Below are 72,089 nucleotides of genomic sequence, written 5' to 3'. Positions count from 1 at the left end.
TACTGTGTTAGCTGCTATTTCCGAGGTCAAAAAATGAACTTTGAGTTTAAATATCCAATAAAGGACGATATGTTCTTGTTTAAGAAACAGCAATAAACACAAAAGAATCAGTTCAAGGGCTGAGATTATGGAAATAAAAAGATGTAGTCCAATTTGAAAATTTGAAACAATTTAATGAACAAATCTAAAAATGTAACATCAGAATGACATTTTGACATTAGTATAGGGACACTAGATAAGCTTTTCTTTGCTGTTGCTTTGTAACTTTTTACAGAACTGAAATGAATTTCAATTTCAGACATAGCAGGAAAACAAAACCTTAGAAAACACAACTGCAGCAATCTGTCTGGCTCTTCACACGGTCTTTCAACCCTCTCTGCCCGTCTCTACTCTATCTCTGCAATCGAGGCTCTGTTAAAGCAGAGGACAGATAGAGATGGGGTAAGCATCAGTGAGAGAGAGAGAGAGAGAGAGAAAACGATAGAGGAGGAGAGAGAGAGAGAGCATCAGGCAAAGGGAGAGAGAGGGAGAGGCGATATGACTGTAGAGTGAGGGAAAGCGACATAGCAGACACACACACACACACGCTGCTATCTCGTCAATGCAGATCCCTTCAGCGACAGCAGGAATGAAGCTACCAATGTTACTATTGTCATGATACAAAGATACATGGTGTACGTGTGTGTGTTTGTTGAGACATGTGTGTCACTGCGGCAGTTTCTGTGTGTTTATGCACAAAGTGAGATTTAATGCAGTGTCATTCAGGGTGTGTGTGTGTGCATGTGTAGATGGGTGTGCATGCTTCCATTACCATTTCTGTATTGATTGTTAAGAGAACAGACAGCTGACTGATTAAAACCATTTGTCTTGTTGAGATGCTGAAACACACTGCTGTCTCAGGGATTGTGGACACAACTATTTAGTCTTCTCTTCTCTGGTGGCAACTAGAGGTGAATTCTGCACACAGCTCTTCTGTAAGGTGCCGTCGCCGAACTTAATGTCCTCATGCAACCCCTGATCCTAAACACTCTCCTCATCCCTTCTTCTGTTTGCTCTAACCTTTGGTTTCCAACATGACTGTGAACACGTCCGGTTTATCAAAACAATGACTTCTTCTTGTTTTTGTGAAATGCTGCAACAGGTGATCACTGGCTTTTTATCAGCTAGTTCCATTCAGTAGTAGTACAAGATTTTACAGTCTTAACCCTCCTGTTGGCCTCGGGTCAATGTTGACCCGGGAGGACAACGGGTGTCATTATGTGCTGTCATCAAAAAAATTGAAATGGTTTCAAAACACTATCCTGACTAAGAAATTATGAATTATTTGAACTATAGTTGAGATCAGAGGAAAATATGTTGATGGATTATTTTTTTGATGACAGCACATACTGACACCTGTTGTCCTCTCGGGTCAAAATTGACCCAAAGACAACAGGAGGGTTAATGCTTTCATGCTTTTCTCCACTTAAATACTGAACTTTAGATTATATGACTTTTCTGTTCATTTCATTTGACCCCTTGGTATTTTTTTATTTATTTAATTCAATCTTAAATTAAAAAAAATGTATATGACATTTATTTATAAGGTTTTACACATTGCCCTGGACCCCGTTTCCTGATAACAATCAGTGTTAGAAGTTAAGAGCGTTTTCTACACGTGTTTCTACAAATGTGCTTAAATTTCTACATGTGTTTCCTAAAGCAGCACTTAAGAATGAGTGCAGGTACTAGAGTCAAGCTCACAACCCTCTGCTGTCCCACTGAACAAGGAGGGCTACACCTACCTGACTTTCAGTTATGTTATCTGGCTGCTCAATCCAGAGCTATTTGGACATGGATTAAAAGCTTACAACATCCTCCGGCATGGAAACAAATTGAACAGTCTCATACAGCAGAGGCGCTGTCAAGTATTTATTAGTATTATTTAGTATTTATTTATTCCTATCACAGTCAGAAAAACATAACTCAACATCCAAAGTAAGGTTTCAAAGTGTTGGCACAATATACAGATCTAACCCATTCCATTTTAATCCTGCTTTACTCGAGGCATTGAGAGATGGCATTACTAGAGACTAGTATAATAGAGGTATAAGTACATTTGGACATCTATATGAGCACAACAATTTGAAATCCTTACAATTGAGATATTCTTTGGGCTTCCCTCAGCACACTTTTAAAATATCTACAAGTAAGAGATGATATTAGAGTACAGCAGGGTGGAAAACCCTTTAGAGGATTTTCAGATGGATATTATGATCCAAGAAAAACATAATTCCAAAGGTTTTCTATCCATTGCCTATAGCAGGCTCATGAGCCTTACAGAAAGTAAAGCTCTTAATGCAAGAGTTAAATGGGAAATGGCATTGACTATGCTTTTGAGGATGGAGGTTGATTTGTAATAGCTCTCAATCATCCTCCTATTACAGTTGATACAAACTCTTACAGTTTAACCTTATACACAGGGTTAATCAACACTTCAACGTGTCTGCGAGATAAGTAGTCACTACTCACAATATTGTCCCAGATGTAAGACTCAAACAGGTACTCTGTTACGTAATCTGGACATGTAGATGTGTGGAGCAGTACTGGAGAATAAAAAGACTGTGGGGGCGGAGATCCCAACCAATTCCGAGACTGACGCTGCTGGAGGACCTCTGGGTTTTACCAGTCAATATGAAGGGCAACATCTGCCTTATCAGACTGGCCCTAATCCAGCTAATAAATGTATAGCTATCCGCTGGAGAAGTGAGGAGCCCCCTGGTGTATCTATATGGCTTAAAGAGCTTTAATCATATTTACCTTCAGAAAAGATTATGTTTAATCTCAGAGAGAAAAAAAACACACAAACTGATGTCTGATGCTGTTTGTATTGATTGTATTGTATCTTTTATTTTGTGGGGGAAAAAAGGAAAATCTGAATAAATATGTTTAAAAAAAAGTGCATGTGCATAAGTGATAAGTGCTTCTTCCGCTGTCCTTGGCAACGAAGATGATGCTAAGCTTTAAACAAACTAAGCCATGCTACATATTAATTATACATCTATCACAATGTGAAAGTGTTGTAAACCACACAAAGAATTTTTTTTTTTACATGGGATTGCTGAGTATGAAAATGAAACTTAACGTGCAGTAAACAGTCTACAGTCTTTATAATTCATGTTATGGGTGGAAACCAGTTTAACAAAGTAAACTTTAAGTGATTTAGTTGCTGCTCCAGGTAAATGTAACTCTGAAGCAGATCCTGTTTCATCATTATGCATGTCACCTATTGTGAATATCATCTCCTGCTGTATATATATATAACATATGCACCATTAAAAAAAAAGAAAAGAAAATATATGGAACCTCATCATTCATTTTACATGAAACGTCACTTAATAAAGCACTTCAGTGTCAATGCCTATACAACTATTTCTAAGAGTGTCCTTGGTTGTGATGCTTTTGGGAAACGTCTCTTCAGCTTAAGAAGGTCTGTTACATAGATGCTTTTCACTTGCATTATGGTTGCAACAATAGCTGTTTTTTTGTGCGTGTGAGTGTGTGGGTGTGTGTGTTTCTTTCCGTGTGTGCAGAGTAAATGTAGCAGCACTGTAGTGTGACAGAAAGCTTATAGCCACACTGGGAGGTGTTCTGTCCACAAATACATACACACACACACACACTCTGATGAGAAGGGCTGGCAGTGGTTAGATAATGGACCATCAGCTGAACAATAGCTGCTGTGTGTGTGTGTGTGTGTGTTTGTGATGATGTCTTATTATCTCGGCGTGTATGTGTGTGTCTTTATCTTTTTGTGTCCTCCATTTTTGAGTGCGAGCATTTTCGGATTGCTCAATTGTTTTGTGTAACACATTTCGTGTAATGACGTGTGTGAGAGTGTGTGGACACACATGAGCGTGTATGTGTGCAATCAGGGGTCGATATATGTTTTCTGTGTGTTTCGGTGTGGTTGTGAGCTTGTGTGTGTGTGTGTGCGGACGGCGATGAGGCAACTCCATGGGCAGTGTCTGTTTGTGTGTGTGTGTGTGTGTGTGTGTGTGTGTGTGTGTGTGTGTGTGTGTGTGTGTGTGTGTGTCAGGGCTCAATAAGCCAGTGTAATCTCCCTGTATATGGCAGTAAACACCTTGCTGGGTTGCTGGCTACTATCTGTGGACACACTGGGGCTGCCCACAGCAGATTAGTCTGATAACACTCTTTGTGTGTGTGTGTGGGTGTGAGAGAGAGTGCGTGGCAGACATACAAAGCTGATAGAAGTCTCTGTCTGTGTGTGTGTGTGTGTGTGTGTGTGGGGGGGGGGGGGGGGGGGGGGGACCTTAGATCTTAGATGTACAGTATGTGGTTTCTCCCTGTGTGAGGTGTGTTGTGTAAAAATAAAACCTTGAATTACATAGAAAAAAAATCCTTGAAGGACACATCAACCCTGTGTGTCATTTCCTGCAATAGACAGAGAAACACTGGCAGTGATAAATAATAATAATAATCATTTCAAAAAGAAAAAAAAAAAAAAAAAACATCCACATTTTACTTGTCATTTTATATCTATTTATATTCTCAAAGTTGTTTCTTAGTCACAATTAACCCTTTGAACACTTGGAACAGATTTTATTCCATCCTATCAGGATCTTACATTTGCTATTTGGAGCCAGCTGTGTTTGTATGACGTGTTTCTACCTGCTCCTGATACATATTCTAATGTTGGAAAGGTTTTGTGGCTTTCAGGTGCTGTTAGGTGATTAAACAGGCAGGTTGTTGGAGCATACTGAGGAAACCAAGAAAAGCCAGGATACTGTTGCTATCTTATCAATAACTATTTTCATCTAAGATTATTTATCTCAGGAAGTTGATTTTTCTAAAAGCAGAAAAGCAGAGGGCCCCGGGGCTCCACAGCAAGTTAATTTGGCCCTCAGCTGTGAAAAATAACATGTATAAAGTTTACCTCTCCATGAGATCCATTTAACAGCTGAACATTTGAAGGACTTCTAATCCATGTTGTCTTAAAAGCTGAGCTTCAAAGTTCATTCAAATCCCCTCCAATCAAAAACATGTCTTCCCTCACTGTGATCTTATCTTCACTGTGCAGAAGGATGCATGTGCAGAGTTTGTTTTCACATTCTTCTACTGAACAGTGAACGTTTCCCTGAGCTCACCTTAAATCTCTGTTTAACATGTGTACACATGAGAATGATTTGTGACATCACAGCTAGTTTCGAGCCAATCGGCATCCAGTATGTAACTTACACAAGTGTGATGTGGGAACTATAGGAGACATCTTGTATAGGACAGTTCAACTTTTGAAAATGAACAATATTTGCATTTTCATCGTTTCTGGATATTTAATGAGGGAGAGGCAGTAGATGTCATTTTAATAATTTTAATATGATAATCGAACTTTTTTTTACACATCAGACACAAATTATTACTTAAAGCAGAGTATTTTTATATGTCTACAGGTTCTTTAACCTTGGAAAAAGCAGTTGAGAAAAATCTAACTGCAAGGTCTGTTTAGCACTTACATTTAACGCTATAGAATATGTATTATCATTGGAACTATTTTCTACTGAGGAAGTAGTCCCAGTGAAAACTGTTTGTGTTGTGGTGGAGATGGACCTGGGTTAATGAAACAATACAACTAAGTGTGTGGCTAGACACCACCAGAAGTACAGACATGTTTTTTTTGTAGTTTGGGTGAATTGACCCTTAAAGGGCAGGTGTAGTACATATACCAGCAACACCCCTTTTCAGTATTCTCCCACTCACACATAATCACAGCTGAGACCTGCTGTTGGCCACTGTACAGCTTCAACATCAGCGTGTTTGATCTGCTCACAGTGTGTGTGTGTGTGTGTGTGTGCGTGCCAACATATCTCTCACCTAGAGTCACAGTGTCACACTTGCCAAGAAGACGCAGTAATACCCGACTTGGTAAACTAAAGCTCTGCACCTTATACACAGTATAACCTGCCACGAGAGCATATGTTCCTCCATGCAAGGCTGCATCAACAGCGCCTGATAAATTACCAAACAAACACTTCTCCCTGCCAGACAGACACAAACGCTGCCGCTGATGAATTAATCCGCTAACAAAGCTGCCTGGCATAATAATAAAGTCATGTTCGTCATCGGGCAAGGTGAACTCACCTGACACTTAATACACAGCTGTGTGTGTGTGTGAGGGTGATGTGTGAGAATATGTGTGAGTTTGTGTGGAGAGGTGGTTGATAATGAGCAGTTGGGTGCTAGTAAAAAGCAGCAAGATGTGGACATATTATTTACCCTCTGTGTGTGTGTGTGTGTGTGTGTTGGTATGTGTTGTTAATGTGAGCAAAGGTTTGGTGTTTCACAAAGACACCCACTTATTCATTTCTGCATAAAAAGAAGCCTTTGTATTTCGCATCTTGTTTGTGCCACAGCCATTATATGACAAGCGTGTGGTCACCCTCTTTTTTTTTCTTTTTCTCTTAACTGTGTGTGTTTGCTGTAATCACATATTTTTCACTCCACTAGATGGAGCTCTTCCTATTCATCAGAAGCCTTCTCTCACTCTCCATTCTCTTCCCTCTCTGGTGATTGTGGCTGCCAGCTCTCTAACTAAAGCAGCAAATGGATCAGTGGCGGAATAACAAAAGGATGGATATGATCCCTCGATATCCCCTCTTTCTCTAACTCTGGCCTCCGTTCCAACTGGCACCAACATGTGTCTCATATTTGGCGTGTGTCTCTGCTCTGATTTATCCAGATTACATTTACACCAGGGGCCAGATGCATAAAAGTGCGTATGGATTCATGCCTCAAACTGTGTGTACTCACAATACCAGAAATATGCATACAGATTCTTTTCTGTCAGATTTATAAAGCTGTGTGTACGCATGGTTCTGGTTTTTTATAGAACCATGCGCACACGCACGAGCCTAATATCCACTCCCACAATTAGTCATAAATGGATGAAGACATGCCCTGAACCAACCGTTTTCATATCACTTCACTGCCTGCTCCACCAGTTTGTACACCAATGAAACAAACGCAAAAGAAGAAGTGCCATTTCACAGATTGTGTTGCACTGGTGAGGTTCTCCAACAGCCAGAACAGTCATTACACACGACCCTTACACATGGCTGTGTAGCTCTTTATGGCGTCCATATCATTAATTCATCACATGGACCTGTAAACTCAGAAATGTAATCAAAGATTAGTGTAGCTCTCATATCTAAACTGACTTTACAAGACACAACTAAGGATAAAAAAGTCTATTAAAAAGACTATTAACAGTAAAATAAAATATTGACTCCTGTGTAAATTAAAAGAATGATAAAATGAATCACACAAAAATGACTAATCAATGTTACATTCGTAAATGCCTCTTTGATTGGCATTTTACAGATCACACAATCAGTGCAGCTGGTTATCAACATGATCAAACTAATGTTTTACTAAAAGATTCCGTCTCTCAACTTATATTTCATCTCCACCTCATCACATCAGCCTCAGATTGCTTTAGAAAAATGTGTACGTGTGGTCTGAAGAATGCGTGAGGTGCGCACATTCTGTAGTTATAAATACCAGTTTATATGCCGGGTATGGCGTATGGATGGTTTTTGTAAGTACGCATCGTTTATGCATCTGAACTCTGGCGTTCAAATGCATCTCCAGCATGCACACTTAAATCAGATTTATCCTCCTCTCGCCCAGAGCCTCAACAGATTGCCGCGCACAGCTGTCACCATTTCTCTTTGACACAAACAGCAACGCTAAACGATGAGTTAAAACCATGAGATACAATTTACACACCTCCTTTGCTCTAGATCAACTTCAGTCACAGGTGTAACAGCTCTGGCACACCATTCAATAAGTGTGTGCTACTTGCTTCAGGAGCTAGGAGTATCTCTTATTGTTAGACTGATACAATTTTGTTCTGATCCAAATACAGAACACTAATGTTTTCATATTTACAGCATTTAAAAAACTGAAGCAAACATCTTGTTTTGCTTGTTCTTCAGCCGCTAGTGTCCTAATTCTCAGAGCAAAAATACGTTTCAGGACCCTATTCTGTCACTTCGGTTCACATTCAAACAAATGAGCAAATTTATCAAATTACAACAAACTAATTGTGTGAGTGAGGATGAGGAGGGTCCCTGCATGCTCGCTAATTCTGTATTTTAGTACAGTTTCATCTGTGTGTATGTGGACTTGAGAAGCTTTTCCTTTACTTGTTATTCATGGGATCAGATGTGTCTCTGACCATCTGAGGTGTTGCTCTGGATGATGAACAAATATGGATTATCAACCAGGTCATTGAGGCCTGCTGGTGATAGGACACCGCTTCTTTATTTCACGTTGGTATGAGCTATGAGTAGTTTTTTTCTTAGATTTTTTTTTTTTAAATCAACACACCATGCCATACAATTATTATAAGAACTATATCAATAATGGCGTCTGCCCAGTCACGTTGCTATCAGAATTCTACTCATAGTCTTTTAAGATTCAAGAGTTAAGAGTTCACCTTTAACTGCAAACAACATGAACTTCACCTTTGCATGGAAGTCACACATGCTACAACAATCATCTACATCTACCTTGCATAAAAGACACACTACTTCCTACACTGGCACCGGACATAAATAGTGAGGTGCAGAACTGTCCAATAAGAATGTAATTCCTCAGGACACTGTATTACAGATACCGTGCTCACCATGCTCAAACTGTTTACTATCTTGTTTGAGGGATTTCAGTAAATGTTGTAAAGGAACAGTAAAGTGTGCTGTCCCAGATAAGACAAAGATGTGTGACACATTCTTGGCAATTTTTCATCATGTTCACTGAGTTTTGATTGACAGATTGATATTGGTCAGACTGGGCTTTGGCTGGGTTTAGCTGTAACAGGCAGGTATGGTGGACTTTGTGACCATGGACCTCCTCACCTCTTAATCCATTCTTGATGACGATGTCTTGACAAACATACTGTAAACCTTAATCACAGTCAGAGCCTAACAGGGCTTTACCCTGCCTCAATATGATGAAATACAGTATATCAGATGACACAGAACAATAACCTTCATTAAGAACAAGGTAAGTCTCTGAGTTTTCTGTACATATTTAGTTTATCTGCAGTTGGATTAGATGCGAGTTTGCTCGGATTTAAGGGTTTGTTCACCAAATTACTAAAAAAAAAAACCAACCTATTTACTCTTAGACAAGAAACTTAACTTCATTGGTTGTTCAGCCAGCATTGAAATGACATTTAAAAACAGTGTTCCTATTACTCTGGATCAGAGGTTTTCAAACGATGAGGCGTCTCCCCAGGGGGGCTCAGGAGAGTTGAAGTGGGGGTGGGGAGGGAGGGAGGGACGTGAGGCAAAGATATTGCCTGAGGTGAAAGACACAGCAGCATGCAGGTGTTCTAAGAACAACAGGGAGCTAGTTATTGTAGTTTGGCTGCTGATTTGATGGCTTATAACCACTATCAGCTGCAGCAGTGACTGTGACACACACCTCATGGAGGCAATAGACATTTTGACTGGAATTAATAACATTAATGACAGCTGCTTTTCATTTAAGTGAGCCAGTCACTCACTGACATGGCATACTGGGACAATTAATGGAATGGAGCCATCGTTAGTGTTATTATTTACACCTGCTGCTCCTGTTTTGACAAGTCAAAATATCTGCTGTGAACAGAGTCTTTTAAGGTATTTTAAAACCCTTTGCACCTGATTTCCACAATTTTCGTCAAAATTTATACTCCTTTTAAGGGACCTAACTTAGTCAAATCTGAACACATGGACATGATAAACATATTTTTAGATTCAGTGTGACTTACGCTTATAAATCATAGAAAAAAAGAGGCTCCCCATAACTACAGGTTTCTTCAGTATCAAAGTAATCCAGTGATGTATGGGTACATTGCAAACAGGAAGTTCGGCATACTTTTAATGGTGCCAATTTGGCAAAAATGTGAACAAATGTAGGCTAAAAATACAGGGCTAAATTTATAGCCCACAGATAAGACACCTGAGACAGAGGATGCTGTTGTCAGACTTTAAAACACCCCTGCTCTGGATAATCTACACCTCACTATGAACAGCTTTCAATGGAAACACTTTCTTCCAAACAAAATAGAAATAAATGCCCAAGATGTAAATAACAATAAAAATGACTACAGAATGCTCTCTTCTAATTTAGATTCTATCATGATGACCTGTTATGTTGCATATCTCAGGCGTGTGACCACGCAAAGAGTTACTCTATTAGCAAAGACTGAATGAACAAGCAGGAAACAGAATAACAATTTCAAATTTAATTTAATTTTTATTTTGTATTTAAACTAACAGACAAAGAACCAGATTTAATGTGTTTTTTGTGCCTGTTTCTCAAATGTAAATGGAGTGGCAGTTTGTGTGTCATTGTGTGAGTGACTGCAGGGTGCGTCAAAAATAATAGGCATGTAATATTAACAATGCTCTCTCTCTCTCTGTCATGTATATTTTATGTGTCTTTGATTTATCTTATTATCTTATTATATTTATTGTCTCCTAATGTATGAATAATTCAATATAAGATAAAGACTGTGTTATCATAATTTTTAAATACTATTTTGTTCATCTGTGATTGAGATCATGTGATACCAAATAGACTAAGGTGAGATTGTTTTGTCAACTACCAGAGTCAAGAATAAACTTTTATCCTCAACAGAATGAAATGAGAAATATGACTAAAATAATAGAAAATAACAGACATGCAAAATGTACAGCACCAGTCAGATGAAGACAATCTAGACAGTGAAATGAATATAATTTGCCTGACTACAGCTAACAGGGGTCACACTGTCTCTTGTGTATGTTATTCCTCTCCTGCTCTCTGACTGGTTGTCTTTCTGTGTCTCTCCTCCTCTCATCCCCTCCTTCCTGTTGTTACTCCACTGTCTTCTCAGCCGTGTGTGATTGACTCTAGCAGAGCTGATTGCTTCTAATTACTCCAAACACATTGCTGATTAAACTCTGACACATGCACAGATGATCGTGTGTGGATTTGCACACATACATACACATACAACACACACATACATGACTTTCACACGCGCACACATCTGTGAATGCACATGCTTAAACCATGAACCTCAATCCATATCCTAAATGGAACCCCTCAACAGTTAAAGGAATAGTTCAACATTTTGGTGCTTGCTGTATTTGTGACATGAGAGGGTGGATATCAATCTCATGTCTGTGTGTTAAGCATAAAGACTGGAAGCAGGGGGGAAACAGCTAGAATGACTCTGTCATAAGTTAAAAAAATACACCTACAAACACTTTTAAATCTGATAGACTTACAAAATGTTTGTTTTGATTGTTTAATCCACTCAATTTGTGCTTTTAGGGGGACGTACATGCTGGAACAATGTTTATCCATCTGCCCAGCACTTGTGTACGGTGTCTCCAGGTAGCGTTACAGTTGCCAGATACTGCCACAGAGCCACTGTTGCCAACTAATTTCAGTAGAAAGTAGCTAAAGCCTGCTTGAAAAGTTGCTAGATGACATCACATGCTGATCTGCATATATGTGATGTCATAATGTACCCACTATATTCAATTAACTCACTCTAACTAGCTTCATCATTTGATATTATTAGCATATTCACAAAGGAATACTGGCGACTCCCTTCAAGGGAGAGGAGTAATCTGCAATTTTCACAGCATCTGGCTGCATCGTGACTGCTGAAGACAATCTGCTGCCATTCTAGCCGGTTTGTGTCTATGAGCCACGCCTCTCTTTACACATTGGCTTGCATTTCTGAAGCACGGAACCCACTTGTGAATGTACATAAATGTCTGTATTCATTGACAGTTGGATTAAATATATTTTTAATTATGCATTTCATTTGTTAGTGACTTGGTATCAACACATTGGGCAAAAACATTTTTTTATGTTTGTAATTAGAGAGAGCCAGCTTTACCTTTCACTATTACAGTATTATTATTTTTATTATTCAAGCTGTGATCATCATGCACCTAAATTTACCTGTAATTTCACAAACTTTTTTTGTAGGCTACGAAATGCTGGAATTGACAGTCTTTGTAAACCCCTGTAGATATGGTAGTACATCAAAAAAAAAAAAAAAAACCTGGTTTAAACAAAGTTAAAGTTAAAGCATTTAGAGCAAAAACAAAGGACAATGAGTTCCCTGGGCAAACAATGGGGATTAGTGATGGCCTTTAACACATCGTTATCACCGTTCATTCATGTTTCTGTCTGGCTGATGATTGTTCAACTGAATGTGCTGCTGCTCTCTAACACTGACTGAACACTGTACCGACTCAAGCTGGGAAAGCAACAGCTGCTATTAATTGTGAATGAGACCTAGCTTTTCAGCCTGGTGCCCCCTGCACAGATAGAGAGATTCAAAAAGCACCCAGTGACACTACAGAGGAAAGTTGAGAAAGGCTCAATTTTATTCAAATGTCCTGTGATGCAGTGCGAGCGACAACCAGCGAGAGCCAATCACACTCGCTTTGATTCCTGTGGAAACGGAAGCACAGAGTTGTTTAGTGCTCCATTCCATTACGTGAAATAACTTTAAACAAAAAAGTTATATCTTCTTCCTCCAAAAAATGGAGGAAAAGTTGATCATCGAGATCTCCGGTTTCTCTACAGCGTGTATTTATCAAGCTACCGGGACCTTCAGAAGAAGAATGTCATGTGAAAACAAATGACTGACATTGTTGGTTCATCAGTACGGTGGCTACATCAGAAAACAACTGTCCAGCTCGAACAGAGAATGTAAATTACGTGCTCAACACAACACACACACACAGAGCTTCAGATTCATGTGAGGCCAGACACAGAGGCCTGCTACTTTGCATCCATATGTGTGAACTTACCGTTAGTCTTTAAACCTACAGCCACAGTGAGCAGGACAGGTGCACATTCACTGAGAATACTAGCAATTCACGGTCTGCCCACAAAGTCACTAGATTTTATTTAAATGAATTTCTCTTTAAGGCCCCCTTCCAGATGAGCCCGCTCTGTTCTGATAGCCCCTCGGCAGGCTTCCAGTTAATAAAACAAACAGTAGTAGTGGGATTTCACTTCTTTTTCTTGTTCTTTACTCGAAATGGAAATTTCTCAAATACATCTGTACATATTTGAGCCGACAACGCAAACAACCCATGGAACAATCTTAGCAACAAAGGCTATGGGACGGACAGCCATTTGTGGGCATGTGTGAACAATCTATGGTCATCATGAGGAGGAAGTAGAGGTCGCAAACGAAGAGTTCAGAGCAGGTTGAAGCCCTGACTTTTGGTTTGTAATGAACATTTTTATATATGTTAACCTCAAGTTTTGGAAGTTTGACCCTGCTTAACATCTGACATCTGTTAACAGTATAAAAATAACAGAAAATCACAAAAAGCATTATATTCCCCCTTTAACATATAACCCACGGCTGAATCATGAACTTGCCGTAGTCAAGGGCTATAAAATAGACTATCATTTGGCAAAAAAACCACAGCCACACACACATACACACACACACACACACAAAGACATATTCCACAGGATGGCAGGGATTACTCATTTGGGCTCCACAGTGCAGTGAGCCAGACGGCAAAATCAATTAAGTTCAGCTTGTGGCTTTCAGTTGTTTAAGCATCTGCAAATATTTGGTAAATGTCAGTTTTCTCATCGCTCAATCTCCCTCTGCTCTGGCCGAGATCCTCTGTAATCACAGGAAACTCCACTCACAGCAACAAAGTTGAGAATGTGACAGTTTTTCTGTGAGATTCACCTGCTGATTATGAAAACATTCCTGTTAACTCAGCATGGGTAAGTACTGGAGATACTGAACAAGTACAACGTGACATTAATAATGATCAGCTATCAGATAACATACTGTATAATTAGTTATTGTGTTTGAATGTGATCTCGGCTCTCTCGCTCTGGCTCTGATTAGCCAGCTTTATCTCTGTGGAGAACACAGTGATGTGTGGATTATAAAGAAAGTGTGTGTGTGTGTGTGTGTGTATATATATATATATATATCATATATATATATACATATATATATATATGATCATTATGTGAATGTAAAATATGAGCACTGTAACTGGCGGTAAGGCTCTGGCCTGGTCAATCTCAAGCCCCCAGGAATAGCACTGGGTTTTCAAGTCAATTTGACATTGTGGCCAAACTGTGTACTTACAACTTCCGCACCCATCACATGATACACACTGGTCCAAAAAGACTTTTTCTCATAGATTTACATTGTGAAAGAGATGTCTGTAAATCAACAGATACATTTTTTTCAGCATCACAACCCTTGCAAAATGACTCGTTTCACTATCAGAATTTGGTTCAATAACATTTGGAAAGTCTAGAAGAGCCATACGATTTAATTATTTTTAACCTTATTCAAGTTAGCGGAGTGCTAAACCAGAAGTTAGCCGACTCGGCCAGCAGAAGTATCTGTCTCCCCTGCTCTATGGGCCACACAATCCCGGGTAATTTTATACCCAGAGGTCAAACTCTTTTGGCTTCATGCGCCACTGAGCAACTTTCATATGAATGAATGGAGCCCCACCTCCAAAGCTGTATCCAGTTCTCTTTATACATCCATCATCACTCCCCACAAGAAAACACCAAGCTCAGCTCAGCAGAGAGTGGGGAGTGACCATAATAACTTCCACTCTATGAGAATGCAGACTCAGAACCTACACCTATACTGCCAAAAAAAGGGAATGTTGGATGTTGCAGTCAGAGAAGTATTCCACTTGAGCATAGCAGCAGACTTAAGTTAACTGCCTGAACTAGCTTCCGGGCATTAATTCATTTTGCATATGTCATTTTGCAAAGAGTGTCTAATTTAAGTTTTTTTTTTATTACAGCAGCATAATAATTGCTCCCTTTACCTTTACCTAATATGGGTGCTAATACATGCAGGTGGTTTTTGGTATGATCACCTCCTGTAGGTAGGGAAGTGCATGTCCGTTGATAGATATGTATGTGAGTAGCAGGACTTTGTAGTGAAAGGAGACAGGGAGCCAGTGGAATGAAAACAGAATTAGTGTTATGTTTGTGTTTTTGCTCTCTCATCAGGATCCTGGGTTAGGGTTAGGGTTAGCCCTGGTCTGAATGTACTGGAGTTTCTGGATGCTCCTGCCAGGGATCCCTATGAAAAGCAATAGTCCAGTCTTGAAGAGATAAAGGCACGGACACGTTTCTCTGCATCTGACAGGGTTTGAGAGGGGCAGAGTTTTTGAGTTGGTAGAAAGAGGTTTTGCATAGATGTCTTATATAGTCATAAAAAATCAGCTGAGGGTCAAACCTAATACCCAGATTAGTGACTGGGGAGTAAAGGGGGATGTCCTGGCTGTCAAAGGTGAGATGAGGTATGGAGGATGACTGAATCTGGTGTGGAGTGCCAATAAGGAGAGCTTCAGTTTTGCTGTTGTTTAACTTGTTTAAATTTGTGCTCATCCAGGCCTTTATATCCTTAAGACAGATGCTGAGGCGTGACGGGGCTGCAGAAGGGCTTGGGGTAGTTTTGATGTATAGCATTTCAATGCAAAGACATCCCATGTTTTTTGATGAGATGTCCAAGGGGGAGCATGTAGAGGGTAAACAGGATGGGGTCAAGAACCTACCACAGGTGACAGGGAGCAATCTAGACCTGCACCATCCAGAGACATACTCAGTCCTAACGGAAAAGGACTGAAACTACTTAAGTGCAGAGTCTGACAGTCCAATGGTGGTGTGGAGGCACTCTAAGAGGACTGTGTGATCCACAGTGTCAAATGTAGCACTCAGGTCAAGAGGAATCAGGAAAGAAGGGTACCCTGCTTCAGCTGCCATCAGCAGTTCATTCACAACCCTGAGCAGAGCTGTTTCAGTGCTGTAAGCTGTGTGCTTAGAGTTACCAGGATTGTTACTAATTAGGTTGGAGAAGAAATGTGACCGAGCATCTTTAAGGGACTTTGAGTAAGTCCTTTGATGTTCACAGAAGGCCAGTTTATGGACAGTGAGCCCAGAGCGTCTGAGGTGTCATTCCTCGACACGACCAGCTGTTTTTATTTTCCGCAATTCAGAATGAAATTTAGAGCATGAAAAATTGACTTCACATTTTGAAGGGGGCATGAAGATCAACAACACTGCTATACCTTGTAGAGTTCCACTAATTCATCCACTGATGTAGAAGCTGGACAGATGATGTGCTGGAGGTCTTTAGTCATGATGGCTGGGTCAGTGCTTTTCCGGTTCCAAAAAAGCATTCAACACATAGGTTTAGAAGGAGGTGACAGGAATGTCAAATTCATTGAGACCAACTTGTGGTCGGACACACCCAGATCATAGCATAGTATACATAGGTGTATAGGAATATTAGACATTTATTATATAACCTCATTTGGGCACCACCTCCTTGAAGTGTAAACTTTAATGTCCGGAGAAAACATTAAACCCTGAATTCAATTCTCAATTTGGTCAATTAACCTCATAACCATAAGGTCTTTTCAAAGCAGTGACCTCTGTCCACTCTGCTCTCTCAAAAACGACAACTTCTTAGAATAAATGAAGACATTTATTAATAGCTAAACATCTTGGGGATACATGATAAAGCATAAGATAATAAAGAAAAAGAATAATGGGGGCTCTAAATGATAATAAAAATAAAATACTAAAGAAAATTGTTCAGAAATAGTGGCTCAAAGAGTGTGACTCAAGGCTAACGTATTGCAATGGGGAATGCTAAGGGAAAGCTAACTCAACTTCTCTAAAGAAATTATCTTTTTAACTTTAAAGTTATTCGACATCAAACCTTGGTCACAAAGCCATGTTATGCCTTACTGTTGACAAGTTCTGTTTTAGTTGGTGTTGTCTCAGCTGGTCCAGGTTTGTGTTGGTTCAGCTGTAGTCAGCTGCAGTGTTGAGCGGTGTGGCCCAACTTGGGCCATGTTGTAGATGAGTCTTTGTGACTGCAGCGGTTTTGAATCACCGGTGAAGAGGGGTTAAGCCTTGTTTCAGGCTGCTGTGAGGGAGTCTCTGTCGGCTTAACTCCCAGTTTGGCCGTACTGCTGTCTGCAAGCAGACCAAAATCCAGTTTAAGCATTGCTATCTTCTTCAAAGCAATGTTTCAGTTTGAGTTGAGGATTCAGGCTTTCACTGGCTTATAATTGCTTGTAATCTTGGTTTAATTCTGAATAAAGTTTAATCTGACCACACTCAAATCTTTAGTCAGTAGCGGATAAACTCCATGTGAGATGATGTGAATTCAAAAGCAAATATAGCAAATATAGCAATATTATAGACTATTACATAAAACAAGGTGGAACTGTGCTTTTTAATCTCAAAATGATTGATGCTGTTTTGGTAGTGTCACATGTAACTATGGCTTGGTATTCCATGTTTCATGCAAAACTGGTGTTTTAATTATCAGGATCTAAAGCTCGCCAACTGAACTTTTGCTTTCTGCAAACAGAATGTTGTTTTAATATATATATTTTTTATTATTCCCTTCCTTGCCTTATATTTCTAATGGTATTCTTTATTCTAGGTGGATTATATGCAGCCTGTCAGCACAGACGCTGCAGAGGAGGGCAGTGATGACCAGGAGACAGAGGATGATGGGTCTGAGTCTTCCACCTCTACCTTGCTACCTCCAACTATGGTCCAGTACATCTAGACCGTCAACTCAGCTGAACTCACCTGAAAGTGCATCATCACATCCTAGTGGCAGCTAGAAAAAACCTGAATGGGTACATAAGGCCATACAAAAGTCAAAGGACAGGGGAATCTGATGATCTCGACATGGAGAAGGTTGCTGTTTTAAAGAATGTGTCTCAAACGCTGCTAGGTGTAAGTCAGGATGTAGATAAATCATTTGTAAACAAGTAGTACATTAAATAAAGCCAATCAAGGATCCAGCGACCAAGATGTGACAATAGAAGAACAAAAATAAAACAAATCTTTGGCACTATAAATATTTTATCCAAGATTACTTAAGTGACTTTTGGTAAAAAACATTATGCTATATGATAGTCATACAAATTTTAGTAACCTACTGCTTACAAAGCTAATATGCAGGGGCTTAAGGTGAGTAAACCAGGCCATGTGCCACAAGGGCTCTTAAGGGGGCTTCCAATATTTTTTGACCCCTCTGTTTAAGCTTTATGTATCTATAGAAAAATAGCAAAAGCAACAGAATTATTGGCCGAGATACATGTGACTATTGCTGTTCCAGAACAATTCACAGCACCACTGTTATTTCAGAACCATGGACAGCGCTGTTGTGTGTAGGGGATGCATACACCAGACAGAATTGTTCATAGATTCAAAAATATTTAGTGTTCTGCTAGTGCTACATTCTTATGTGAGTGCTCGGATTAAGAAATGTATTCTTTGATTTTGAAACAGTAGCCTTATGTCACTTCATCCTGGCGCTGGGCCTGAACTAAACATGTTATATGTAGCACCTTATAATCACTTTGCTTATGTGTACACTCCACCTAATATGATTGTGTGGCTGTAGGGCGTTTAGCTAGGGGCAGCATTCAGCTCATTTTTGATATCCAATGACACAACTTTGGCATTTGATAGAGGGCTCTGTCATTTGCCTTAAGGCTATGTGATGTTTGTATGTAAACTGAATACTGTCACTTCAGAGGGGGTGGTCAATAAAAAGAATTGGAGCTGTATTGACCGTTTTCTTGATTTCATTTGTAGTGATTGTGAAACCACCTGATACTAAAACATGTCTTTGATCTCTTTTTATTTTTTTAGTATACAGTTCCCAATACCCAATCATTTTTTCCTCCACAAGACCTTCTGTTTACATACAGCAAACCTGGTGATGTAATGAATTAATGAATGTAATGGTAATGAATGTTAACACATTTGTTACCTCAAGTTCTCCTTGAAGGACAAACAGCCCATACTGTCTTCTTCATGACACTCAGGAACAAGTCCACAATCATTTTTTTCTTTTCTTTTTTTTTTCAGAACACAAAACCACCAGCATCAAACATAGCGCTTCTGTAGCCATGATGACCCTCCACCTCAATGACCTATGAATTCATGCAAGGTTGTGAATGATGATTGGTCGGGGTCACACTTCTAGTATTGCCAGTCTCCTGACTAAGACACAGCAAGAATTTATGGCACTATGATTGCCTAATATGACATGGTGACCATCGTGAGAGACAAAAACATTATGTACTCTGAACCCAGCATAAAGCTTTGACTGTAACCGTATTAGGTATCAATAAGTGTATATACAATTTCATTATAAGCCATCTATTCAGAAACTCATATAACTTGTATGACGTGTAACAGTGCAAGACGTTCAGTTCAGTATGAAAGTGGTTCAGTTGTCCCTGTGAACTAAATCCTGTCCTGTCAAATTAGCTTAATACTGTCTAATTAGTCTTAACACGTTGGGACTTTTCTGTTAAAACATGCAACCTGGGTTACAGCTATAGTGACTTTGACTCTGATGTGATTTGTGTATTGTTTAGGCGTGTTCTGGTTTCCCAGTACATTCCAGCAACACTGTCCAAAGAGTGGTGAATTGCACAAAAACTGTCTCTGTAAACATAATCAAATATGCCACTGTCGCACAATTTACAACACCACCCGAATGCATCTATTTCAGGGCTTGGATGTGCCTCCCCTGTATAAACAACAACAAGCAGTCATTCAGGAATTATCCACTTCCCAAGCTGCCACCACCAATAGGACAATGTTTTATTATTTTTCATATGACAAAAAAATATTTTCTTTGCTTTCCAAACTGTGACCCTAAACAGAGTTGGATTATGTGTACCATTACACCCATAATAGATAGACAGAGCATGTATAAGATGCAGACGCCAGGGAGATTACAGACTGTGTTGCAGTCCTGTGTTGTTGGACTGCATGCTGTGCTAATTAAAAACTGTACTGTCTGAGTAATTAGTGCTGCTAAATGTGTACACTTCAATACATTTAACTATTTCTAGTTGGAAAGTAGACACACAAAGGGTCAAAACTCCTAACATCATTCCAACATTTGTATTTCAGTTTATTTTCACCATGTTGTGCCATTTATGATTTACACTCTAAATATCAATCTCAAAATGAGTTTTTTATCACTCCTTATATCAAGGTCATTGTCTTGATTTTAGCAGGTTAGATGAGAAATGAGGTGCCAACTTCCTCTGAGTAGAAACATTCCAGACACTTTCATTTCATCTGGTCATATTAATTGGAATTCAACACTGTCTGATTTCCTAATCATTCATAAGAAAGGAAATTGACTTTTCATTTTAGAAAGAAGGAAAGAACATTTAAATAACAAATAGTGTTCTGTTAGAGATATGTCAAAGGATATAGGATAATCTATTGCAACAATGGTTATATTATTATTATTATTATTATTATTATTATTATTATTATTGTTATTATTATGGTAAATCAGGCTCTCTCAGATATATGACACACACACACTGACTTGTCTGAACATGACTACTAACATGTTTTATTGTGACTGGTGAAGAGTCAGTGTGTACCATCCTACTTCCTGGATGGTACATGGGTTGGGGTGGGCAGATCAATACATAAAGTATCCATACTACAGATAGTCTTGTATTGAATCAATACTAACATAAGTAGAATCATAAGTTCTGGGCATATGAACATTTTTAGTGCATTACTTTTTCCCGTCTCTGCTGCTGTTGTGAGCATGTATGCAGCAATCACTTTGTAAGTTCAGAAAATTAATACATTTGTTATTTACCATTAACACACGCATCTGATTATGTGATAAACAGAAAGTAAAAAGAAGTGTTCGGTGTTTGGAAAACCATTCGGTGGTAATGATTCAATGTATTCTGAAGCAGTTTATTAATGATGCATTAACCTCATAAATCGTGACAAATGGCTTTTGCCTATGAGATCGTACATTAAACCCAAATTATACTTTCCACATCCGCATAGACATGAGGGTCCATGGCACATAAATTTAATCATACATGTATGTCAGTGACAGCACCTACAGTGTGCACTGTCCATACAGGACAACCATCACCACCCAGCAAAGGGTGGCAATGGTGATGGTTAGTCATGTTGATGAGGCAATAGGAGGAGGTCTTATCACATGATTCATTACTCTGGATAAATGGCAGCAATATCTTCACCCTATGCTCCCATCATCCCGACAAATGAGAGCGGGAAAGAAAAAACACTCTATGCACGCTATGAGCTACAATGGCTTTTTAATGTTGACATACTGATTAGAATGACTGTGTGTTTGAACAAGTATTTCACTGCCACTGAAAAAGGGATAAACTCAACACACTAAAATCTTCTGACTCCTTTAATCCACACTCATATCCTACGTGTGACCCTCAGCAAGTTTACTCAAACTTCATCGTCCCCGCTCTGCCTCTCTCTATTTGCATTTGGCTGCCTGTCCTGCGTCTCCACTCCAGGAGAGACTCCAGGTATTCTGCTCGCTTTGACTACGAGACCCCAGCCAAGTACACAGAGACAGGATGAAAGTGATGAAACGCATTGTAAGTTCATTTTCTCTAATCATTTTTCACACACGGGGATGGATTTGGAGTTCCAGTCTGCTGATGTGCTCTATCAAGGGAGACACATAAAAGACTGCAAAAATCATAACAAAGCGTTGTATTTATTCCAAGCAAAAGCCATTCAGAAGCTCAGAGAAGCCGTGATAGACTTTCACCCCACGTAGAGCGGGAACAGACAGCAGAGAAATATATTTTAAGTCATGACAGTCAAAGAGGAGGAAAAAAAAATGTCCTCATTCTTATGCATTCTCCTTTGTCTTTGTTTGAGGCAATAATGGCTGACAGAGGGGACACAAAATTATAAATCTACTCGGAGGGAAAATGCTACACATGGATTTTCGTAATGATCTATTTTTCACGCACACACATACACACTTGAAAAAAAAAATCTCTTTACTTTTACTAAAGCCCCATTTTGGAGCTCCCGCTCAGCGACTGCTAGACAAATGAAAGCACTTTTTCTGCAGTATAATTTGGATTTGTTATCACATTCTATTACATGAACGCCTGCACGCCTGTGATGCATGCTCGGAGAGGGGAGAGGGGGCGAGAGACAGAGAAAAATAGAGTAAGACAGAGTGGGGGGGGGAGGGGGGGGGGGGGGGGAATGGGAAAGTGTACCAACCAGAATGAGCTTTGTATCCTTAAGGCAAGGCTAGTTAATATTAAAGTCAATTTAGAACCTTTCATGGCGCGGGTCTTCAGAGAGAAATTAATCTTGCATGAAGGGTGATTTCTGTGACGAATTACGAGGCTCCACAGAATGACCATCGCTAATACACAGTTCACCTCTTCTGCAATCTGTGGAACTCTGTGTGTGTGAATGCCAAAGTAAGCATATCCACATTTACATTATACTGCGGTTTCACCTCACTAACGCATCAGCTGTGGATTACAGACTCTGAATCTGATATCATTACTTCCAAAATATCTAGTCCTCCAAACTACGTCATTTGTCATTGCCTTTAAAAATAACATCTATTGGCAGCACCGTTACATATGGCAATTAGTTTTTCAGTCCACCACTTCTGGGTAAGAGCACGTTAGGGTTAGACATTAAAACTAATTTGGTTAGGTTAGGAAAAAATCGTCTTCTAAAGTCAAAATTCACACTTCCACTAAACATGGCTGTATTAACCTGCTAGAGGACCTGCACCTGCTGAGCCCCTTTTACCATCCATTCCATGGCTTGCATCACTCTTAATATTTGTCACTCTGCATGGTCACCCATGCAGAGTGGGTCCCAGATAGTCTAGCCCCGGATACTTTTGGTCCTCGAAAACTGGTATTTAATGTATCAGAGTGGAACTTGGAGTGTCAGAGGAAGACGCATGCAAGCAGCCAGTATTTATGTTTACAACAAACAGATTGCTTTCCGCTGCTGCCTCCAGTGTTTTTTCCACATTTCCGCACAGAGATTGGTCAATACTAAACTTTGCAGAGCGCACCACAATTTGCTTCTGAAGAAACTTTGTTAGGTAGATTTGCATCCCAAAATATGATGACTACAAATAGATGTTGACATAGACAATACATGTAAATCTACTAAAAGTATTGATAACAGCCTACATTATTTATCCAGCTGAAAAACATTCTATAAACAGGAAAAAAGAAGAAACAGTGAGCAGTGCACTAATCATACCTGACCAGTTTAAAATGGCTCAGATGAACATAGTATAATAACCTTTGTTTGTGTATGAGAAACATAGCAAAAGAGATAGAGTAAATGACATGTATGTGTATATACATATATATGTTCTTCATTGCTTTAAAAAATGTTCTTTAAAATGTATGTTCAAGTTGTATGTAATGTACATTTTTAAGTACACTTGCAAGTTACACTAAAATGATATATGATACCATTAAAAGATTATCTATACCTCATGTGACTCTGACTTCCATTTGTGTATGAAATGTCCATGGACCAGTTCTATCTGCATCAAGCATCAAATCCAAAGCCTCAAGCAATAATGTAAAAACGTCAGTGTTTGAGAAATAATAAGAGATAAGAGATCTCTGACCTCTGCTCTCCATTCTAATGGAACATATAGTCTCCCACAGTGTAATGTATGGGAACCTGACACACATGGAACCGGGGTTAGACTGCTTACACTGCTCATATATGGAGCCAATATTGGCCCCTAATTAAAAATGCTGATCTGAGATAATCTATTGTGGGGGTCAGTCACTCTTGACAGGAGGTGCCAGATTTAAATAGAAAAAAAGCATTGCTGAACTGAAATTAAAGCCAATTTATGTTCAGAGTATTACCCATAGAGTCCAGTAGAGGGCAGAGCCTGTGTGAGATAGAACAGCCATAATTATTTCTATAAATTTGATTGAAAATGAAACATGCAACATTTTTTAAAGGTAGGTTTCATTATAACCATTAAAACCATCAAGCAACACTGCCTGCAAACCACACCCTCCTTTCCTGTCAGTTGTACACAATCAACTCTGCATTGAGTGTATTAGTCATAAAACAAAACAACGAACTGGTTTGCAAATTTCAACCAAAAGAAACTGCAAAAACATTAATTTGCAGTCCTTTCCTGTGGTGCAGAAGCTGCATCTCCCTTTCTTTTGTCCCCTTGTGACACTGACTGTGGGATTACAGACTGATCAGGGCAAGATTCTGTCTACTGTCCTGCTGTGGCTGCTGTGTCTGGCATGTGGGGAGGTGGTGTCGCTTTGCATGAGAGAAGTCACAAGGGCCTTTCCTCCGTTTTGTCTATTTTATCCTCCTCTTCTAATACTTTCTCTCCTTTTTCATCTTAAAATAACAGGTCCAAGATGAAACAGACTCCTTCCACTCCACCAAATAAGTGAAATAGACACCCAGGTACTTTTTATAGTCCTATGAAAGCTGCCCTCCACTACAGGGAGGACTATGTTGGGCAACCACTATGTTGGTTGCCTGGGAATTGATGAGTTTGATTTGTTACTTTGTATAGACTTGTTTGCAGGTGCAGATGCCCATCTGAGTGGGAACCCCAGCAAGTACAGCAAGGAACACACTGGCAAGGGAACATTGGCAGTTCACCCTTGAACTTCACTGTCCCAACACACACATGCCAATTTACAGTTTCACTGTTTCAATATTCCACATAACCAGCCTTTACCTTGATTTGACCACCTCTAGTGACTTTAAAATCCCTTTCAATAAATATGGGTCAAACTTGACCCAGAACACCCTCTATGTTTTGAAATATTTCCATTTTTGTATATTCTGGGCCACTTCAGGAAAAGTCATACTATTTCAGGGGTAAAGAATGTAGTTTAGGGTGTTTTTATTGCCTTCAAATGTTTAAATGGGTCAAATTTGACCTGAACAATATGTAAGGGTTAATAAACATAGGTAGCTTTCCAAGCAGCACAGTGTTAACTGGAAGGTAAATAATTGCTATATATATATATATATATAGTGTTGTGTTTTGTTTTGTTTTGTTTTTCCTCCTCTTCTTTTTTCTCTATTTTGTACTAGCCTTTCATTCATGCATGGCTATATACCATAGAGGCATTCGAGAAAATGTTTTTGTGTGAGTTGTGTGAATGGACTCTTGAAATGAATTAACACAGTGAGGAGAAGACTATAATAAAGTAAGACAACCTAACGCACAGCCCAGCATGGAAGCTAGTCATTCCTCGTCCCACATACTAACATCTATAGATACAATCACTGATTGTCTTTGAGTTGAATCAGTGGAAATAGAGAAAATGTTGACTGCAGTTTTGTACTTGTTTCATTTACAGAAGGTTTATACTGTCCTCTTATAAGCAATCTAGTGCTTGTAAACGCATTGACTCACAGGTGGCTTGTTTTACAGGTAGAGGTCAAACTGCCAAATTGGATATTTTTATGGATAGATGAGCAGATGAAAGGCATTACAGTAAAGTCAGTCAGTGAACATCACCAAGGCCACAAGACAAGACTGTATAGGATTCTATGAAATTATACCAATAAATTCCAACTTCTCTGTTGGAATATGAAGTCTGTATTTTTAAAACAAACATTTTAGCTCTGAGTAGCTAATGACACGTCTTCTAATGCATGTACTGTAGGTGAAAGTTTGGTGTATTATTATACATCTAAGAAGACACGGCTTATTGAAAATGCAGATAAAATGCTGTTTTTGTGGGTTAAAACTGAACTCAGCTGCCTTCTCCTGGTTTGGTAAATGAACCACTGCTGCAAAATTGATGTTGCCCTAATTGATGAAGACTTTGAGGTTCTCTGACCTAAGCCCCCAACTGGTGCTCCTGGTGCCTCCAACTTTTATCCCAGATAGATATAAAATCTGTATACCTTTCACTGAAATAATGTTTGTGTGAGATAACATGAGGTAAGGGTTGCTTTGGCACTAAAACCTGAGTCAGTGGTCAGTGGTTCTCTTAGCCAGGCACAGCACCACAGCCCCACAGCCCACCTACTTCCTCAACCTCACTCAATTTCCAAATACATATAAGAAGCTGAGGTCATACTTAGGGTTACTGCCAATGTACTGTCCTGGTCTTATGTTAAGGTCTGCTTCCCCTTCAAATAGTGTTTCCCATAGTGTAGTCCTCTGTGGTTGTGTTAGGGCATAATTAGATTAACATAAGTATACGGTTAGGCATTACAAAGATGACAGGTTGGGGTTAAGGGCAGGATTTACTCCATAATGCACTGTAAAACATAAAGCAATTTAGTGGAATCAACTAATCTTTTGTGATTAACTTAATGTGAATATTACAGTACCAGTCAATAGTTTGGACACACCTTCCCATTCCCTCGAATGAGAAAGTGTGTCCAAACTTTTGACTGGTACTGTATGTTTTATTCATTTTAGGTGAATTCAGCTCAAAATTTCTTTTTCACTTTCAAACCATTTCAGAACTTATAAACATAGTTATTCTGACTTGGAGACTTTTGACTTGAAATTATGATATCTCTAGTTGAGTTGTACATTTTCAAAACTCTAAACTCAAACTAACTATTCAAATTTAAGTTCAGGCAGTAAGGAACATTTCTTTAATAAGTTTTACAGTGAGAGCAGATGCATAGATGCATATTCACACATGTACAGCCCATGTGGTTACACTGCATGTAGACTAGACCTAGTGTATGTGGACCCTCACAGACATGGACAGACCCTTCACTATCTTGTTGTGATACATATCACAACCTCATTGACGTGTTTTTAATGGTTTCTGGACAACAACAGAGGTCTACAGCACAGAGGCAAAAGATATATCAGGCTTTGTTACACATACAATACTTGTTAGTAGATCAATTCATTGTTGGTTTGGCTCTGTACATTAGATTTGTTGGCAATAAGAAAAATATAGAAAATCACCATCCTTGTGGGTGTGTTTGCTTGAATTGCCAGTGTCTCTGCTATTGTGGGTGATGCTATGATCTTCAGTCCACTTTACAATGTGTCCTCAGTTTATTTTGCGATGCCAGACGTTCCCTGCATGAAGAACTGCTGGCTATCAGATATAAACATCCATCTCCTTGTCTCCTTTTCCCCACGAAACTTGTGATTTTATTTAGTTTGTTCAGATGACATTTTCACTTAAACACACCACAGCTTCCTCAGACAGAAACCATTCAAATCATTTCCAGGCATCTCACTGTGGCAATTTCATGTTATCATAAGGAATCATTCTCAGAAGTCCAGCTGATCGAACTAAACAAGCTCGGTATGGGTTCACTTTTATTGAAAGGCATTCAGGCCCAGCTCTGATCTGATGGAGGTGCCTCCTGGCCTATAGCCAGTCAATATACTTTTATTATTACTATTTCATATCTGACAGCTGAATCATTCTGTTGTAATGTGGGAGGATTTGATTCAACAGTCTGTAAATCAGACATATGGTGGTGAAATCGTCTTCATGGTAGCTTGGGGAGTTCTGACCACAGAAATCTCAGAAACAGAAAACCTGGAAGTATTTTTTTTTCTTTGCAATTCATTGAACTGGCTCTTTTAACTTTGCATTAGAAATGCTCAGATTGTTAAAAAACATTTGTTTTGTGTGTATTTGATTACAAACCAAAGTAGAGCTGAAACAACTAGTTGATTGATCGATTAGTTGATAATAAATTAATTGGAAACTGTTTTGATATTCTATTCATTTGAGTCCAACCTCCACAGAATGAGTGTTTACATGCACATCAGTATCCCAGTTTAGAGTCTTATTCCAGTTTAGATCATATTCAGGACATGGCATTTACATGGAACATGAGAAACCTGGTTATTCACAACTCTTTCACATGTTCATAACAGTATGTTTCTGATCGTCAGTGACTGAGTTAATTCAACAGTTGAAAATGAACAAAGTTTGGTTTCTGGCTGTCTAAACACAACTTCATGTATTATTCTGAGAGATTTAGTTTCTTCATCTGATCACCAGTAAAGGAAAGCAGTGATGGAAAGTAACTAAGTATTGGTTTCAGAGCATCTCGCCAAAGGACTGCAGTGGAAAATAGTACATTTAGTCAAGTACTGTACTTACTTTGATGCTACTTTATACTTCCACTCCACTACATTTATTTGACAGCTTTAGTTACTTTTGTGGTGAAGATTTGACACAATGGATAATATAACAAGCTTTTAAAATACAACACATTGTTAAAGATGAAACCAGTGGTTTCCAACCTTTTTGGCTTTTGACGTCTTACAAAAAGCAGTGTGTAGTCGGGGTCACATTTCACATGTCTATGAGTTGTTAACAGCTCCACCAAATGGTGGTTTTTCCCTCTAAACTTCTCACATGCTTTCATTTCAATAAATGTTCAAATGATCCAATATTTCAGCAAAAATCATTCTACAGTATCCTGCTTTCTATCAGAGTACTACAGCTAGTATATCCAAGTCTCTCAAAACTGGGTGAAGGGTTTATCAAGGTTTCTGAAACAGGGATATGGTGATTACATGTGCAACATATAACAAGGATACTCCAAAAACCTTATCATAACTTGGTTACTCTATGACTTCTGTCTGGGAAAAAAACAAAAAACATTGCCAGTGAATGTAATGTTGGCAGCAATTACTCTAAAAACATATTTGGCAAACTAAATGAGTAGTATATAAGTGTATTTTGGAGGTCAGCTTGAAAGCAGAGCCATATTGGTTAGGTTAGCACCAGTCTCACACACACCTCTCCTGGTAACAGACCCTTACCCTCACATTGATCTAAAGGCATTTTCCTCTTTCCTTCCATGCTCTGACTACTACTATTCATCCTCTCTCTGTCTATCTCTCTCATTTGTGCTCCACTACACCAACACATGCTCTGCTGAGTCAAGCTGAGCCCTTTTCAATTCATTGCCTTTCTGTCTCTTTGCTTTTCACTCTGTCTGACAACCACATTCCCCTTTTTTTTCAAAAACACACTTAAATACCCAGCAAGATGTTTTTTCTAACCTCTCCTAACATTTCTTTTACTTCCCATGCCTCTCCCCATTTTTTCTTTTTCATCGTCTCCCTACTATTATCCAATTTTGCAGTTTCTCTGCTTGTTTTCATTGTGTGTTATATTTATACTGTGAGTAACCTGATGCATCATATGGTTTGTTACATCTGAGAAGTTGTCCTTGGTCTGGAAAAGGAAAGGCACTTTTAAATAAATACTTGGCAGGCAATTGGATGAACCATATGTTTATCACCGTCTATCACCGTCTTACCTCGCAAGGCAGCTGGATTCATGAGAACACAAGATCACAAGATCACGCAAGAATCCTCATAGGATGCTGATTGGTCCGAAACACTGGATTCTTGCGTGATCTCGCAAATCCAACTGCCTCGCAAGGTAATACTTTGAGTGTTCAGAGGAGTGACTTACAAGGAGAGTGACATCAATCATACACAGCAGGAGAGCAAAAGTTCAGGGACAAAGAGTCTGTACAATATTCTTGCACCCTCAGAACGATCTGTGTAAGATACAGAGAAACAAACAGGAAAAGTTAAGTTTGAGAGGAAACAGAGTGAGTCAAGAGGGAAGGATCATTCGGTAGGTTGTGGTACAAAACGAAAATAAAACATTTTAGTCCTCAGAGGTTTAAACAGAGTGACAACTCTGCTTTCAAAGGTTTAAAGGTGCTTTGACAGGACTGCATCCTCACTGGGTTATATTTTTTTGGTTTTAAAGTTGACTCAGGAGGGAATGAGTGATTGGACACAGGGGGGTTTAGGTGTGTAAAGGATAATTCCAGTTTAATGCAACTTGGGTCAACAACCGTTAAATGGATTACTGTGAAAGTTTGTTTGAAATATTCATGGTCTCCAGAGGATTCTACTCACTCCTGACTTCTTTCAACATCATCATGACATTTGTGGCTGTATGGAAATGTCCTGAAAACTATATATGTATATATAGTTGAACTTATAACTATATATGATCTATATATTTAATAGTATATAACTATATAACATATATATATATATATATATATATATATAGCAATCAGGATGAATTATAATAAATTTGGAGGTCCCTTAACTTTTCATCTAATTCAGTCATGAGGTCAAAATTTCAATTTGTCCAATACTTGACTTTATGACCTTTAAAACAACCATCCAATCAGCCTCAGCTGTACTTTGTATTTAGGGTTATTTAGCAACTTTGCATGCTAGCATAATAAACTGAGATGGTGAACAAGGTGAACATTGTATCAGCACGTTTACATTTTCATTGTGAGCGTGTTAGCATGCTGACATTAGCATTTAGCTCAAAGCACTACTGTGACTAAGTACAGCCTCACAGAGCTGCTAGCATGGCTGTAAACTCTTGGTCTAATTGTAATTATCGCAAATCACTCATTGCAGAGATGAGGAAAATTGTGGGTGTGCACAACTACGGCAAATACGGTAGGTCAACGTTGAACTAGGTCAATCAGTAAACTCCAAACCCTCAGGAACATTCCTGGGTTGTGAGGTAATTTTGAAGTATCTTATCTGCATTTCTTGGCGCCTTGGATATGTTGTTTGTGCTTTGCTCAGTTATATTGTAAATGAGGTCTCTACCTCAACATATTTCCAAGTCTAAATAAAGGTTGAATGAATGAATGAATGTAGTGGCCGCAGTTGGAATTTCAAGTAAAGTGATGCCTATTGGCCCAAAAAGTCAATCATTACAAAAGAAACGGCTGTAAAGTGATAAAACTGCATGCACCCACACTTTTGATGTGTTCAATTGTCTTATTTTGTTTTTGTTGTGTTTATATTGCATGGTTTCATGTTTTTGTGCTGCCTTGCGGCAAAAGAAATTTCCTCGTTTCCTCCACAGTTTTTATTTAGGTTCCATTCATGCGTGTGAGGATTCGACAGCTCAGCCAGAAAAGCGCTCCAGTGTTTCAAAAACACAGAATCATGATGCCCCATCTTGGAATATGATATCCAATACATCCATGATGGATGTTTATAACAGAGTTTCTCCTCCAAATAAATTTGCCCAACCTGTAGGGTTGTTTCCAACCTGTCTGACTGCTCATGTTTCTCTGTGATGTCACCATGTTCCCAGACCTCAGCAATTAACTTGAGTATGCTATTATTATGATAGAAATGATCATCAAAAGTATAAATAAGAAGACCTATAACAAATTAGCCTTTTAAAATGAGGCACATTTCAGCATGCTGCCATAGTAATTTGTGTCTATATTCTGAGCAACTCTCTGTCTTTCCTTCTGTGTCTGTTTAGCTGGTTGACATGACTTCTCTCACAGCCTCCAACAGGATGACTACTGGAACACTGAGACACAAAGGGGAGGAGATTGTTGACATGTTGCTTACCTCTCCTCCCTGCAACTGTCATTGCTGGAAATGCTCCTGTGCTAACATAGATAGGAGGATAATTGGCCTGAAGATTGGACTCAGTTTTTGTTTCTTTCTCTTTTCCACGAGCCACTTAAGCAGAGGGAGTTTAGATCAGCTCTAATGTTTCCATGTAGATCTCATCTGACTGTTTGTACCTAATTTTACGCCTTTAATGAAACCTTCCTTTAGTGCAAGAGGACTCCAGAGAGGTGTGACCATACTTTGAATTAAAGTCATTACACAGATGTATTCTGGAACATTTTTATGTAATGATATTATTATTTTATCTCTATAAATGATGTAACAAGGCTGCAACCATGTGGCCACCATCATGTGACAGTTAAAACTGATGGTCACAGTGATTAAAACACTGCCTCACCTAAAGTCAGCCCTAAGTTATAATCCATTGGCTATCCCAACCCTCACCTATTGCACGCTAGAGGTTGTTGGTTCTGGAATTGTTTTTCACAATTCTGTACTCTTGTTTCAAATATTTCTTTTAATGATATTCTCAATGTTGCTTAACATAGCTCTCTTGGATAATGTAACAATCCCATAGGTTTATGTTTGCATGCCACTTTTACCAATGATACCTGTTATAGGTGTGAATCAGAGCTGTACAAAACACAGCACCAGTTGCTGAATTTTTTTCCAAAATTGACCCAGAATCGAAAAGTGAATTGGTTTAAACTACAGATTTGTTTTTTTCAACACTATAATCATTCTTCTACTTTCTGTAGAACTTAATTAACATCCACACATTAACAAAAAACAATGTGATGACACGGAATATAAATTTCACTTATAGCACATTTAAGCTAATGTATAAGTTAAAAAAATAAGTTAAACATAATCTTTAGCTTCAGCTAGCCGTTAGTGGTGCACAGAACATTTTTGAATCTTGGGAATCATGTTTAACTTCAACTAGGAGAGTTTCATGTCCATCCAAGCTGTATCAGTGCTCCAACTGTGAGGCATCTAGGCATCTAAATGAATAGGACTTTTACTTCTGGAACCAGGAGCACCCGAAATAACTCATCCCAGTTTACAACTCTATAGGTCAGGTGTTATGCTGTTGGAAAATAGTCAACCAATCGGATTAAGATACAGCAGGATTAAGATATCATCTTCCTAGATAAATAGCCAGCTATATCCATGAGAAACAGAGAGAGCAAAAGTGGCCACATAAATGGCAGCAAGAGTCGATGAGATCGATGCAGCTGTTCAGGTTATAAGTTGACTTACAGAAACAATAACTCTTAAATCAACATTAAAACAGAAATCTGCTAACCTGAAAACACATGAGAGAAATCAACCACATTCTGCATACTGACATTTCTGAGTATACTTAATTTAGTCTCTTTTCCAGTGTGAACACACTGCAGACTCAAAAACAGCTGGGGTTTAAATGCATTTTGGAAATGAGGCATAGTCAGAAGAAGTTGGCGTAAATAGCTAATTATAACAATTCTGAAAATCTTTGTACAGTTAAGGAAGTACTTTTAGGTCTTGATTGAAAGTTAAAACCTATCAGAGTCAAGTCCATGTGTTTCTGCAGGTGTTTTAGGTCTTTGTAATACTTTTTGGATATTCATGCTAACCAAAAATAGAAATAGCTGGGGATGTTTTGAAACATGCCCCTGAATCTCTCTTTTACTGTCTGAATCTCATTGTTACTTCAAATGGGGTGATTTTTTAGCATTATGTGATACCTTAGAACTGAGGAGAGTGAGTAAAATAAAAATAATAATACATGTTAAGCTGAAAAAAATATTTTTTCTGAAAAGTTGACCTTTTACAGCACTAGCTTCATCATTCAACAACAGCAACACGTACTTTTTAGATGTCAGCAGTAATTGCTCTTACCACAATTGACCATTAATATGTAAAAGTTACAAAATTCACATCAAAGCTGTAATTTTCAGCCCAGCAAGAGACAGGACATTCATGTCTGCACTTGCCTGGTAGAGCCTCATTAATAATCATGCTCTCATAGAAAAGAAACCACTCCAGTTATTTGATATAACTGTTGTAGCATCCCTCAACCTGTCCAATTCACAATTATAAGAAGTAAGAGAAGCCATTGGTTGGGCAAGTATTATTTGCTGTTGTAAATTCCAATTTTCACTCTTTACAAATCACATAATACCATGAAATAATTTAGCACCCATAAGGCAGTGTGACCATTGCAATAGAGAAGATGACAGTCGCACCATGTTTGCCTCATTTTATTGCTGGATTGAGGAATGAGCTGTGGCTCAGAGGATAGAGCGGTTCGTCAACCAATCACAGGGTTGTCTGTATGTTGAAGTGTTCTTGGGCGAGATACTGAGCCCCACATTTCTCCCGATGGTCAAGCCAGCAAGGTGGCTTGCTGCCATCAGTGTGTGTGTGAGTGAGTGGTTGAATGGGATGCCAATTGTAAAACCCTTTGAATAAAGGCACTATATAAATGCAGTCATTTATCAAAAAGTTATTTGATTAAACTGCAGATTTATCAAAAAGTCTTCAAGAATATTTATTGAACCACTGACAGTAACACAATTTGAAGCTATGGGTCTGAGGTTAAAGGGTGTTGTATGCCCTCGTAGGGCTTTTTCAAACCTATAGTTTGTTTGCTCTGGTCCAATGGTCAGTAGATGAGTTGGTAAACTTGGTTTGCTTTCTTTTCTCACAGAAAAATCCAAGAGAACCAAAATGCAGCACCACAAAAACTAAAAAAAAAAAAAAAAAAAAACCCTTTAACTTAAGAGTGCAATTGATAAAGTACATTTTGTATTATGTGTTTGATGTCCCTTGTCTGTTTTTAACGTGCTCTATTTTCCTTAATTGTTCCTTGTCTGTTTTTGACATGCTGTTTTTTATATTTTTTGTAGCCTTGTAATGGTGAGAAATCTTGACCACATCAGCTCAAAAAAGAGATTTTAATCTCATGGTCCTTTCTGGTTAAATAAAGATTAAGTAAAACAATCCACATGAGAAAATTCACTCCACTCACTGGTCAGATATGTCTGGGTCGGGAGCAAGAATGTAAACACAGGAAGAAGGTTCTCTCGTTGCACTAGTCCAGGTTGGATCTTGAGTTATTCTCCAGTTAGCTGTTAGCAACTGTTCAAATCACTCATCCACATCCCAGCATGCAAAGTGGTCCAGGCTATGGAAGCCATTTCACTCACAGAATATGCCAAGTAGTTAGATTAGATCGAGGTTGGATTATGTCCCCACCACAAACAACCCACTCCAGAGTTCGTTTGGGACCAAACTGAGACCACATCCTCTAAAGGGTCTCATACACCAGAGTATGATTACTGTGTTCAGACCTGCACAAACGAATTGCACCAAGGGAGAAAACAATTCAACCAGACTAAAAAGCGTAGGTCACCCTTAGACAAATCTTTGATTCTGAACTATATAATAATAAATTTGATTTGACCATGTGATTGGAGGTTTTCCCCAGAAAACTGTTCAGCCAAAGTGGTTAGGCATCCAAAACTTGACCTGCCTCAGGTTGTGATATATTATGTAGGTAGATGAAGGCCTAAATCAGCCACTAGCCTCATTCATGAAACAATTCATTAAAGATTAAACATGAAACTGGTGGCCAGGTGGGGAATGATGAGAAGAAGAGTATAATAGATGCAGCAGCTGGGGAAGAAAGAATCGCTGTGTCCCAATTTTATACTACAAACTAATCGCATATAATATATAGTGTACACTAATCTTCTTAGTCTACCGTTTATGTAGTTAGTATATAAGAAATCAACAAACTACATTAGGCTTGTTTGAGATTCACTGTCCCTTGCCTGGAGAGTATTTAGGATCAGGTGGCTGCAGCAGGAGGAAGTGTCAAACCTGCAGTCTAGTCAGACATTTAGATCCAATCCCAATTTAATACCCACCTGAAACTCATTCACATCCTGATAAAGAAATTTAAAACATCAATCAATAATCAAAATACATGCGGAGAGGAAAAGCAGAAACATAAGATAGCATAAAATTTTGGCCTGTCTGATATTGAGACTGTCACATCTATACAGAAGTTTCTTTAGGAACCCCATTCTTGACCAAAAGTTCAAAATACTAATAAATGACTAAGTAACTAACTGGTATCAAAGCCTACAAGAGGCTCTCTGTGTGTGTGTGGGTCTATTGGGGAGTGCCAGTACAGTCATAATCATGGTTACACCTTTTTTTCGGACTGCAGAAAATAAATAAATAAATATTTTTTAATTTTATTGTGCTGTTTTGAGCTGCTCTATTTAAGTATATGTCTCTTTTTTATGTGTTTATGTATGTATAAAAAATCAATTTATATATGGAGACTGGAAAATAAATTATAATTCTGAATTCTAAAAGCTCCTTCTTCAGTTCATTAAATCCCTGCAGTATCTGATGGCAGCAGGACTGATATGTTGATAAATCTGGAGCCTCTGATTAGAGAAGTGCTGTGCCAGAGCACAGTGGCATTACACATGGACGTTCACTGTGTTTACTTCCATTAAACCACCTTAAGTCACCAGGCTGTTACAGAATCACACACCTCTACACACTTCAGACTGGTCAGCTATAACTTGCCTGTTTATGAAGACAACATCAGGCTCTTCAAAGCCTCTTTTTCAACTTTCTTTGTTGCAAAAGTAGCATTTCATAGTTCAGTCCTGAAATGCTTTGCAGTGCAAACACTGTTGTGTTGTGGACAATGTGAGCATTTACGATGTGAGATACAGTAGAATTACAACTGAAATAGAGGCTGTTTGATGCAATCATATAAACAGGTTCAACAAATTTTGTCTATTTATTTCTCTCGTCTTTCTCCTGACAAATCATACGTCTTAAAACTCCACATTATCCACCTCTGGCTGCAGAAGTGTGTCCATGTCGTGATGCTCTGCACCTCCAGACAGCAATATGATTTCCTGAAGAAGGGTATTTCCATTTGCTAGGCTAATATTATCATGCTTCTTGATTGGCTCAGCTGTTTCAGAGCTATGACACCAGTGATATGATTGGCTGAGAGTTCATTTATTAATCACCACACCTGCTGATCTATATTCACCTTCATCCAGCCCTTTTGCACTTTCTGCTGCTGCACATGACCCAAAATAGCAGGTGAAGATGTACACGCAGTCTGTGCACCCAAGCCCTACCACACTGCACCTCTTGCACGCTTAAAATAGTGCTCAATATACAGTATTTATTATGTATTATGTGTATAGCACCAAAATAATAATATTAATAATAATAATGATAAACACCCCAATGACCTTGTCATTGTGACCTCTTTGTTGAGACATATTTGAAGGGAATATGAACTCTATTCCTTCAGTTTTTCAGAGGGAACTTTGTGCACTTTGAATCTCCACTGAATAATAACTACTTTTCATGGCTCTTCCTTAGGCGCCCCCTGATCCCTTTGGGCCCTTGGATATGTGGCCACTTGGTCCATTCCCTAATCCACGTGTCTATTGATGAGAAAGACTAGCATAATTCATGAATAAGGCTTAGTGACTCTCTTAGGACTTAGTGTTTTCACCTGTGTATAAACACACACACACACACAGTGCTCTTTATCCTCTTACCACCACAACTTCTCTCTTTAAAGCAGCTCCACCCCCGACACCTCCATTGATCTCCACTCATCATATTGTTTAAGGTGGGGCCAAGAAGTCACTGTAGTTGAACTTTCTGAATGGGAGCACTAATCAATATCTTTCCTTTCTCGTTTCTTCGCTCATCACCCTCCACCCTAAACCATTCCCCCTCTGCCCTCCACCATCCCAAATCATTGACTTATCGATGTATCTACTGGGGGCTCCGAAATGTCTGCCAGTGAGGCTGCTTTGGGGGATCGGTCTGATGGGACAGGGCCGGGATGAAATGCTCTCTTGCCAGCAGTAGACAGGTATATTTAGCATTTAGCCATTAGCAACACTCATTGATTTGAACCTGAGGGGAGAGGGATAAAGGTGACAGTATACCTCTGATTTTTTTTCCCTTTCCCTTTCTTCCTTTTTTTCCATCTCTAGATGTATCATCGTATTGCCTGCAGCTGCACTAAATCCTGCCGGCCGACTGTAATGACTGGAAAATGAAATGGAGGTCGAGGGTTGAGGCTGAGCCTGAGAACATTAAGTGGCTGATCAATACGGCACTTGGATTTGCCTGGTCACATTAAATAGCACATCTAATATGCCCTGCGCTCGTCGATGCTCGGCCCGTATCATTTAATTACGCTGTGATGTGTTACAAGCAACTCGCCTAATTCATTAACATTAAGGAGAGGCGGCCTTCTCTCTGTTCTCTGTCTGCTTCTCTTCCACGTTGATTACGCTGATATATAGTCCCCTTGGAAACATGATGTTCAATTAAAAAAAGATCCGCCGTGGTATTGATCATCACAATTGATTAACAAGATGAAACAGATAGGAATAGAAACGCGATATGCCACAGTTTGTGTAGTTTAAGAAGGCAGGATGCAATAGGTTTGTGTGACTTACTGGCATGGAAGATGATATTTTTTCCTCTTCTTGCTTTTTTTTTTTCAGGTCCAATATGATGGTGATTTATCTGTGAGTTCAGAAACACATACTCAGCCCAACTGATACATTTGCAAATACTGTCAGCTGTTTTAAGCTTATCACACATATATTGGTATTGGCCAACAAGTCCTTTTAAGGAGGTTGTTTGTCATTGCCTTCAAAAGAGACACTGACAGTCATCTGTCAATGCTACGCCATTACAACAATTATTCACCCTAATGTTTTCTGATGTTCTCTTGTCATTCCCGCGAGACGACCACACAGTCTCGGATCTTGTCATGCCTTGCTGATATATCGGCATGGATGAAAGAACGTCACCTTCACCTCAACCTCTCTAAGACTGAGCTCCTTATCGTCCCAGCCAGTCCCTCTATACAACAAAACATCAGCGTCCAGCTCCAATCAACCCAACTCAAAGCCCACCAAGTCTGCCCAAAACTTGGGTGTCATGATCGATGACCAACTCTCTTTAAGGTTCACATGGCCTCAATCGCTCAGTCAGTTTGCCCTGTACAACACCAGGAAGATCTGTCTGAGCATGCAGCACAACTCCTGGTACAGGCCTCCCCGCATGTACATTCAAACCTCTGCAGATGATCCAGAACACAGCGGCACGGCTGGTCTTCAACCAGCCTAAAACAGCACGTCACCCTGCTGTTGATCTCCCTCCATTGGCTCCAAGTTGCTGCCCGCATTAAATTCAAAACCCTGACACTCGCTTACAAAACAGCAACTAAAACAGCTCCCTCCTACCTGAACTCCCTCATCAGGTCTACACTCCCTCCCGCTCATTACGCTCTGCCAATCAAAGGCGCCTGGTACCACCACCACAACAGGGCCCTGAGTCGCTAGCTAGGCTCTTCTCTTCCGTAGTTCCCCAGTGGTGGAACGAGTTACCAAACTCTGTTCCATCTGTAGAGTCCCTCTCAATCTTTAAAAACAACAAAACAAAAACAAAAATCTGCTTCTATGCAATCTATGCACTCTATGCATTGCCTCTGTGCACCACCTGTTGGAATCTACATCCAATGGGACTCAAACTTAGCTTTATAGCACTTATTCATGTTGTTCTCTCCTGACTAGATCCCTGCTTGTGTTGAATCAGCTCTCAGATGTACATTGCTTTGAATAAAAGTGTCTGCTAAATGAAATTGTAAATTGGCCTGCCTTCATAATAACCCATATAATCATTTTCTGATGCGACACCCCTATCAGCAGGACAGTATGGTTTGTTTTCTGTTCTGCCACCTCTATCGTTAAGAGTTTGGTTAAACTTAGACAACCAAAGATACTTAGTAAAGGTTAGAAAATGATTTTAGTCATAAACGACACGGACATTGACATACTACATATTTTGTTGTTTCATTTGGAGAGCTTGGTCATGCTACTTCCAAATTAAGCTCAACAGTCTTTGTTTGCACTTATCAAGTAAATGTGAACAGTGGTCATTTTATGTGTTTGAACAAGTAACCAATACTATCCTTTTTTCTGGATAGTCTGTTGTAGAAGTTGAATGATAAGTAACAAACTACAGTACAGTCAAGTCAAAGATATGTGTTGCCATTGCACTGTTTGTCCACTAGTAACAGTTTATTAAATGTTCATAATACAAGCTTGACCACACACAGCTTTTATTTTATTTAAATTATTATAGTTCTGTATAGTTTGATATAGCTCACATTTTATTTCTATAAATACCATTTTATATACATCACGTATGTCATACCCTAATCCTAACCCATCATTAAATTCATATGTGGTGAGGGTTTTTGCACAAGTGTTAATGTGGGTTATCACAAAACAAACAACCCCCCCCCCCCCAAAATCTGCTTCTTCACCGGGCTGGTGGTTTTATTCCTTGACCCTATTGTCCACATGTCAAAGTGTCAAAGTGCGACCCCCCAAAATTACTGTGGACAAACTCATTACTATTTTGCATTGTAATTTACAGTTGTTTTTTAAATCTTACTTTATTTACTGTTATATTTGATCTTTGCATGATACTTTTGACAAGTTTATTCCTCACCTATAAAATGTGCCACTCAGTATGTGGTCCTAATTCTTTATTGTTTAAATTTAAAAGATCTGTATAAAACAGGTTGTTAGTATCAGCCAATATTCAATTTTCAAACTCCAAAGTATCAAATATTAACCTCAGAAGGCCCCTGCCGCTGCTTCATTCACTTGATTAGTTTAGTTTATTACATTTATTTGTCAGGGACCATGTACAAAACAAACAGAGTGGAGGAGAGTGATATATCATACTGGCTAATTTTGATCAGCGGTCCTTGAGTAGGTACACACAACACTCTAATACAATTAATACACTCTCTCACCCCCACTCTCCCTCCCCCAGTTAACACCTACATCATGTAACAAACATGGATGCAGGACAAAGTATAGAAATCAAGATGTCTCATAAAATACAGATACTGTGTCCGAGTTGAATTAATGTTGATATCACTGGTGTCTTAAAATCCATTTTTGACATTACAGGAAAAACTATGATAATCTGGTGGAGGAGGTGTAGTATTGTGCACCTTCACCACTAAAATACAATATGTTGCACAAACGTCCTCACATGCACACTGTCTTTACAGCCTTCAGCACTCAGCCCTGCCAGTGACTGTTGGCGATGATGTTGAGGAAGCAGCGTCTGGCAACAACACAAACATTCAATTAATTTCCTTCATTACTAAGAGAGCCAGGCTATTGATTAAGTGCAAACGAGGAATTTCTGTAGTCATAACAGCATCCATCTTCAGTAGTCACTCAATGGAGAAACCACACTCTCTCTGGTGTAGTTAGTATGCACCTTAGCGTAAATTCAGGCAGGAAGGACTATCTTTAACCATTCATTCATTTCCCTCTCCTCTTTCTCTCTCCCCTGCTCCTCCCACTTTTACATCAGCTTTTTAGAGGCGTCACTCCTAGTTATCAAATCAGATTCCTCCACGATCCCTAACCACCAATCACAGCTCAGCTGTCAATATTAAAAATCTGTTTCCCTCTCTGTCGCTGTCAGCTGTCATTCAAGAGCAATCGCTGTGAATCGCAAACATATTACTCAACTTTTTCTGCATCCTTTCGCTGTCTTGAAAGCTCATGTTTGACTCCGAGCACGATCTTTTCCTGGATGATCCAGAATCGACATTCTGCCAGAGACCGCATCCACTTCTTCGGGCTTTGGGAGACTCCTTTATACACAAGTCTGATCTCCTCTCTTCTCAGCTCCAAGAATGCAGCATTACTCCAGCCCCGGGTCTCCCCTTTTCTCAGCTTCTCGAGCTTGCAGAGCAAGCACTCAGCCGAGCATTCACCTCCGTCCGGCTGAGACAATCCGGCTCCAGCCGGCCCCACTGCGGCACCCGCCCCTGGGCGAAAAAGAACCAGGATATCAGGCCCCTTCCAAGCTCCTCAGCCAAAGAGAAAGAACAATCCCTCCTCTGCCCTCCAGCTTCTTCAGGCCACTCCACCGCCAGCAACCCCCTCTTAACCACCCTGCAGTCTCTGGCCAACTCCATCCAATCCATCAACGCATGTTTACTATCCCTGGAAAACGCTTCAGCCGCCGCCTCTTCGTCAGCGACTATCGCTGCAACTCAGGCTGCTATGCTGCAGCCAGTCTCACTCAGCCTGCCCTCTACATGCTCCCAGCCTGAAGCCATCCAACAAACCCTGGCCTCAGCCATCCCAGCCCCAGCTCTAGGTAGGGAGTATATTTCTCAAGCAGCTTATGTTTCCCCACAACTAAGGTCAAAAATCCTTCAAGGAAATCTGGTGAGCAGTGTGACCGCAGTGTTTAAGTCCACAGATCCCTGGCTGAACAGAGACCTATCCATCGGGCAGTTTTTGGTAGCTTTCGACCTTTACCAGGACATAATCTGCTCCATCTTCCCCGGGAGGAGACAAGAACTGGATTCCTACCTGTCACTTATAGGCAATCTCCATTTAAATTATGGAAAGAACATCTTTTATCTATATCACAAGGTGTTCTCCAGGAAAGCCGGACTCTACATCTCTTAATATGACGTTCACTAGCACTGGGCCGTTCTGATCATGGTGGCTGGGGGGTTCAGATGATTTCTTGCATCACTTGCAGCGATCCAGGCCACACTGCTTTCCTCTTCCCCACAGTGCCATTTCAGCCTCCACCCCCTGCACAGTCATTGGCTCGTCAGCCTCCCCTTAGCCGGCGTGCCACCGATGCCTGCGGCCAACAGGTGCATCTTTTCAATAGTATGCCCATTTGTAATAATTTCAATGAAAATGTTTGTTCTTTCCCCAATTGCCAATATCTCCACATCTGCAGCAATTGCAGAGAAGCTCATCCCCGGTCAGTCTGCCCCCGGCACGCCAGCCGGGCTTTCTCAAGGCAGGAGAACCAACATGGTTTAAAGACATTAGGAACAATTATCCCTCTACTCCAATGAATATTCTTTCCCTGGCAGCAGATCTGTCTTCTCATCCCGATTCTGTGTTCTTAGATCATCTCATTACTGGTCTCTCTCAGGGGTTTCGGGTCGGGGTTCTCTCACTTCCCTCAGCTAATGATATAGCAAAAACCTCCAGTCTGCAGTTAAAGAGCCAGAGGTTGTGTCTCAGCTGTTAGAAAAAGAGGTAAATAACAGGTACGTCATCGGCCGATTTGAGTCCCCCCCCCCTATTCTATGGTTTTGCACAAGTCAAATACAAAGAAATATTCAGGAAAGAAAAGACTGATTTTCGATCTCCTCCTCGCTCCAGCCCCACTCCCAGTGTTAACAGCCCCATCCCCCTAGAGTCCTTCTCTCTCTTTTGTGCCTCCATAGACAATGGCATTAAATTAATAAAATTAGCAGGCCAAGGTGCATGACTCTCCAAAGCAGATTTTACTGACGCTTTTAAAATCGTCCCCATTCATCCCTCTCAGTGGTATCTCTTCGGTGTCAGGTGGGAGAAGAAATACTATTTTGCAGTGTGCTTGACATTTGGGTGCAGGAGCAGCCCATGTATATTTAACCAAGTCTCAGAGGCCCTCTGCTGGATCTTATTAAACAGAGTCAGGGTGCCTTCTGTCTTGCACCTGCTGGACATTTTCTTCTGATCGATCCACCTTATGACAGCTTAGGCTATTGAAATGAAAGCATCCCTTCCCCTCGATAAATTGCAACGCATACGCGAGATCACTAAGCCATTCTGTGCCACTGAGACCATCACAAAACACTAGCTGCTCTCCCTCCTCAGCCATCTTAACTTCGCCATGCTCATCCCTCAGGGGCACCAGTTTACCTCCTGCTTACTGGACTTGGCTTCCTCTGTACCCAACCTGCATGATCTCATCTCTCTAGATGATGGGTGCTGCTCGGACCTGGGCTTCTGGTCTCACCTGCTAGATCACTGGAATGGCATCACTTCCTTCTATGATGACCTGGTGCATTCCTCTGACTCCCTGCAGTTTTTCATGGATGCCATCCCATCTGTAGGTTTTGGGGGGTTCTATCAAGGGCAGTGGTTCGCTTGCTTCTGGCCCTCCTCCTTTCCTCGTTCTAACCCATCCTCAGCGCTGCACGAGATCTACCCCATCGCTGTAGCATGTCATGTATGGGGCAAGCACCGGAAGTGCAAACGCATCTCAGTGCTTTGCAATAATCAAGCAGTTGTCGACATTATTAACAGAAGCCCTTTATGAGGAGCATTACGTGGTCATCCATCACCCACAATTTCATCATCACTGCCCACCACGTGCCCGGTCATTATAACGCACTGGCTGATTCTCTCTCCCATCTCAATTTCCAGACTTTCCGGAGCATCTGTCCTGAAGCAAGAAAAGTCCCCATTCAAGTTCTCCCTCTCCAGTCTCTAACGCTGTTTTAAATCAAGGCCCCATGCTCAGATACTTGGAGTCAGCTAGGGTTTACATGAAGAAAGGCTTAGCAGCCTCCACGTTTAAAACTTATGACTTTGCCTGGAGCACTTTTGCTATGTTCTGTGTCTCTATTTGCATGCCTCTTAAAACAGTTTCCATCAATTCTGTTTGTGCTTTGATTTGTTATTGCAAGAATGTTTGTCATTTTAAACCTCAGTACATTCGCGGGCTTGTGTCTGGGATTCAATTCAACATTAGATGCCAAAATCCCTCTTTTCCTAGTCTCTTTTCCAATCCTGCCATAAAAACACTGCTAAAGGGCATTTCCAAAGCTTCTCCTCCTGTCCCCAACCACAGACAGCCTATCACTCTTTCTCTTGCATAGGATGCTTTCTGTACTCAGAAACGGGGTTTTTTCTCCATACATTGATACTTTGCTCGAAGCTGTATTTTTATTAGCCTTCTATGCTTTTCTTAGAAGTGGTGAATTTACAACTCCCTCCAAGTCTTTTGATCCCAATAGAGACATTTCTTTCTCCGATCTGGCTTTCCATCCTAGTCATTTCAGTTTACGCCTTAAGCATTCAAAATATGGAGGCGCTTGCTCTGTCTTCATTGCTCGCACCGATTCCACTTTCTGCCCTTTCAGATCTATGATAAAATACCTTCATATTAGACCTCTGATATGAACTCTAGCCCTCTCTCATCATTATTTCTCATCCAAGGTAATCTTCCCCTATCTAAATTCTGGTTTAACCATCATTTAAGGCAAGTACTCATAAAAAGCAGATTATCCCCTCAGCTTTATTCAGGGCATTCTTTTAGGATAGGCACAGCTACTTCAGCCACCAACCAAGGCATTTCGACCGCCTCCCTGCAACAACTGGGTTGGTGGTCCTCTTCTGCCTACTTTTCCTAAATTCAACCCAACGTCAACACAGTTCTCACAAATCAAATATTGCTCAATGGTGGTGGTGGTCTTCACCGGGCACACAACTAATTTCTATCTATCATTCATTGTTTATTTATTTCATTTAATTTACTCACCATACCCTGCGCACGGCTAATGCTACGTCATATCTGCGTGGCATCCCTCCGTGTGCTCGGGCCACCCTCTCTCTTTCCCTCCTTACTCGCACCTCACACACCAGCTCATGGTCGCATGACCTCTCATATTGGCTCACGCGTCAGCCCACGGTCTTCGGACCTCACGCATTAGCACATGGTCGTCGGACCTCACATAACAGCTCGAGATGGTTGGACCTCACACCTCATCTCATGGTCTTTGGACATCATGGCACCCTCCACTCATTCTAGTTACTGTCAACTAAGTCTTTTCATATCATTTCCTCATCCTCATTCATCATTAATGATTATGTCATGACGTTATCATCACTAGTTGTATCTAATTCTCCCTCTTCATATCTCACTAGAATCCTTCGCTACTGGTAAGGTAAGGACCATGCACTTGGTGCTGGGTCGTATGTCTTCACTTCTCTTTCTTTGGGGGGTTATCCTATTCTATACTCGCATTCATCTCCCCCCTTCATATCCGGTGAGATCATGATGAGGTCTAATCGCCAAAGACTTTTCCACCTACATCTATCATGCTTATTCTATAAACATCATTTACTTCATAAGAAGTTGAGTCTCTCCTGATAGAAATGATGCTGAGGCATCAATAAGCAGGTTTTCTGCTGCTCCTGGAATCCCTCTGAATTTACAGAAGTATATTTAATTTAGAGAAAATTAGTGAACGTTGTATAATTTTAGTGGAATTCAGGGAATACTGAGTAACAAGATGTTAATTAGGTAGATAACATAATATTAAAACCTAATGGACTGTCAAGACCTAACCCGTGATAGACTTTCTAAGCACAAAAATTCCAGTTATGGCTCATATAAAAGAGTATTCACAGTCAAATATGGAATATACAGTTTGGACTGCACTACATGAACCAAAGATGGAATGAAGACAAAATGGACAACAATAGGTGGGCAAAAATGATGCAGTACACCAATCACAGATTGAGGCTTTGACTCTGAAGGTAGATCATATGCCAATGTGACAGTTATAGAAAGGATTTGTCAGTAAGCACTCTCAAAGCTTCCTGAAACACACCTTGAACTGCAACATAGGATGAGAAAGATCTATGCTCCTCATCAAGTTGCTCCCATCATCCGACACTCCCCACTTTAGTCTCTCAAGTCTATCCAAATAGAAGTAAACGTGTCTATCCATGGGCACCTGGTTATGTTGGTGAGACTAAATCTGCTGTGCAAAAAATGGCAGATCACACACTGTATGATGAGAGATGTCAATGATATGTAATGTTACTGGTGAAAAGAGTTTTTTCACGTTGTTATTGGGATTTTCATTCAGGAAGTTCTGATAAGGTATGGTGGTTTAATTCCTTTAAAGCTAAAGTTATGTTTCTTCAGTTCTTATGTAGTTTTGTCTGCACCAGCAGTTCCCAAACTTTATGGACAAATATAATATATTATATTCTACTCCCTACCCCCACATGCCTACATTCCTACTCCCACATGCCCACTACCTCAGTTACCTCAGTTACCGCTGATAACCATTGTGTCACAATGTCAGCCAGTTCCCAGCCTTGCATATTCATGTCTGCCTTTTGTCCCCCTGCCATCCACTCTCCTGTCATTTCAGATCCCGATCCCGGCATGTTCCACTAGTGTTTTGGGTTGTCTGCTGTCAGTGGGCTTCATTCCATCTCAACCTGAATCCAAACACCACTATCTCTGTTAAGACAAGGCGTGAAGTTGCTCATTTGATTTTATATTTCCAAGAATATGTGGCTGAGGATATTTAATATGATTATCTTTTTTAAAACATAGTCTTCTTCAATTAATTTTGAGCCATGACATCCAATAAAGCACTCCAACTTTGTGTGTGTGTGTGTGTGTGGGTGTGCATGTGCATCACATCTTGTACCATGGCCATATAAACGGGATGAAAGCAGTGTTATCAAACTGGACTTTACATTTCACATCCCTCATTTAATCCCTGCACTTGTCACTTTCATATATTTCATCACACTGAACTTTAGATTGTTCACTTCATTCAACCTCCACTGTTACATAGTTTAATTATTTATGCACGTCACATTTAATTGTTACTCTTATCACCTCCATATATTTCATACACTTCATTTCTTTGTCCATAGCACAGTCCATATTTCCTTTGCACATTCAATATTTCATTTAAAGTTTCATATCCCTTTTCAAAACTATTACTATTTCATTCTATAAATAGATTTTAACATTTTAAATTTTAACTTACTTTTATCTGTTTTGCATTTTTTGGGAGCAAATGCCAAGACATATTCTTTGTATGCTTGCATTGGCTAATAAAACAGATTCTGATTAAATGGGCTACTGTATGTCATGCTGACATAAAATCCCGAACCAGGAATCATAAAGGTGAACAAATATCCAGTGTTGTGTGAATAGTAGCCTATGTGTGCCTCAGTGTTTGAGGACCTGGGAATGAGAACAGGTTGGTCTTTTCAGCCCTAACCCTAACCCTAACCCAAGCACTTCAGGCCTTCCTCCAAGCCTGTAGTAATACCCTTGATAGTCAGCAGTATTGTAATCTCTGAAGGTGACTCATTTTGGTCACTATTTCCATAAAAAAAAGAAGACAAACAAACAAAAAGCTTAATTTTATATCTTGGGCCTTCTCTTTCTGAAACTAGGCCTGGAATGGCTTGTTTCCATGACATGAGAAAATTAAAACTTTGTTGTAGAGCTAAATCAAATACATCGATGGAAAGGTCTCAATCTGGAGAGTAACATATGTCAGTATGAAGATTCTACATGGCTCTTGCTTTGAAATACTCACCTTTGAACCTTGATCTTGATGCATGTTTGAAGGCTTATAATTCAGCAACAAACGGGGGTGCAGACGTGGGACCAACTGTGATAGAGAGCTCTTGACCTCAGCTATCATGTGATTATAGTCACCAACTGGGGGGAGCAGTAAAATATGGTTAAAATTTATTTTAATTAATCTAAATTTTATCGCTAATCTGTGTTTATTGGGTAGCATTTTTGATATACACTTCAGATATTACACATATTTTTCTTCAAAACATAGGATCCAACACTCCCCACTTTAGTCTCTCAAGTCTATCCAAATATAAGTAAACATGTCTGTCCAAGGGCACCTGGTTATGTTGGTGGAGCAAACTTGGAAAGATACATAATTGGCGGGGGATACATAATTGTAATTCATAACAAATTTCCTGCATTTCTACACCACCTAACCTCTTGGATTAAGTCAAGAAACAGCCACCTGCAGTAGTCTAGATTAGTTAGATTGAGAGTGCTATGAAAACCAAGAATGCATCAAGAACAGTATATAATTGGGCATATCAGGGCAGGGAAAGATTATTAGAAGAATGGTTATTTCATATTTGAAATGTTTTTACATCCCATCCAACCCTGCTGCACCTGAGAAACAGCCTTAGCTAACCTGGTGTCCTGAGCTCAGAGTTGCACTGATTTGAGACGCAGGAGCAGAAGCAGGTTCTCTCATTTGGTGTGAGATTTCAAAGACTGATTTGTAAAATGTAATTATGTGATGTTACTAGATTTCAGCATTGAGGTACTTAGATTCATGATTTTGCATTGTCATACTAATCTAAAAACCTATTATTGGGAATCACAAGGAAGTTGCAGAGCGACAGAGACACACAGAGTCCCCGTAACCGTAGTAGCTCACTCTCACTCCTGCCTGCGTGTGCATGGCACAGGAGGAGAGGGAGAAAATCTGTGCTGCTGCCAAGAGCCGACTGACACCTCGGACACAGCTCATGTGAACCACACAGCTGCTGCAGCGCATCATCTAAAGATTCAGGGTCTCACCTATTTTTTCAGCATGATGCAAGAGGTTCTCAGCAAAAATAGACAAGGAAAATGATCTGTTGACAGTCATATTGACATCACACCAGCAACATTACACCTTTCACTATAGTTTCAATATCTATATCTGTAGAATATGTCACAGACATGAAGTGTCACCAACGCAGGTCAGCCTGTGCAGTGCATGCTGGGGAGGGGAGCCTCCAGCACGGAGAGTCGGTGACACACGGAGCTTCTTTTCTGGACTCCCGTCGCTTTCTGTGATATTAGTTCAAACCAGGACTCCGCCTGTTGTTTCACCTGCTCCCAGGCGGAGATTTGGTGTTGTTACTTTCCTTTTTTGGTTTGTTTGTTGAGGTGTGTTTGGCTCATTTGAGGAACTTGCTGTTGTCTGAAGGGATTTTCTTCACTTGGAGTGGTGACAGCTGGGGTTTAACTGGCAGAATAATCAGTATAATCAATTTTTTAAAAAATCCTGTCCTGTGTGAGGAGTGTATGTGGCTGACAGAGAAGTAGCCCCAACCAGACTCCACCATGTCCGTCAGAGAGAGAGCCACTTTCACCTCACATATTATTTATTTTTCACAATTGAGACAATTGAGCACACACTTCATAAACTTTTTCCGTCTAAACTTAATATAAATGAAATTTATAATGAAATGATATGAAACATTCTATTATTGACGGCTGTTATCAAGATCAAACAAACCAAACAAAACAACGGCACTCACTAATCCATCTTCTTGTGTTTTTTTAAAGCCATGATCAGCGTCCGTCGCTGATCATGGCTTTACGCTGAAACGCGTTCGTTATCTGTCCACAATAAAAACACAAGAAGATGGATCAGTGAGTGCCGTTGTTTTGTTTGGTTTGTTTAGTCTTTATCACAACCATGCAGCCGATACGATCTCAAGTTTTGGAGTTGTGCACATACTTAGTACCATTATTAAAGTCACACTCTATGTGGAAAGATAGAGCTGGCAGGAGCAGCAGCTGTCTGTGTAGACACCACAGACCTGCGAGACACAGCAATTCAGTGACGCACACGCGCTGTTCAGGTACAGGTAGGCTGTGTGGCCCAAGCATGAGATTACTCTAAGCAGCATGCATGGGAATAAATTACAATGTAATATATTTACATATATTTCTTGCTTTCTCCCTGATGGTCTGAATAACTTGCTGCTGCATGATACGCTGTGCTGCTCTGTCTTATCTGTCAGTGTCCACTTTTCGCGCCATGACGTTATCAGTTATGAATTTGTTTTTCACTACATGAGAAAACGGATGTGTGGTGTGAGAATGTGTGAAAAGTGTCAATTGTGTGAGTGTCTCGGTCAGTGCATGAGTTGGCAGTCCTGATGCAGTGTAGATGTTGTGTTAGGTCTAGAAAGTAGTCTTTAGATAAGTGTAGTGACACAAGTTTTATGTTTGTTCATTCTGTCATTTATCACCATGAAATATATTGCAAATTAAGTAGCAGACTATTTACTGACATAAAATTAGGTCAATATAAATATAGTAAGTTCTGGAATCAGCCTATAAACTATCCACTGATGCAGAATGTAAACACTCCCCAGATTCTGAAAACCTCCAATTCCAAGAAAAATATGCTGAAGACCTGACTTCAGTGTCCTCAGGATTTGCTACAGCCATGCAATCATAACGCGCAGATAGAGGGAGAGAAGTATCAAGCATCTTATCTCACTCAGAAACAAAGCCAATAAGTGTATTTCCCAAAATGTTAAACTATTCATTGAATGTACACAGACAGCACACACAGTTACCTTTTCCTTTGTTGAAACAAACACCACTAAAAGCAACTAAACAAGTCCTTCCATGAGACAGTTCAAATTTCAGCAACAAAAGACTTTTAATGAGACCTAATTGATGACAGTAACAGTACAGGCAGTTCCTTTAGTTACCTTAATGACTAATGCCAGTGGACTTGTAGGTACAAAGACCCTGGGGATTTTAGATGGAGGGATGGAGAGAGGGACTTTATTAAACTGATGAAGGAGCTTGACAGTAAATCCAATTGAGCTCCACGGCCCAGCCAGAATTATTGGTTTTCTGCTTCCTCGCTGGCATTATCTGGGTGTGCTCAGCACCCAGGGAGCCATTTGGGTGGTTGGGAAAAATAAATCCAAAATAGCGTTAGGCATTATGGGGCAATAATGCTTAAACACGTCTATTCCTTCCTTTTCATTAATAGAATGGTGTCCCAGCTCAGTCATACACATTGATGTAAGTTTTTTTGGAACAGAGACACCCCACTTCCCTCCCCTCTTTCTCTTCCATTGTTGCAATAAAACACTTTAGTCATGATTAATGAATGTATTCTGAAGTGACTCTAACTTGCCTCTAGCTATCTGGAACTCTTCAGTTAAGCTCTCGCAGATAACGGCCCCTCCCGTTAGCCGGAATATGCAGGGCAGATCTATCACCATTCCTACCCCTTCCTCTATTATGGGATGAGATTGTACCAAGCCACTTCTAAATAGCAAAGCTGTTATTGTTATGTCTTTGGAATGGCAGAAATTGGAGGGTGCAGGTGGGAGCTGGCATTTACCTCCATGTGGCTGCTCGTTTAAAACTCAATGAAAGAGGAAAAGTGCTGAGTAAAGTGTTAAGTGGCGGAGGGAACATCTGTGATGCTATTTTTCTGTGTTTAGTAGCATGGTATTTTGTGTGTATATGTGTGTGCATTGTTTCTGCACTGTTCCATAGCACTGTTATAACAGTGAGATTGCTTGGAAAGTTGCCAGTGCTATACATCATGTCGTGAACAGTTTTAATGGCACTTTGTCAAGCATGTCTTACCTTTCTTGTGTGTCAAACACAATAAAAACACCAGAGTCCTTATGCTGCATTGCAACGTGGGTCTTCATTTGTCCTTAAAACTTTAAGAGGTGCTCAGTCCATTGTGATGTCAATCCAGTCCTGAATGCAGTGGTCTGTATTTGCTAACTGAAAGGAGAAGCTCAGTTCTTTCTATGCACTCTAAAATGCAAATTCCATTTCAAAGGGATTAAAAGAACATCAGTGTATGGGAAATTGTTCTATTTATCTTGGCTCAGGCCCACTTATAAACAAGAGTTTACAGCCGTGCTAGCAGCTCCGTGAGGCTAAATGCTAACAACAGCATTGTACCATGCTCACAATCACACAGTAATAATCAGGCAGTTCTTGTTCACTATCGTCCCTATCTTAGCTTAGTTTGTTATCATGCTAACATTTGCGAACCAGCACTAAAGACAAAGTACTGATGTGAATGTCATTAGGTTTGCAGGTATTTTTAACCAAAGTACTAGACATGGAGGTCTGTACCAACCTTTATGATAATCCATCCATGATGGTGGGAGAGAAAGTCAGGAGATCTCTGATGCCAATCCATATTTCACTGGATGTATGAAAACTTTCACCTGATGGTGGTGCTAGATTAAAAGTGGGGGATCACAATGTCATTACAATTCATCCTTTGAGGACCTTGAATATCTGCACCAAATTTCATGGCAGCCTACCTGAAATATTTAAATTTGTACGACAGTGAGTGACAGACCGCTCTAGTGGTGTGGCTAAAAATGAACATCAGTTTGCCTGTTGTACACTTTTTTTTCAACCTTTATTTACTCAAGGGAATTTTCACTGAGAGCAATACTCTCTTTTTCAGGAAAGCCTTGATCACATTGACACAGTTACACATTCATACCAAACCATATGATAGGCATCTGGTTAAAAAACACAATAGGCCCAATGGGAGGCCTTGTTGGGCAGGTTTGCTCCCAGTCAGGGACACATTGCTGGCACTGTAACATCCATGGCTAATACTCTCTCTAAACAGCTGAGCCCCTTCAGGCTACACACACAGACCTCATCAAATTACTGAGCAATGAGGTGTGAAAAATTGCTTTGTTTGACAATGCAAAAGAAACTTTCACATCATCTGTATCTTTCACAAGCTGAGCCACCCAGCTTTTCTCCCTGGCTGCACAAAATCAGCCCAACGCCTTTGTCTCCTTCAATCCGTTGGAGTTGCTGGGCGAAAGACTGACAGACAGTCTGGCAGTACTTCTCTTCCTAGTTTAGAAGAAGTTCATTACAACACTAACACTGCCGTCCATCAGACAGGGGACAGCTACTTTGCTGGAGTTCCACCTCCCCTGGAAGGATTTCTTGAGTATCATTTCCACATCTGGAGCATATCTGTCAATCAGTCAACACACAGAGCACCTTTTGTTTATGGTACTCCCCTGCTTATTGGCACTGGGAGCAAGAGATTGACTTTAACCTGACAAAAAGGAGAGAGACAGATTATCAGTTTGCCCTGCTTTCATTATTTTGGTGCAGAACTCAAACAGAGTGGCACAATCAATAAAGGTGAAGGAATAGGAGAGCAGTGGAGTATTAAGTTTATCTAACTCTGTAGCTATGTTTCCATCCACTTGTATTTAAAGGTAGTTGATGGAAACATACACTGGTCCACATTTTATTTGTCTGAAACAAAAGTAGAACATTTGGCTTCTAAAGAAACAGAAATTTTTCCTGAGGACTTGGTGGAAAACCAAACAGGGCTAAAATAAGAGTAAGATTGGATTTACTTTCATGTTACCAAATGAATGCTATGTTGCTCTGTGTCTGCTGGATGTGTAAATGGCAACTGCTGACACATTTGTCATATTAACTTAACACAGTGATAGTATGTCACTGTTATGTTTACAGATTGTTTTGCTGCCCCCATGCCGCCAAAACATAATGCTGATTCAATGGAAACATTGTGGTGTATGTGGTTATATGGTTGCTATACTGTATGTAGCAAGTGTCACCACTGTGTTAATAGTTGCCAATTAGCAGCTAATAGCTAGAACTAACGTTAATTCTCTCTGTGTCAGCTGAATTCTCATCCTAAATTCACAAAAGTGACATCAGTCAATGGTCATTTTTTTTATCCCGACAACCAGAAAAACCAGGAAAACCACAGCATTGGTAATTTTTCAAATGCTTAAAACAACGCCTGCTCATGTTTTCCTGTCTGACAACCTTAGTCAGGCAATAGGTAACAAAGGCAGAAGTAGTATGATGTTGCTATACCATTTGTAACCTCACAAGGAGGAGTTTGAGTTGAATCATTTAGTGTACAAAGTGGATCCTTAAAGGAAAATTCCAGTTTATTTGAACCTGATGTATTTCCCACAAATGTGGCCATTGTAACTCTATGTGTCACGCACACAATGATTACTGAGGCAAGCTGTTGAGACTCCTATATCTGTCCAAAGACACTTGATTTTTACATGAATCGCTGCAAAAGTTTGTGTCTGAGTCTGAACTAAGAAATTAGCCGTCTGCAGCAGCCATTATGGCTAACTGCATAGGTGTGGGGCTCTTTTTCCTATCTTTATTCAAGGATGTGGTCTTTCAATTTGAGAGCATGATTTATTGTTTTGTACATTCAGATTTTGTAATGCTTTTCCTCAAACCCTGCCCTTGCACTTAAATAGCCCCTGCCTCTGCTCAGACTGTTTGCTTGCATTCAGATGTTTTGTTGCATCCACAGATTTCCTGCTCCAGCTTCAGCACTTCTCCTCACACTCAGGCTGCTTCTGTGTGCTTGTAAAACGTCTGCTTTCAGATTTCTGTGTCACAAGGTGCACACACAGCAATGTTGTGTGAGCTTGATGTCTGCCTGTGCATCATCTCCTTCCTAACTTGCATCTTGTCTTGAATTAATTACTGGAAGAGAGCGGATCCATTTTCTGATATGCATATTTAGATAAATAGCCTGCAACTATATGGATGCAATCAGAGTCCTTGTTGCATAACCTGTCTTAACTATACTCTTATAACTTGAGTTTTATTAGCTAACCAGTGATGTAAAGAAGAGATTTTACAGAAACAAAACACTTGATTAATAAAGTTGATACTGGTTCACTGTGTGTGTGGGATAAGCATTAGGCTGAGGCATACAATGCAACCCTTAGTGCTGACACAGTTGAGCAGGCTTACCGGAAGAGTGCTCGCTCTTGCCAACTGTTATTCATATGATCAATTTGATAAATATGAATGCAACTCGTTAAGATAAATATCAAGAATATATGCGGGTCTCCTCGTCAGTCCACAACCCTGAAAGCCCTTCCCACCATACCTTCAGCTGTGTTCAGTTCACAATTACAAATTGCTATAATTTCTTTATTGTTACTATAGAAATAAACAATATACCGGATGCTTCCAGATGGTGTGTGTTTACTAGGTGTACTTGACTGATGCAGATCCATAATGTGAATTGGATACTGTCTTATATTAATTCTTGACTTAATGACACAATATCATTTAAAATCGTCCCAATTTTGCATTCTGTAGTAATGCAAACTGGATTTCTTGTGTTTGACTCACTATATGGAAATCCATAATAAGGAAACAACACAAAATTCTATTTTGAGGACAAAATTAAATGGAAGACGGCTCTATTTCCGTTGTTACAAACATTAATAATTAAATATTAATTATAATATTATAATACCCATTTCTGAGGGAGGGAAAAAAATATAATTTTTTTCCCTCCCTCAGAAATGGGTATTAAGAAATAAAGAAACGAGTGGTTTTAAAGTACAAAAATTAAAACTGAAATACAAGGTGTTTTTCTATTTCATGATGAAAAAGAGATGAGCGAAATTTTAAAAATGGTTTGATTTTCATTTTCTGTTTCATATAACAAAAAACAAAATCACTAGAAATCATTAACAGAAAAAGGCCCAGTTTCTCATATTCTGAGACCAAGTGTGGTCATCAAGAGTGCCAAATGTAGGATTGCCAGTCTGCCAGTGATGCTTCAGCCCAGGCTAAAATGTCTTTGGAACCCTACTCTGATATGATTTTAGACATGGCAAAAACAAGGCCTGTCATCCGCAGAAATCTCTGCACGCGAATCACATGAAAGTAGGGGCGCAAGAGGATTTTCTGCAAGAAATGTGAGGAGATTTTGTGCTGAAAATGGCTCAAGCTTGATGGGACTCTCCAACGCACATTTGGAGGTAGAGATGGCAAAAGCTATAACCGAGGTATGAACCTGCTATATCTTTGATTTGTGTGTGTGTATGTGTGTGTGTGAGAGTGTGAGAGCCAACATGTACATGCACACACGTCTATGTCCCACATCTCTAAAGGAATTATGCCCTTATATATGACATCATCCAGCCCAAACATGTAAATACATTCACATCACTAGTACAAGAACTCTCAACCAAATTTTTTAAATCGATAAAACAAACACATACAACTATTTGTGAGTATAAAAGTGCAAAATGTTACTCCTCTTCAAAAAGGGATTTCAGAACAGAAAATGCCTCTGACAGACCATTAACTTCAAATATGTTGCTGCCTGCGGTGTTCCCTCTACATTTTGCACAGTGCACAGAGATCTCTTGCCACTGTTCCACACACATTTTGCAGCCAATAATGCTTTGGCAACGCTGTGTGAAGACTGGCTCCTTGATGAACTCTAAAAAAAACAAAATGAAAAAAACTATTCTGTGTGTGTGTCCCCATCTGTCCCTAAAGTGTTCTCGATCTATTGGGTGAGTCAACTTTAATGCCTTTAAAATTGTCTTTGTTACTGTATCATTACACCATGGGCTGTTACACAAAGGTTTGCATCAGTACATGTAATTAATTGTAGTGGATGAGACACAGATGACCTTGGTTAGAGAGTATAAAAATGTGTATTTGGAAATAAAAAAAAAAGTGACACCATGGTACACATATAACCAAAAAATATGAACAAAAAAACGAAACAGTTAACTTGGCATAACTGATCAAAACTCAACTCATTACAACACAACTTATATTAACTTAACATCACGTGCACACAACTACACTGATGTCCGAACCCCCTAACAGCCAAAAAGCAACTCCTTATATAGACTCCATCAGTGGTCCAGCAACATCAATCTGGGCTGTACCGTTTCTGCAGGTAAATCCAATGTCTCTCCTGAAAACAGGTAAGTGATAAAATTATCCAATCTTACTAACCTCCAAGTAGAAACACCTTCACACAGCTTACCATATAACCTGCAACCATACATAAACAGATCATAATCAATGTAAATAACTTAACACAATTTAATCATAAACCCAGGATAGTATGTGTCTGCAAGTTACAGATTAATGATGGACCTATGGCTAAACAAACAATTAATAAGCATGGTTAAATTAATAAACTATATGGCATTGATGGTGAACATAGGGACAAATGGTGTGTTCTCACCCACTTTGTCACACACTGTTAAAGGGATGATCCATGATGAGATGGACTTCTGGCGAAGAATTCCCCAACAACTAACTCCACTAACTTGGTGGGGTTGGGCTAAAGGCTAGCTGTGGTGTAATGGTTTATGTGAATGTGACATAGTACATGCACAGGGGCATTCTGGGGATTCTTGGGAGGGGCATGTTAGCTTTTCAATACAGTACAGGTGTCATTTGAGACTGTTAAAGATACACAGTCATAGTGATTTCTCATGTAGCTGATAACACGACATGGTGTCAGAAGCGGGATACTCTATCCAGAGAGAAGGTCACCTGTGTTTGGGTAGAAGCCTAGTCGAACAATAAAAAGCTGTTAGCATTGCTGCTGATGGAGCAGGAGCAGCCGCGGGTGGAGGACCAGTTCCTGGGCCAAGTGTTACATTCAGCATTCAGCCACCGGAGCCATTCGACTTCACCAAACCCCATGAATATGAGAAATGGATCAGGAGGGTTGAGGGCTTTCGACAAGTTAGAAGCCTCCACACAGCCACGGAGGAAAACCAGGTAAACAACCTCCTCCTCCAACGTGCTGAAAAAACTGAACCTGTCCGACACACAGCAACAGCAGTATGCTGCATTAAGAGATGGATTTCATGGCTTCTTAATTGTTAAGAACATTTTAACATAAGAAAACAGGGAGAAAATGAAACTGTGGACTCATTTTTGACTGCTTTATACACATTGGCTGAACATTACAGAGCGATTGAGATCACAGAAGACAGAAGCAGTGAAACAGCAGTAGAGCAACCTGCGTGGAGACACAGTGAGGAAAAGAGAGACATGCAGTGGACAGAGAGAGTTGTGATCTTTATCTGGGGTGCTCACAGTAAGAGCATGATTCCCATCTTCATGCAGTGTTGATGAAGGCAGAAAAAGCAGGCATAACCCTCAACATGGAGCAATGTGATCTGTCACGAAGAGAAGTTAAAGTCCTGGGCCTCATTATCTCAAAGGCAGGAGTTAAATCATACCCAGTCAAAACAGTGGCAGCCAGAGAAATAGCAGAGCTATCTAACACCTAGTGAGCTACACAGCTTCCTGGGAATGGTAAACAAGCTGGGAAAGTTCATCTCACAGCTCGCAGAGAAAGACAAACTTCTCAGAGACTTACTCTCAAAGGAGAATCACTGGTTCTGGGGAGTTTTACCAAGACAAAGCCTTTAGCAGCCTGAATGAGTTATGACACGCACCCATATAAGTCCTATATGACCCAAACAAGAGACCAACGACAAACCACTGTTGAGTCTCCTGGGGGCCCGGGCCTCAGACGCCTTACCCCCACAGATCCAACGTTTCAGGACGAGACATGTTAGTTATTCAATACAGTGCAGGTGGCACACGAGGCTGCTAATAAAGATACTATAGCAAAGATACATAGTTATAGTGATTTCCAACGTAGCTGGTAATGGTAACACAACAGTTGCTAGCTATACCTTTATGATTTTTTTTTTTTTTTTTTACCTTAAATACACAACTAAGTTTTTCTGCAGTCATATCTTCTTACCTGAGACACACTCTTATTGTTTCAGAATACAACGTCCTACTCCATGTCTATGTATCACGGTCAATTACACAGCACCATACCTTTGTCTTTTTTTTCTACACAGCTCCAATCCTCATTTCCACTTTTATTTTGTAAGTGACCACATCTGGTCTCAGAATATGAAAAAACAGGCCTTTTGTTTCTGTTTTCTAATGATTTTATTTTTTGTTATTCAAAATAGAAAACGAAAATCACACCATCTTTAAAATTTTGCTCATCCCTTTTTGACCACTAAATAGAAAAACGCCTTGTATTTCAATATTAATTTTTGTATTTTAAAATGAAAAATCGAATGACCAAAAGATACACAGGCTATACATGGACCCTGTGGATATCTCAGCATCTGTTCCTGCTAGATAGGTAGTAATTTAGTAGTTAAATAAAATGGTTCATGTCTGCAAGATGTGGATAAAATGACAAGATACACACTGTGCAGTTTTCATGGAGTACAGCTTAACAATAGAGACTTCCTGTAATTCCTCGCATACGTGTTGAAATCACGTTTCTTGCAGTGTGGAGCTGAGCATTTGGTCCAGCCAACCTTTTTCTTTTCATCCAGTTGATTTTGTGGATGTGAAACAGTCTCCAGTACGACAATGTTCATAAATGCTGTAAATCTATTTATATCATGGTCTGGGTGAATACGCTTTTCAGATTGGCCGGCAGGTGTGCATTAAAACTATGTATTGCACACGTAGTTTGGCTCAAATTTAATTACCGTTCTAAATTAGTCCGCTACCCAAACTGTAACCATAGCAACATTTAAGAGCACAGCTGTCAAAGCTTACTCATTATGAAGTTTTGAAGAATGGGAGGCAGCAGGGGAAAAAGAAATGGAGAAGAAACCAAGTGAAAAACAGCACAAGGAAGTGACACCTGAAGAGCTTAAAACAATAGAGGAAGAGAAGGATGAGATTAATACAAAAAGGCAACAAACTGGGCTGTTAATATACTGAGAGACTTTCTCTACCAAAAACAAGAGAACACTGATTTGGAGACATACTCTGCAGTTTTGCTTAATGACACTTTACGTGAATTTTATGCCTCAATTCAGGCTGGCGTCAAGTACAGTGTGGCAAGTTGTCATGACAACACTTCATAACCTTTTGATTTTGAGTGCAAAACTCTCACTAAAAATTTGCAAATGCTTTTATTTTATATTGTTGGCAAATGACCATGGTATAAGACAGATAATCAACTTGTAGGTGTGCGTTAAATGGTTTTTAGGCACTTAGAGGAGGATCGTACTTTACTTCCACATCATGCCTTAAAACCATTTAACGCACACCTAGTCATTGATTATCCCTTACTTGTAGTAGTTACACAGCTGGGATTACTCTCATCCATGGGCACTTCTTAGATTTTCCGGTCTGGCAGCAACAGGTCAGAAAAAATTCTCCTCCTCACTCAGCAGAGGAGGAGAGCAGTGACTGCAGGAACACCAGCAAGTTCTCTGAGGTAACTGGTACTGTACGTTGTATTTCCTGGTGGTCCTGTTGCCTTTCTGCCTCCATTCTTTGACTTTCCTCTTCCATTTGTTTTATCTCCTCTCTGTGTACTCTGGCTCAAATAGTTGGCCAGTCAAAGTGAAATGACTCATGATCATCCTCATAATAATCCACAGAATAATCTGTCATTGCACACACAGTCTAACTGCAGTGGAAGTCAGCCTTATACATGTAATTGGCATATATGGATGAGTATGTGGGTGGTTTGGTTAGCCAGCAAACTGCTTCGGATGTAGTTCCCTATTAGGGATGTGCAGAGAGTCCAGTATTTGTATTTGTATCTGTATTTGTTGAGGCAGCAAAAATTATTTGTATTTGTATTCGAATAAAAGTGGAAAGAGGCTTACAAATCATGTTTTTGCTTTTAGTACGCTTTTGATTTTAGAAAATTAAAGTGTTACAATAAATGTTTATGAATAAACTACCTTATGAAGGAGGTCCCCAAACTGGGTCTCGAACTGGAGTCTCCCAGATCATAGACGACTGTGCTGACTACTGAACTAAAACTTTACTCTTCACATCTTTGCAGACAGACCTCTAACTAACAAATATTTTTTTTAAATATTTGTATGAAGCAAATATTCGTAAAAAAACCCCACTATTTGTGCTTTGCCGAGTAATGTATTTGTATTCGGGCACACCCCTATTCCCTATGCAGCTAGCTATAATGCTGCTACAGGCGGCTAGTTTCTGTGTTTACATTCGTTCAGACTCAGAAACAAACTTTTGAAGCGACTCATGCAAAATCATGTGTATTTGGAGAGATGTACGAGTCTCAGAAGCTTGCCTCCCGACGATTGTTGTTTTGTGGAATAAATGTGTTTTTGTGAATTGCCAGAATCTCTATAACGGAGCAAGAGAGAGCAAAATTAGCATGACACATAGAGCCCGATGTATTTATGGGAAATACATCAGGTTCAAATAAACTGGAATTTTCCTTTAAACATTGATAATCATGGCAACAGTCTGGCTGCTCCTAGGTTAGTTTGATCCTGGACATTTTCAGCACCATTGGGTGCTCTAACAAAATCAGGCAGTGTATTTTTTTTAATATAGAGGTAACATACACTATTTGCATAACATCCATATTAATGAGTGAAATTGCTTCTTAACCCGATGACAGAAAATAATTCGACACAAGAGTGTTCCACATTAGCACCTCATGTTTCCAAATTTATGCTTATTATACTCTTGACACCTTGGGGATTTTGTTTGCCTCTTTTTATTAATATTTATTTATCATTTATAATTCTGTACTATTTGTTGCAGAAACACCAAACTTTCTTAGGAGGATCAAGCTTCATTTTACAGCATTTGACTAACAGACCTATAAGAAGAATGTTTCAATGCACTACAGTGTTGTAAGTGCTGAATGAGAGGTTTCGACACAAAATAAAAATATAGAACAAATACAAAGAACCATTTTAATTTTAGTCTCTCTATTCATTTAATATCTATTCTGACAGAAATTTCATTCACAAATCATGCTTGAGTCATATTCCTGTGTTAAGGTATATAGCCAGTGTTTGAGATTTAGCTGTATTCAAGAAAAGAAAAGAAAAGAATCCTCTATAACGCACTCACTGTGTAAAGAGTTTTGTGCCTGAAAAAACTTCACAGGTCAACGTGCCTTTCAGACGTGGCAATTTTTACTTGTTGGTCTCTGCTTGAATAAGCACCTGCATCACGTTTCCCACTATGATCATCAGACCATCCGTCTCCTGATATTAGCTTTCATTCACACCATCTGCTCGCAGTATAAATAACCAGCAAAAATAGAAATTCATAAAGTCGCAACCTGGCATTTTGTCATTTCTAACGTGACTTGAGCAGCTGTTGGATTGTAGTCTAACCCGCATGTCCACTGGATCCAGCAGTGTTAAGTTGTGGGTGTACCATGGCTCCATCACCTCTCTGTCGTCTATAGGATGTTGTGTTTTGCAAGCATATGGAAATATGTTTTCATTGTGTTGTGACTACACCACTTGGTTTAATTACTGTCCTACTCTATGCCATCTGATTTCTGTACTTCAAAATGACACTATATTAGCAGCAGGAACACTGTCTTCCTCCCCAGTTTAAGTTATCAGAAGGTGAACTATTCACCTTCTGATTTTTAGCTATGATTCTTAGCCAGAGCAGCAGCAGGTCAGGGCAAGAAAATCCATGCCCCCAGCTTAATGCTGGGGGCATGGATTTTCACTTTATAAATCAAGTGTAATTATTTTGTTTCTATAAAATCTCTTCTTTACCTCACAGCTTAGCTAATACAACCTTAGTTATAAGAGTATAGTAAAGACAGGTTATGTAACAAGGACTGACTGCATCCATGTAGTGGTAGACTGTTCATCTAAATATGCAACAGTAAATATGCATATCAGAAAATAGATCCACTCTCCTTCTCCTCCAGTAATTAGTTCAAGACAAGATGCAAGTTAGGAAGGAGATGATGCCTGGCAGACATCAAGCTCACACAACATTGCCTATGTGTGCACCTTATAATAGATAGAAATAGATCAAGGCCACAAAGCAAAAGTTGAGGATCTATAAGGTTCTTACAGCACACTGAAAGGCACTGAAGACTATGCCTAATATCCTCGAAATGAAGTTTTGCTCTTCAGTGTCTTCACTGCTATGTATGAGCATTTATTTTCCACTGTCAAGATGACTAAAGGTGACCGCAGACCGCAATAGAAACGCCTCAGTGGCTTTGCTGTACTGTGCACAGTGTGCAGTCTGGAAGCACCTGACAGACAAGATCAAAGCGTTCTTCTCTGCTCCCTTAACATGTAGACTAGCTATTGTCAACATGGCTGTACATTTCTTAGTCACCCTACAAGGTATCTTGACTTGAGTTAAAATACCAATAGGCTGAATGGGAAAACATCTATAAGTATTTTTCTGTTGAAAATTAGACAGTTTGTTTAAATTGAAACAAGGTAATAGCACAGAGGACTATTATAAAAGATTGGTAATCTAACATAAAGGTATAGAACAGTACAGTACAGTACAGCAGTTTCAGGACAGGAAATCAGCTGAGATGAAGGTGGAGTGTAGGATTATAATACTAACATCATTTTATATGTTTTATATGCAAACATAACACATCTAAATCTATTACAGCTGCTGTAAAGCAGTTGCCAGTACCCCCCGTCCCTTTATAAATAAGAAAAAAATAGTTTTGCTTCATGAATACAGAATGTATTATTTATAATTCGGTTTGGTTAAACTGGTGAGATTAAACCACAGAAAAAAAACAATAAAGTGAAAGCTACATTTTAAAATCAATAACTGATGGAGCCTGTGAGAGACCTGAAACTGTTTTTCTTCTTTCATATCATCATTTTCCCTCTCTCCGCTTATAGGTGCCAAATACCACAAGTATTGCAGTTCTATCCTTGTCTGCCCGGTCATGTTTGAATAGAGCCATTACAGAACATTTACATAATGGGCACCTATGTTTGGATGCTAAAAAAGCCATTACTTTAACAGACAGATGAAGCAGCAGTGTTACAGTTTCCATGCCTGAAAAGGGCTCTAATGTCCATGTTTATCACACTCCTACACTCCACTTAATGCGATAGAACAACATTTACCTCAGACAGTTACCTCTACAGCTCGGCATCAAGATTCCTGAGCTGTTAAACAGCAGCAGGACAAAGGTACAGTAGAGTGCTGTTTTTCTGGTTGAGGTCTCCGCTTACATGAGACCTCATCTGTGTTCATGTCACAGGCAGTGCAGGAACAAGTTCCTGTGTGTCTTTCTCTCTGCAAATGAAGCAGAAAAGCAAGCCGCTGTTATTGTTATTCCAGTCACAGCGGCTGACAAACAGCCATCTCCCCCCCCCCAAAAAAAAGAAAAGCCCCCGCAACATAATGAGATGTGAAATATAATAAGCAGAGTTGGCACGAGGCAATTTCAAAATCCATCGTCTGATGTGTTTTTTCTCTCTCTTTCTGTTTTTCATCATGTTTTTGTTTTATCCATTTCCCCCTCCGCCTCCCTGTCTCTCCCCTCTCTGTGTGCCAAACATTGTTTCCATGAGATGGGCGTCCCTCAGCTCTTGAGGGATTGAGGGATCAATGAGATGCTCTCTCCTCAGATTATTTATCACTCACTGGAAGAAAAGAATATCAGGATGCACAAAGGACAATTGTTGCCTGTCTTTGTCTACTAAGATGTGATGTTGTTATGTGCTGCCAAGATTAAGGTGAGAAGATCTGATTTTCTCTGATAGGCAGTGAACTCTGAGCGACTTGGGTTCTTCACTTGTTGAAGAGTTTTCTTAAAAATACAGCAAAACAAAAACACACCTCCAGAACCTGTTCTTACACATGAGCAGGCACACAAACTCAGGCAGCAGCAGTAGAAGAATGAAGGAAAATTTAGTGTTGTGTGAGTGGGTCTTCCGCTGCAGCAGAGGTGAAGGTCTGGTCATTTGGCTTGTGGCAAACAATGACTGTTTAGAACTTGATGGTATGATGGTTTTCATAAGGAAAAAAAAAAGAAAGAAAACATCTCCCATCAGTATTGTACATATACCAGGGCAGTGCCCATTCAAAACATGCCGACTGCTTCTTATTTCTCAAGAATCAACACATATATTTATCAATTGACAAATGTATCAATTAAAACAATAAGGATTTAATAAATTAAATGGTTTTAATCCAGTGAGACTAAACTGTGGTTGAACCATAGAAGCAGTGTGTTCGATCTTCCTTCTCAGGCAGTTTAATTGAGCAGGATGTGTGTCTTTGTCTCGTTGAGCAAGTCAAAGCACAGAAGCCCCACCCCACTGTGATGTGACGGTGTTTATATCAAACAGCCCCCGCTGCACTCAAGACACAGAGCTGAGCGGCTAGCTGTTCACCTGTTTATTCAAAGTTAATTAATATTAAATATGTCGCATGTCCAAATTACACCAAAAGAGTGTCTGTCTTCTCAATAATCACCTGTTGAGTGTTTGATGGTTGTTTGTTTGTGCTTTAGAATGTGACTGCCGTGAAACAATCAGAAAAGAACACATTTCTGTCATTCTCAGGCTTTCTCTCTCTCAAAGAAAGTTTTCCAGCACATTTTCCTGCAATGTGGGTTGCAATAGCAGAGTGGCACTGTCCGTATTTATGTTTGTTGACTCCATGAGCAGAAGAAGCAAATCGTTATTTATGAGGTATTTTTATATATTTCTCGAGAACCGCTCATCCAGACAACTTCACACATCGACACTGCACTTCCTTGTTTCCCCAGCCATCCACCCGCCAGGTGTAAAGTAGATTGGATGAACGGTTCTCAAGATATGTGAAGGACAAACCCACATACATACATGCAGATGTAAATGGGTATATATATGCATGCAGCCTATATTGCATGTTGAGTATAAAACCCATCAGGCTTTTTTCTGCAGCACCCACTGACCAGGTTTAAAACAGTCAAGAAAGCAGTCTAACCATTAAGTTCATTTAGTAGCTGTTCTGGAGCTTTCAATCATATCATGTGATCTTAATTAGCAGATAGGGCTTGCACAGTTTTATTTCCAAAAAGAAAAGTACTTAAAGTGAAAAATGAAAATTTGAACATCTACAATTACATCATAACTGGCAAATTTTATGTACTGATCAACATCTTGTTGTAATACCTTCCATTGGCTTTTGACAGTACTGTGCCGTATGGGTAGAGCATGGGACTGCTGCGCTGTGCCTTTCTTGACAATACTTGGGACTGATGTGCCTTCCTGGATGAAGCTCAGAACTGTACTGTACATATATATATATATATATGTATAGTACTACACACCACAGATAAGGTAATTACAGTACAGAGGAACTGTTACCAAAGAAGACTCAGTTACTAATCAAAACTGTCTTTAGAAGATGCCTCAGTCTTGCCTCTAACAAACTCAACCCATTAGAGCCTCTGACAGACAGTAAGGTTTTTAGTCTTTTTTAATATACTTTTTACAACATTTTTTACACTGTAGTGTCCTTGAGTTTGTGAAAGGCACTTTCAAATTTAAATTTATTTCTAATGTATTATTATTATTATTATTATTGTCACACTCAAAGTGTTATGAATAGGTAACCTGTGTTCTCTCTTCCTCTTGCCAGTCTGCTCGCTCCCTTCTTGGCAAAATATATTTCATATATCCATCTATAAACCAAAATACATTGAAATTGGATGGCCCGCACATGATGAGCATTGACCAACTATCAAACAAAGGTAGCATAATTTTACATATGTACCAGGAGCTAATTGATGCAGCCGCTAACGTAAGCTAGCTGGCTAATTATCAGATATTCTATGCTAATTAGCTTGTTGACGTGTACCGGTAACGTTAGCTTAGCCACCTTCTACAGCACTACAGATCTGTAGTGTAGCTACATTAGTCAATAAACCAGTGGTTCTCAAATCTAGGAGCAGCATGGTCGTTAGTGGGACTTTTGTTTATACCTTACCTTTTTGGCGCAGTGTTGTTACTGCTGTGTGAGCCTGACAGCAAGAAGCAGGAGCAGCATTTCACGCCGTACATCCATGCCATGGTGCAAGTTGGGGATTATAGATTTTTTTTCCTCTGTCTAGTCAAAAAACATTCCTGGCTAAAGCCCCGGAAGACCAGTGTTGATGATGCTGATGATGGCAACCTATTTCTGCACACTACTTTCAAGCACAAAGTTCTTTATACCACACAAATTCCTATTTCTTTAGAGTCATTTGGATGTTCAAAGAGGGTTTTATAGTCCCTGCCTACAATGTACACTGTTCTTTGTTCTTCAAGTGTTTTAAACTAAAACCACCTTGTTATGATTTTTTTATGCAAGAATCTTTCTCCTTGAGCTTCACAACCACACCATCCATAACCAGAACTTTAAGCTGACAGACTTGCTGTGAGAAAAAATCAGGCACTGGGCCATACATATATCCAGTCTTTGAGCTGCCTGAAATTCAACATCATGACTGCCGCATTATCTTTCTCTGATAACCTGCTTATGACGTGAGTCAAAAGACTGCATGGCCCAATTGGACAACCTTTTTCAACTTCCTGTGGAAAGATAAAGTACTAAGGTACTATATATTCTGTGTATTCACAGAGGTAAATGAGACCGTGGATGCTGTATACCAAAAATCCCTCACCATAAAGCTGGCTAAAGTGTTTTGGAAGGTCATTCATCTTCCAAAAATTGTTTAGACTTGTCAAAATGTATGCACCTATTGATAAAAGAATACAGTTATCATAAATACAAGGCTTTAAGACACTTCTCAGCAGTACTTATGTGTGGCAAAAACTGGTGCAGTTAAGTGACTTCCACTAGTATCTATCAGCAAGTGCCTTCAGGCAAAGTCAGTTGGAATGTGGTTTCTTAGAACAAGCAGTCTGTCTGCAAGCATGGAATCTTGATGAAATTCGACAGCGGGCTGGTAAAGCCTGCTCAGAAATCTAACAGCAATTGCATTACTCCTAGATAACCCAGATGCATATAATGGTAGGAGGCAAGCAACCATGTCAGCGCAAATATCTGCCAGTGGTGAGTGTTGTTGTTCATCTGTTGTTAGTCTACAACTTTTATCACTTCTCTTTCATAGCATTCATTTTGTGTCTCACATTAGGGAATGCCCTTGGCGTGATCTCATCAGAAGCTCCTATTACATTCAGCCAGCCAGGAACTAAGCGTGTTACTGTCCAGACCCTCCCACTATAAATTGGGCTGACACTGTGCCTAGCATTTCAACAAACAGTAGTTTGAGTTGCTGACTGTGGAGAATAGCAAAGCAAGGGTCAAATCAAGTGGCAACACTCTGGTAGCATTACCTGACCCAAGGACGCTTTACACAGTGAGGCAGACAAAACAAATAAAACAAGAACAGATATTAATAATAGCAATGATCCCTGGGGATGACAGTTAACTAGAGGTCATGGTGAACAGGTGGGTTTTCAGTTTTTTTTGTTAAGTGTTCATAGATGCTGCATTGTGGATCTCTGCTGGGAGAGAGTTCCAGAGGACGGGGGCTGCCACACTGAAGGCTCTGTCACCAAAAGTTTGCAGGCTGGCATTGGGGGTGGAGAGCAGACCCATGTCTGAAGACTGCAGATTCTAGGATAGGATATAGGGGCAGAGGAGGTCAGATAGGTACTAGGGGGCAAGGGCATGGAAGGATTTGTAGGTGAGGAGGAGTATTTTGTAGGAGATGTGGGACTTGACCAGGGGCCAGTGAAGGTGGATGAAGGAGGGTTTGATATGCTGCTATGGCTTGGTCTGAGTGAGAACCCTGGCAGCTGAGTTGTACACATACTGGAGCCAGGACTCCATTGCAGTAATCCAGATGGGAGGTGATAAAGGCATGGATGAGAGTCTCTGCCATGGAGTCTGAGAGTGATGGCTGGAGTATGGACATGTTTTTGAGGCGGTAGAAAGTGCATATTGTGATGGATTTGATGTGTGACTGGAACGAGAGGGTGGGGTCCAAAATGACACCCAGGTCACAGACTTCTGGGGATGGGCAGATGAAGCAGCCGTCCATGTCGAGAAGATGATCTCCTGTACTTCCCCGAGCTAACATTAGCTGTTTCTCTTTGAGGTTGCAACACTCCAAGTTGTTCCCTGTTATCTCTTAGCCATGACAAGTTAGCCATAGCAGATATAGTGCCACAGCATAGCTTCAAAGCTAATAACCCCAGCTAGTGATGGCTTCCACTGATGTTCTCACTAAAGCAGAGGAGAAAACACAGGTGCAAGCCTGCCGCTGTAGTGATAAAATATCAAGCCTGAACACTCACCTGATGTGTGTGATGTGCCTTGGCCTGAAGTACGCCCAGGCCACCTTTGAGTCTTCAGAGGAGTGCACACACTTTAGCCAGTCCTTCTTCAAACTGCTCTGTGGCCGACTGGCTCGTTAGACAAATTTGTCAGATCTTTTACTCAAATTTCACTTGCTTTATATGAGCTCATTTCTTTTTACTGCATTTACTTATTTATATATGAACTTATTTCTTTTATTTTGCACTTGCACTTTCATCTGTTTATGTATGGGTTCAGTGCTGCTTGATTTATGTGCTCTCATGTTCCTGATTTTTGTATGTCATATGCGGGGGCTCATATTAAATCATTTTAATCTGGAAATCACTTTGTGCTTAAGCCTGAAAAGTGCTATACAAATAAAATTTGTATTTTTATTATTATTACTATTATTATTATTATGAGGTGTTAGAAGAAAATAATTTTACTCTTCCATGTTGTGTACACACCAAATTTACTTGATTTCCAGCACTTAAATTACACAAAAGCCAAAAGAGGATAATTATATCAGCATGCAGTCATTCTTTCAGATGTCTGACAATTCATTATGAGAGCAAGGACTACAGTTTGACAGATATACTTCACTGGATGTGAATGCACGAGTCTGCAGAGAACAAAGCGTACATCATTAATAGCTGAGTGAAAAAATACTTGCCTTCTTCTTGGAAACACAGATTCTCAGCCCCCAAAATTTCAGACTTTGTGATTATCACTTTCCACATGCAAGAAAATAGTTTAGTGGTTAGGGGCCAACAACAACACCTGTGACAACTATGTAATGACCTCAGTAGTCTCACGATACCAGACATCTGAAATCTCTGCCTACTGCAGTCTGGGGATTTCTAAATGCACAGTAGTTGCTTGAATGGCAGCGAGAACGGCTGCCAACAAACCTGCAACCCTTACATTTTCTCAAGGTCACACTTTACTGGAAATGATGCTCTCGCCCCATTCTTCTCTGTAGTGAACTGCATGCCCCAATATGAAGATCTGGCCTAAAGACTTTGGTTTGGTTCTGCAATGCAGGGTTTTTTTAAAACTCTCTTAATTGTTCCCACCCAGTTTTAACAACAAAACCTGAGAGACTGTCCTCAGTCTCTATGAGCGAAACTGCTAACTGCTAACAACAGCACAAGAGTCCAAATACAATTAAAGCCTGATGCTGTCTCAAAAGATTTAAATAATTAAGGTACCTGTGATGTGTGTAAATTATGCAAGCTTCTGGAGAGGTGTTAAGCGTGCTTGGATATACAAGTGAACAGAAACCACTGACAGCGTTGTTGTGCCTATGTTGTTCTTGTTGTTTGTTTTTTAACCTGTTTTTTCTATGATGACATTCACATTCTTGATTGGTCAGTTGTTTGTCCATCTGTCAGGTACAGCAGTCAATGAGCACAACATACAGGTTAAGTTGTGGGTTTAACAGTTTGGGTTGTGTCTGGAATTGATTTAATAATAAGTGGTTGATTGGATGACTGGTTATGATACTGAGGTTTGAGGATGCATTTGACTTATCAGAGCTTTTAAGGCTGGATTAAGAATGTCATCTACCTTGCTACACCCATGAAAAGTAATTGATAGAAAAATTACCACAAAAATGGCAACAATTGTGGATGAGCAGTTATACAGGCAAGTCAATTTACAGAAATAACAACTCTTACATTGGCATTTTTCTTTGATCCCCATAAAAAAACATTGAGTTAGCTGCTCCTAGTAACTGATAATGTGCCTTCTGTGTTGAGTGAAAATCTTGTCAACAGGGAGGGTTTGCAGGACTCTGATGGCAGGTCACCAAACTATCATTTTGGTAGATATTTCATTTGGTCCAAAATGCTCCTTCTGAAATGATCTTCCTGTTACATCTCTTGTGTTTTTTTTTGTTTGTTTTTTTACTTTATTGTAAGCGTTAAACAGCACAAGATCCAATTATACCACACCTTGCCATTTCCAAATGACACACATGTTTAATTAAGATGGAAATTGTCTTTAATGGATATCAGTCCTGTGACTTTCCAAGCACAGGATGGCTCCTTCAACCAATATCTCACACCCAACCTCTAATGATTGCAGGGCTCATCATGACTGCTGGCTCCCAGCTGCAAGGCTATTATCTTTCATAGAAACTGATGTCCCTTCAAATAACATCTAGCAGCACACTCATGCCTGCTGTGTGTGTGTGTGTGTTAGTTGGGGTAAATCAGAGTATGTGTAAGGGAGGTTGTAGGGGTGACAGAATCACGTTACCACCCTGCTATCGACCGCCACAGGGCTTGTCTTCCTGCGGTAGATGCAACATTAATAAAGCTTTCGCAAGGCATCGTCTCAGAGATTGGGATCTAGAAGGAAACATGGAGAGGGAGACAGAGAGGAGGAAGGCTTTCCTGGCTTGTCTCATGGAGGAAGGCCGTATCAGTGAATCATCACAATTCCCCCACAAAAAAGCAATTTTTCATGAACAGAAGCTTTCCAGAGTCTATCCTTTGCCCTGATTCAACTAATTCTGTATAGCACTGTGGTGACATCCACCTCTAATATAATGAATGTCATGCAGCCTGTTTGAGAACATATTTATTGAAGAAATGATCAACACCAGACTGGTTGTGTATGAGAAGACTTTTAAGGACATTTTTTTCAAGTCTATCTTTAAACAACAGTCAGGTGTCCGTATTCTAAAATTCAGTTTAACTTAATCTGAGGCTCCAGCAGTGTAAATTCAATTAAATCAAGTGGGGATCTTCCACCAAAGTCAGTGGGTTAGGGGTTAATATTTCTCAAAACAAAACAAAACAAAACAAAAACATGACAGTGTCCTTGATAACTCAGTGATATGATAGGTAATGGCAATCTGTTTTAATTATTCCACCTTAGATTCTTAGAGTTTTTTGTCAGTTTTGGACAATAGCGGAAGCGGCTAAATTAGCCTACCCATGATCCTCAGCAACCGTTTACAACGGTGAAGATGCCAGATAAAGTCATAACATAACCTATATTCAGTATAACATTATATAGTACTGCAGATTGGTGTTTACAATCAGGAACAAAATACTGTACTGTATATTCAAATGTTAGGAAATTAATGTATGAATGTATAGTAAAATCAATCAGCCATAAACTGTGTAGGAAACAGAATTTGAAGCTTTGCAATTGGCTAATTTCTTGAGGCAATGCAGTTTGTGGCTCATAGTTGACTAAATCTTTATCATGTAGCCTACACAGTCCCATAGACTCAACAAGTTGTTATTTAGTTGTAATTATGAACTGATCAATAGGGAGAGTTTCATGCCCAGAACAGACATGAAACACTTCATTTGGGAAAATGAAT

General features: G+C 39.8%; 1 long non-coding RNA gene across 1 annotated transcript; it reads right to left on the bottom strand.

Annotated features, from left to right (window-relative positions):
- Positions 1 to 52,248: 52,248 nt before the first annotated feature.
- LOC121902009 lies at positions 52,249 to 67,111 on the bottom strand. The gene is made up of 3 exons (XR_006097433.1): positions 66,431 to 67,111; positions 63,574 to 63,745; positions 52,249 to 52,916 (listed from the first exon to the last, which is right to left on the bottom strand). It is a non-coding gene; the product is annotated as an uncharacterized LOC121902009 (long non-coding RNA).
- Between the last annotated feature and the right edge of the window lie 4,978 nt (positions 67,112 to 72,089).

Source organism: Thunnus maccoyii, chromosome 8, assembly GCF_910596095.1.
Source record: "Thunnus maccoyii chromosome 8, fThuMac1.1, whole genome shotgun sequence".
NCBI classification, from domain to species: Eukaryota; Metazoa; Chordata; class Actinopteri; order Scombriformes; family Scombridae; genus Thunnus; species Thunnus maccoyii.
Note: the sequence above shows the minus strand (reverse complement) of the source record. Positions and strands in the feature narration are given on the sequence as shown.